A 72,089-nucleotide genomic window follows, 5' to 3' on the forward strand; every position below is an offset into this window, starting at 1 on the left:
TACCATAACAACACACAAAAATCTCAATGCAGGTCAATCTAAGCTTTACTGCACGATAGAGCGAATGACCACCAGCTACCACAGTTCGCCGCATTTTTGTGGCCTTTTAAGGTGGATCGTAGAAAAATTAGGTATACATAAGGTCACATTATTTCTATCAGGCCTTCCTGTATCAGTTCCGCAGAATCTATATCGCTCTTGTACGATCACTACAAGTGAGATACAGTCGGTCACAACAAAACAAGAACATGCGTACTTCCATTCTTTAAAAATGTACCTTCTAATAAGTTCTAAAAAGTCTTCTTCTCCATCGTTTCAACGTTGAGATATGCACATCAACATAATTAGGCACCTAATTTTGACAGGTTTTCAAATAACATTATTATTTTTATTATATTGTCATAAAAGAGTCAACAAAGCTACTTCTACGACTGTTTTAAATAAAATAATACAGTTATTTTGTCTGGTTTAATAGTTTCAACAGGTAATTATTATTGTTATTTTCCAAAATGTAAAGCGGCCCTTTAGCTTCTTACTTAGGTACATACCTGATTTTGTGAAAATAAACTAGTAAGTAGAGTATATGAAGCGCACGGACCGACGTAGGTACTTCCTCACGAACTCTGGTATTTGTGATGCGGTCGTACCAGTGTCCCGACGCCTAAGATTTGGTGAAAACTAATTATTCTCAAAACTGCATTAGATTACATGCGGCGTCTAATAGCCATAAAAATATTGATCACCCTATACATACACATTTTAATTATTTTACCTGTAAACCTGTGGAATGATATAACTTTATTTAAAATACACAAACTTGTAGGTACCTAAAATTCCACGTGCACATAACAATATTGCTTTCAATAAAATTCAACCAATTAAAAACATGCAATCAAATAAACGAAACACGAAACTTTAATAAGTAAATGCTGTTAACTATTATGTACGATAAATTCTGTAACAATACGAATTAATACATAACTGACCGCTTATCAATCAACCGAAATTTTTTGTATTTCATTTAACAATGAAAAGGTTAATTAATTAAAAAAATGATTCAAGTTAGGTAAAAAATATTTAACGCCAATTTTTTTTATTATTTTTAAACACGAAAGTTTAAAAAAATGAAAAATATACAAACGAAATATCATGAAAAATAAACAATGACAATTTGTATACGATATTAATTGAGTTTCATAATTTTTGTTTGAAATACTTGAAACTTCAAGTAAATAAATATTTATAAAAAAGAATTAACAAACAAAATCTAAGAAGTTTTACCATTATCAAGCCGACGCATAGTAGGACCGGCAACATTGTCGAAATGCCGTTAAAAAATATATATGAATGGCAATACCGCATTTTGTGCTCACTGAGAGCTAACAATTTTCCCGGGCAGGAGACGTTCTTAGACATCGAAATTGTAAACACGTGCATTTCAACCTCCGCAAAAATTATAACAAATTATATAAAAATGTAGCACCAAATACAATTCTCTAAATAAAAATCACCGTTTTCGACAATTCCGGTGTTATTTTGTTCATTTCCAAGTCCCAAATGACAGACAATGTCAAACACCAGCATACTGAGTGAGAAGAGGAAGCATCTTCTCGCTCTTGGCTTGACGGGAGATGGCTGTACACAAATAATGGAGTGTCGCAAGAACACACCTTTTAGAAATACAATATTTTTGAAAAATATTTGTACTGAACGTTCTTCATCCATCGGAATGCCTTGATTAAAAATCATAAAGAACAGTCGCCAATCCTAATGGTATCATGAGGTAACGATTTGAACAGTTTTTTGAAAATTTTGTATAGGTTCTACGGTTTCCTTGGTAAGTAAATCACATTTGCCGGAATCCAAGGGAAATATTATATATTTTAAACGTCATGTTTCCGAAGAATTGTTAAGAATTCCGTATTATGTATATTATGCAATGAATACTTTTTATTTTTTTAATTGATTACATTTTTACTCAGCTGTGTTTGTGGAAATTGTGTATTTCTACTATTCTATATCGCCATTTTCTACATTTTGTTTAATCACTATTTTCGTTGGAGTTTCCGACTTCAAGTAGTGTATTAATATGCCTTCTTGTAACGTCCCGCGGTGGTACTTTGGGTAGCCGTCATTATTTACTGTATTGTCTTTTATTTATGGTAATATTAATTTTAATATCCGGCTCGGAAAAGCTCGATGTTTTTGATGATCTTGACAATTAATTTTAGATGTAATATTTTCAATAACTAAATCAAAATATGAGCGTATAAAAAAATTCTCTATTGGAAAATTATAGATTTTTGTGTATTTTCTTTGATCTATTTTGGAAAACGGTCCTAGGATAATACAATTATTCTCCTCCCCGACCAAAAACCTTCCGTATAACAGTAAAAACTCTAATAAAATGTAGACAAAATAAAATAATGATTTAAAAAATAATGAATATTTAAAAAAAATCACGGATACAAATATAAATTATACTAATATCACTTATATGCGAGTGGGGAAGAGGGAAAAAGATAACAGCTAATAAAAAATTGAAATCTTTAACATTAAAAAATAGTGTAGTTACTTGGTTTATTATTATTATTTAAAATTATAATCCAAAACTACAAAAACGTGTACCTACTTACCAGAATTTCATTAACTTCTTATGCAAAGCTTTACATTTAATTTATTTATCAACTCTTTTTTGTTATGTTATATTAACTACCAATAGTTTAAAATTGGCATTTATTTACAAGAAAGGTTAATTAAGGTTTTTTTAGGGAGTAATTATCCTTTCGCCCTGGAAAACGTCTGCACTTTTTTATCAAGATTCTAGTATTGTATCAATAGATCCAGCACCTTAAATATTAAATCTATTAAGTGATAAATGAAAAACGATTGTTCCCAAACTTCTAGAGAACGTATTATTTGATCCATTTTAGAGCATCGTGTTTTTTAAAGTTGATAAGTAAGTACCCAACAATTAAACAATTTACCTATGTGTATCTTACACGATTCGTTTTCAAGTCTAAACTCACATCGTAAGCTTTCGTGCGCTAAGTAATGACATTACCTGGATAAAAGGTGTTCATGCACTCGGAGGAAAATGCACTTACTAGGGCTTGTAGTTACTAACCAGAGATAGGCTGCGATACAAAACCACTACTAGGCAGGCAAAGGAAAACATGCAATGTAATTCTGCTTTCTTGGATATACGGTGGGTACTTAATACGTTGTTAAATCAGCAGCAATTTAATTTTATGTTCACTTTACTTTAACTGTATATTTATACTATTATTGTGGTGTATTTTAATTAATTAGTCTTATATTTTTGAAGAGCTGTGAAAAATATGGAATACAATATGACTTAGGGACAAAAATCCCACAAATTTTATTTTCTGATATTTGAATTGACATTTTTCAATTCTATACAAGTGCTTTTTATATACTAAACTATCGATGTAGGTACATGTAATTTTTGAGATTAATTACTAATACTAATCCTTTCTGGTGTATTCAAAATCAGGTAAAAAAATAGTTACCATAGTTTTAATTTAAATCAGAGTAATGATAATACTAACATGGTAGCTATTGTTAGGAGTAATCCAAATGTTAGATAAAAAAGTGATGTTATATATTATTATTATTATAACAGTTATAAATAAAATGTTGTATTTACTATTGGATTAAAATAGTAAATTTACTTTACTTATGAAGTCTTGGATATAAAATATTATTGATTTTAATTTTGCCTAGGTATTAATAAAAAATACCAACGTTGCACTCACGTAGGCTTAGCACTTAAGGTGACCGTCTTTTTATAAATACACAACCGAGAAACGCGGATTCGAATCCGCGGCGGGTTAAAAATAAATAATATGTTCTTTTTTCAATGTACGTTTGATCCACTGCAATGACCCAATGGATTGGGCAAATGGCTACAACTATTCCAAATTCCTCGCAAAAAAGTTATGTTACTACAACTTTCACTATGTTGTGAATTCCATTTAGGATTGAACATAGTAATTTACCTAATTATAACATATTCATGTTGACCATAACTCGGAAAGATCACAAAAATTATAAATACAATAACATAATAGTACGCGAACAGATAGATGTTACGAAACTGATTAAATAGTAAAGTGATGATCTCTGAAGTGAATCTCCTTCACACAGGTAGGTTATCGAACTGTTTCTTCGTCCACGTTTATACAGTTTTCCCCTATGGTATTTACCCAGCCAGGTTCTTTAGTAACAAAATCCACCAATGGTATTTTTCAACTTATTTATCCAGCTCATGGTTTATAAGACCCATTTTTCTAATGTGGTTTCTATCAATTTATATTATATAAAAATCCTTCCTCGATTCTTTTATAATCTAGAACTTAATATTATACAAAAACCAAGAATAAAACGTACTTTCAAAGAATGCATATGATATTATATAGCTAGAGTGTTGTTTTATGATCACCTCATCATTGTAATGTTATAAATATTATAAAGCCTCCATCTGAAGAGCAAGAGGTTTTATTTCCAATAAAAATCAGTTTCCATAAAGCATTTTTATCGTGAAAGCCTTTTTGTATTTTCCCCATTTCTATTTCGTACGGTGAATGACTTAATAAAAATAATAAGGCATCAAAAGATGAAATAAAATATTAATACAAATCCAAAGCGAAGGATTTCTCCTCCAAGCCTCGTGGCTTTTCAATAAACGGAATCACCAGATGTCTGGTCGGCTGGCAAACAGCAATTCACATGAACAAAGATATTGCCTGCAGACCCTAGCCCCCAGATCTAGGGCTGCCCCAAATGTATATTTCTAATGAAACTTATACCAAATATGGAAAACAGATTGCCACTAAGTTTTTTCTTAAAAAATATGATTCTTAGCCCCTGGAACTGGGGTTACCATAAAAATATATTTCTATGAAAAGTATAGTTTATACTATGTTAAATTAATAGTGTTGAAAAATAATAATTAAATGAATAAACAAAAACTATACTACTGGTATACGCAAGAAGCAAAGCAGATATCACCAACGTATTCTCTCCGTCATTACCTTCGGGTAGTGGGGTGATTTTTGAAGATTAATTATATTCTGATAATGAATTTGTAGCCCAAGACAACTGTGAACGAAGATAACTGGAGTATAATTGTATTAATAAAAAATGTTTCCAAACCATTAAAATGGAGGTTAACACATAAATACCAGATAGTTAATATCAAAAAATACTAATACAGTCTAAAACGTAAAATGTTCAACCAATGTTTGCTACGACTGCTCACGTATGAATTGGGAATATGGAACCATAATGGAAGCGAAATTTAAAAACTATGAGTAGCACGACGTGGTATGGAAAGGTGCATGTTAGACATAACGCAGAGAGACTATGAAAGAAACCAATGGATAAGGAGGCAGACAAGTACGTAATGTGATAGAGGTCACCAAGCTAATGCCAAAAAATCAGACATGTTGTTCGACCAGTGTACAATCGCTGAATATATGCAGTCATACATTGGTGCGTAAATGACCATCCAAAAAACCCGCTGGGTCGATGAACATATGCAATTTGGTAAATGTACGTGTCAATTTCCATGAATCGAGAAGAGTGGAAGAAGCTAAAGTAAACTTTAATCCAGTAGTAAGTCAATGCTGGCTATGGTGATATAAATTTGGTCGAATATAGGTACAATTTTATTTTGGTTTATTTCATTTTATAAATATAGGTAATGATTTTCTACCACGGACAGCTAACGACTGTAAAGTGAATAAAAATATTTATAAATTGAGAAATCCTGGTATTGTTAAGTCATCGACAACCTTGTCTGACTCCGCCTCACTCATTTTGACCGCACTTTTAATAAAACGATCATATTTATTTTTTTGCCCCTTCTATTTCACTTCTGTGTGTATTTTGTGTGCAAAGTGTGCAAATGTAGGTATTTTTATTTCATACGAAAAGTGAGCGCCTACCAAAACTAATTATATTAAAATAATGAATCCAATAAACTATTATACCATAATTTATATAAATCTTTTTATTTCTAACAATACCTATAGCTATACCTAATAACACCTATAGAGGTAAAAAAGTAACAAAATTAAATGGGAGTCAATTAGAAAATTTTATATAATATTTATAAAATTCAATTTCACTTTATTATTTGTTATACAAATACAACAATAATATTATAAATGACGACTTCATGCGGATTTATAGACGTATCTTTGCTTCTCCGGTAAATCTTTTTTTTTAATATTTAACTAAATAATATTTAGGTCAAACATTATATAAGTTCAGAAGTTTAATCCGATCAACTTATTCAAAAATTCTAAAAAATATTTATGAATTACCACAATACCGATTACACGAAAGTGTCTAAAGTTGACAATATCTTTAAAACCAAAACACTTTTTAACTTGCCTATTAAATTCAAACGAATCCACTGAAATCTAATTATATGCTGTACAGATAGTGTTAGTAATGTAAATATCAACACAGCTAAACAATAAATTTAAATAAGTTACCCTATATTAGATATTTTGACAATATTTTATTGGTTTGAGAACATTTTCTCTTTGTATACAAGCCTTAGCGGTAACAGAAAATAAATCCAATCAACTTGACAGTATTTTCTTGCTCACTTGTCAAAAATTATGGATTTGATAACCCACTACATCGAATTATCAAGGTGGATTAGTCCGCACTATACGAATAATAGGCAGTAATTTAATTTACAGAAGTCTCGTCCCGAAATTATTTTGCAGGATGATTTCTCTTGAGGCGGGAATTTTGGTAAGAAAGAGTAGCTAGCTACCCTTAGAAAAGAGGCCCTCGTGTATTCCGCAAAGGGTGTGTTGGCTGTGCGCGCGTGAGGGTGTGTTATGTGCTGGCAGGGTGTGCGTGTGTCATAAGGTGGCAATTGGCGTCAGGGGCCCACAAAACTCGATGGCTTGGGGCCATCATGGGCCAGTCAGGCTACGTGGCGCACTTGCTGTCGAACATTGCCATAACTCATAATAATATAAATCTTTTTTTCGAAAAACCTCATAAAAATACGGGAATATTTAAAATAAATAATGTGTATTTCTCATGTCTAAAGAAAATATATATTTTCAGAAATATGTAAGTATCTAACATTTTTAAAATGTATATGTATGAATAACAAAAACTATATTAATTGTAGTAAGTATACATATATTTTAATAGGAATATAAATCATATCGTATTTATTATTGTGGCTACTATCAGCACTCGGCGTCGTCCATTCCATTTTTTAATGCACAACACAACAGTGAATTTTTCAAATATTTGAATTAGACTAAATATATTTTGAATTTAAACAATGGTGAAATAACTAAGTACACCCTAATAATATAATAAAACATATAATTTATCTAAAACCCCAACAAAAAAATTAAAATGATAAGTTTTGGAGCAAATACATTTTAAAGAGGTAAGACAACAAAACAGTCTTGTATCAAACTTCAACGTAGGTATGTACATAATATGAGACGCCGAAAAGTGAGGGAAAATCATATCATTGATAAAGAAGAATACGAATCAATATTGAGGATAGTAAATATTCATCTAACATACGAAAATTTTCATTAAAAACATTATTATACAACATTCGTAATTTTTTGCTCGTGAACCAATAATGGACATTGTACAAAAAACATTTTCACAACAATTTTTTTAATGTTTTCCTACAAATGTCAATATTTTTATGTACAGTGTAAATAAATGCACAGGCAAACAATCAAGTCTGGCCATGAATAACGAATGTCGAAAAACTTTTAGTGTTGGAAGAAGTGGCAACGTGCTGTCTTGTAAAATGTTTTTTTTTATTAAAGCGCATAAATTGACACGACTGTCTGACGTGCCAAGTAGTATTTCATGGCGAAAAAAAAGTTTTTTTTTTAAGTGTTCTAGGAAAATAATTTTTAAGAATTCTATTAAAATAGCTTAGAAATTACAATTTAGTTCTTGATATTCTATCTTTAATCATATTTCTAGCCGAAGGCATATTCTTTAATCCTTGAATATTTTGTTCCTTGTTTTCAAAATTCTCATAGAGATCATGGAATCATTTAAACCACTCATCTTTCAAATTATATTCTCCATCACTGAATGGTTTTCCATTTTTAGAGATTATGTTTCAGGCAAAATAACTGCTGATAATTAATTGCATATGGTTTGTTGATTGAATACTTTTATTTTTAATTGCCCGATCCTAAACACCGACTATGCAATTGTCTATTTACATAAAGAATAATGATTATCCTTAAAAAGGACTTGTCTGCATTTTTTATACAATGCGATTTGACATTTATGGATGAATTTTGACGTTACCGTTTGCGTATCGATTTGTAATCATAATATGAAAAACTGAATGAAATACGCATGGCAATGTCGTCATTATTTTTTAATATTATATTGAATAAGACAAGAATGTACCCATATATTTATTTGTAAAACTTTTTTTCTTCAAAATAAAACATTCGCGTGCCATTTAAAATCATCCCGCTATAGGTTCGCCATCCCTGATGTCAAAACTGTCAAAAATACAATTTTTGAATGACGTGTAAATGTGCATTAGTTGTAAATAAACGATTATCTATGGACATTTTGTATGCTTTATTGATAAACATAATATTTTGTACCTAACAGTAGCGTGAGGTCCGTATATTATGCTGTGGAAGGGCATCATTCCTAGAAATATTCAATAAATTACTATGTAATAATATTTTATATTTCTTCCGTAATTGTGTGGTAAACTCATATTACTGCTTAATTTGTAAACCAGCTAACTGTATTTTTGACTAAAAATGAGATTTTGATAGCATTTTTTTTATAAAGCATGTTTTGTATACCCACACAAAATTTTTAACTCCCAAACCTATAAATAAATGCGTTATCGTCTTTTACACAAAACAACCAACTGCAGGTGCCAAAATGTCCAATGTTGTAAATGGAACAACTCCACTCTGTATACAATTTATTTTTATTTATGTAAAAGGAAATCTAAAACATTGTATTGATTCATAGTGTAGCATTTATGTGTACAAAAATATAATTAAAAATGTATTTTCTACTTCCTAATAATTTTCCCAAATGGAGTCAGCCGGTTTTCAGATTAAACAGTCGCTGCACTAATAATAGTTGTATAATCTATTATTGCTCGAGACTTTAACGGTGGGTTGTCATTGTTCACTTATATATTATTACCAGAATATATATTTAGATTCGGCAGAGTAGCTACCGCTAACACACTCCACAGGTACTACACTACTTTAATATTCAATTAGTTAGGAATTTTAAATAGATAACATTATTTAGCAAATAGTGTGTATGTATATAATATCTGTATTACCTGCATCCTTATAAGCAAAAGTCGATGCACACCCTTGGTACCTACTTATATTGGGCTGGACTAGGTGTAGGTATATTACTATTCCAATATGAGCAGATAATTAATTGATATATTGTATTAAGTGAACCCTGAAAATTTAATAATGGTAGACTTAATAAATGGGGACAATCAGAGGTGTGTCAGTATTGAAGTGAGGGTGCGATGAGTAATAGGGTGCCAGAGGGTGTTGACCGCTGGGATTTCGCTAACTGATATCGCTGGATTACTGTTGTTTCTACTTGTCTAACCACATTCGGCGGTACGGCTTTACTTAAATATAATATATGGTACTATGGCTTAGAAATATGATTATTCCAGCCAACGAAAATTTTGGCTATACCGACTAAGCAACACATAGAAAAAAGGGTGTCACTTGATCGCACTCTTGTTTGGCAAAAATTCACTTGAAAATAAATTGTTTGCACTTGAAAAGGGCAAAATTTCACTGAAGAAATTTAGTTTACCAAGTTAAAATAAATTGACGAGGACACTGGTTATTGTGAGATTAGAAATGTATATTTGACACATTATTATCTCCAAGTTTACGATAATTCTATGCAGTGGCGATTTTAGGTACTTGAATGCTCTGATAAGATTAGAGCCGTCCGCCCTTACAAAAATAAACCGAAATTAAATGTGATTATAAAGAAGTAGTTACGTTGCCTAAATCTCTTTACATTTTGTTTTTTTGTGATGATATTAACTTTTCAACACTCAATTTATGAAAAATATATATTGAACTTTTTTATAATATGCTTTGGTATATCTATCAGCGTGAATACCCGTTATTGCAAAATTAAATTGAACACATCGAGAATTGTTTATCATGGTGCTGTAGTTTAGTAAAGCCATTAATTTCAATGTCTGTTATTGATCTTAAAATAAAAATCGTTCTTCCCAATAGTGTAGGTATTTAGAATATTTAGAACAGTCCCTTCTTTGGCCTAATGACGAATGCACTCTGATGACTAGGGCACCGTTTGAAGCCTTATCAATACAAATCAAATACATATTAGTATTAATCGATTATAATTTTAGTTACCTAATATAATACAAAGAAATTATTGTTATGAGAGAAATCATAAAAGTACTTATTAAAAGTATAACAATATTATACTTAAACATTTTCTCTAAAAAACTTTTATAATAATGAATTAACTTCTAATAATTTGATAAACATATAATCTTCTTGGAGTTATTGTTTGGTTAAACATTTATGGTAATGACAGATAAATTTATAAACGAGAATTTTAGAATTTATTTTATTTCAAATGTTTAATACAAAAGAATTTATTCAAAAAAATACGAATTGACAATGTTATTTAAAGAGAACTTAGTTATTTTTTATTTAAATAATCTTTCCCGAAAGTACGTGATCACATACAAAATTAAAAGTATTTATTTATTATGTAAGTATGAAAAATCAAATAACTACAATATAATCAATTCGAGTTGAGGGTTATATTGCTTTGTAAATAAAATGATTATATCACTGAACTTTGTTATCGGTACAGTAAAGCATTGAACTACCTTTTCACAAACCTGGTTTCTGATACTTTTTTTCGTGACATAAATAACACTACCTACATAATAATAGTTTAAATGCATGTATTTTCTGTATAAAATGGTATAGGTACATAATCAATCAAATATTAAAAGATATCTTCATTTTAAATTTAATGAATAAGAAATAAGGGTTGGCCAAAAACGATGTTATACGGTTTTAGTATTGTTGACACCCTCACGCCACCCATAATTATACTTCGATACAAATCAATAACCCCCGTGTAAATTACGTCACGTATTTTAAAATTAAGTCTAATATTCGATAGAAAATAAATTAGTTAAAATACACGCGAACATTGTTTCTATTTGCTACCCTTACATCTTTCATCACAAATCTTCAGTTAATTTCACGACATCTCCTCATCTAAGGGCGTGATGTCATATGAATGACCAATAATTAGTAGCCCATTTAGTGACAAAGAGGCCTAATGCACTGAATGATCTAGAGCCCCACTGCGATAAAAAATTACAATCCATTTTTAATTTTCCAAATAATATATATATATAATTAGAATATAATTTAATAACTTTGTTATTGTTTTTAACAATTTGGAGGCCCTCATTTAAATATTCTGATGAACCAGTTGCGTCATTTGCACCTGAAAAATACGCCACTGCCCACAATACTCATATATTTCATTTCATTATTTTGTAAATTGTTATCATAGTACGGTTTACCATTTTGCAATGTTCTTTATTTTGTTAAATTTTATAATAAAGTTATTAAAAAAAAAATGTTGGCTTACATTTACCATATTGACATTTTATGCATGTATACCCTGAGCATGCATGTTTATAATGTTATCTATTTCTCTCCGTTTACAGCAATACCTAATTAAAAATATATTACCGAATGCGGATGTTCATGTATAATGAATGAGTGGTCTATGTTTACATAAATCAGTTATTATTTTACATGTTTATCCGTTGTGATATTGGATACCTCCCAAAGAAGATATATTAACAGGCTTTAAAATTGAGGAATTGTTTTTAACAACTTTCTAAATCTATCCGATTATTTATACTCTTGACGCAAGCACACATTGAGAATTATCATACTTCTTATGAATTTTCCAACTGCGTCGATTTTAGAAGCGGGAATATATTCTTTATAATATCATATTTTTTACAAATGTCATTGATACTGACGCGTAACACTGATGTTTTAAATTTTCAATCATTTGAATAAAACTATAGTAAGTATTAAATATTTAATTGTCACAATCGGGGAATTCTTCTGAGTAATTAGTTTACTTTGTTCGAAAATCCTTATGGGCCTACAAATTTACGACAATGATGATTTCGTATCATTCCGAGTAATTTCGTCTTGATAGAAGGATCACTATCAAAACAATCATTTTATACACCAAAACAGGATGGTCATGAATGATCTTAATATAATGAAACAATATTTTTTATTAATAAAAAATATTATATTATTTAGATACGATTTGGAATGACATCAAAAACGTCAATATTTTACAGAAGAGATGTGAAATTAATATGGAGATGTAACCAAACCTTACATCGATTTATAATAATTAATAAACTTATTTTTATTGAATGACTGGATGAAAAAGTTAGTAATTAATGTAATAATTGATAACCTATTGTACAAAAATGAACGTAATTTGTTGAGCACTTTAAGATATAAAAAGGACTAGTTAATTTGGTCATAATTAGATAGCACCCACATGGATCAATTGGCAACTCCCGCTAGGAGAGAAATTATTATTATATTTAATAAAAATTCCGTTCCTTTCATTTATTTTACCGATGTTCTGGCTTTATATACACCATCAAAACTTGAAACCTAGATCTTTAATCAGAATTCATTTAAGGCTACTTATAATAATTATGTAAGAGACAGTGTTTTGGAAAAATACTTTTAACATAGTATAACCTGTATTAATTATCAGTGTGAATTTACATTTGGTGAGTGTGTATAGTACCTGAAAATGTCAAAAGGCAAAACCCAGATCACAAAAAAGTCAAATGAAATAGTTCAAAATTCAAATCATTTTGAAATGATATTATATTATACTCTTTCTTTTGTAAATCTCGATTTGTCGTACCATATAAAAATATAATATCATGTATATTATTGCATTAAATAAAATCAATAACTATTTATCTTTTGTATCATTATTATAATAATATATAACGCCTGCATATTGTACTATATAATAATTAACGATTGATAATATTAATAACATTTGGATGTAGAGATTTTTTTGTAAATTTTTAGTCAGTCTGTACTTTTGTTTGAGGCAATGGGCAGATTCGCCAATTTGAGGGTTTATTGTTTCTGGGTTAAATAATTAAACAGGCCTATTTATGCAAAGGAGATGATATCATATTAAATTCGCAACCAATTTTATCTGTTTAAGGTTACTAAATCAAATGTGTACAATTAAATAATACTTATATAAATATATATAAATACACTCAATTATATCATGATCTAGTTACCCTTAATCTGTGTAATACCTACCATTTTTTACAGGTATTTATTTAATTATATTATTATGAACTGGCATAATTTAGGAACCAATATTTGGTTTTTAATAATGTTTATATATCGGTTACGAAGGGTGGAGGTAGGCTGTTAAGATCAGCCAAAAAAATACACATTAAACTTTGTTAATCATACGTGTTTGTTTTTACTGAACTAAGACTACAATTTACAGATAGTATTGGTAAGTTTTTATCAACAATTAAACCCTGCCTAAACTAAACCTTACAAGTTTTGGTTTATATTGGACGATACGACAAAATTGTGCAAACTTTTTTATTCATACCTATTTGTTTCCATTGGATTAAGATTACATATACACATGTTCTTGGTTCATTTTTTCGAATTCATTAAACCCTGCCTAAACCAAACTACGTATAATAGATAGAAAATATTATTATATTTTTATGTATGATTTAATTGCATAATTTTAGATATTTTATAGATGTTGGATTATTTTTTTTTACTATTACCTATCTATTATGGTTCAATTGAATTTCAGAAACTAACCATCGCCATCTGGAAATAGTTGTGCCTACTCTTATTTCAATGAAAATAAACACGTATGACTGGCAAAGTTTAATGTGCACCCATTATTTATGATGGATCTTAACAGCCTACATTTAACCTTCGCCACCGGTGGGTATGTATCTATATCAGAAGTATAAATATTTTACACACGTTAAAGGTGGCCATATAGAAATAATAGAATATTGTTTTAATTAAACATAAAAAATAGGACTAAAGATATAGGGCGGCACTTTGATAATAGATGTATTTTTTATCTACTTACTATCACCTCCGGAATGATGGAGAAAGGGTGTTTCGCACCTTTTCCCATTTGGTGTGGTGGCATGATGTACGAATGGTCTTCTGGAGTATTTGGTCTTCGGCTGATAAGTAAAAACATCGGAATATGATGATAATAACACGACATATTTATTGCAGATTATTGATTACTTTGTTTTACGTTTTTAATACAAATATCGACAGCCGCACCGTAACCGTGCAGCCGTGAAAAGGACTTGTTCGGAATTCTGTCGAATTCCAGACAAGCGTTGGTGATGCGTTTTTTGTGAGTCAAATGCACAAATTTAAAAATAAATACAGAGCGCCTCGATGCAGCGTGGTAAAAAAAATAGCCGTTTGAATTGAATGTGGCGCGAATAAAATTTTAATATTAATATAATTATAAAACCATGGATATAATATACATTTACAGATCGAAATATTACTATACATAGCAATCAACGTTGTTCATTTATAACTATAAGTAGACCTAATAATGGTCATGGCTCTTTAGGGCTGATGGGGAAATAAATACTTAGGGGATGACACCCTTTGTAGGATGTTATTACGTAGGTACCTTAAAATGTCACCTATAGAGATTTTTTTAAAATCTTACATAATATTTCATGGGCTTGGCTGAATAAAACTAAAAATAGTTATTCTATTACTAAAAGATATACTTAATACAAAACTATTTTTGTTTGATTGTAGTCAAAGTATGAAAAATCATAAAAATCGTAAAAATTAAAAAAAAAATACTTAAAATATTATTCCACATAAGTACTCGTTTAATAATGTTAAATTATTTTGTTAAGAGGTGAAAACGCATTTTAAATCATTTTTGTGTAAGTATGTTTTTTTTAATAAATACTAAAAGTTGTAATATTTATCATGCCAATAGTCCTGTGTCTAAATCGTCTTTTCTTCAAAATGCATCAGAATAAGCTGATTAATCCTGGAGTGGTAAATGATACAAACATCTATTTAATATAATTTAATACAGTATAACCTCGTTTTTACGTGCCCGGTATTCACGTTTTCTCGGCAATTGCGTGTAATTTTTTCGGTCCCGATGTATTTCAGTACATTTAATACCCGCATTTACGTCTTTCTTTCCCGCGATTTACGTCGGAAATATTCAACATATGCAAGTTACGAGCACTTCTGAAGAACTGTCTAATGAAGACGAGGTTGATATTCCAACAAAAGAAGATGCAATGAGGTTCACCGAGGGTTTAAAAACCTACTTTACAAACTTTGCTGATATCCAAGATGACACTTTTAAATGTTTATATAGTCTTGAAAGAGAATTACACAACAAAAAAACAAAACTGCAACAAACTAATATACATATGTACATGATTTTTTCAATAAAAATTTAAATTGAATGTTGTTTTTTAATAAAACGTTATTTTTTTAGAAACATAAAATTTTAATGTTCTTTTTTTCAATACCCCCCTTTTACATTTTCCCTCCAATTAGGTTTTTTTTCCAGTCCCTTAAAAAACGTAAAATAGGGGTTATACTGTAATTATATAGTAAAAAAAGTAACTAGATAAACGTTTTTTTATTATTGTTATTTAGGTAGGAATAGCACACATGGAATATAGTTAGTTGATACCTTCATTCAAAACGCAAGTCGGATTTTTTAGTCTGCAATAATAATATTAGTGTATGATAATAATTCATTAATATAAAAAACATGACAATATAAATAAAAAAACACACAATATTTTTCTGCAAATAAATTAACATCCGACATAATGTTTCTAGAATACGGACATAAGGGATAAATTATTACTGGACAAATGTAAAATCCTTATTTAACGAGAAAACGCTCTTTTTCGGCGAAAAGCGAGATTAAACAATATTATTTAATTTAAGGTAACTTGCGTGTATGAACACCGAGACTAAAATAAATTATGCAGGTCCTTTAAAAGCAAACCAGCGAGGGAAAAAACACCTAATATCATGGATCTTGCCTGTGTATTTTTAATTTATTTTGTGCATATTTAGGAGAACAGATTAAAAACGGCTTGTGCCTTATTTCTAGTTTTTTTTTCGTAAGAATAACTTAATGTACAGTTTTTTTAGGAAGCAAAGCGCCTAAGTGAAGAAATTTACACAAATGCATTAATTACAGAACGCAAATTGTATAAATCTGCACCGGAGAAGTAAATTGGGTTATTTGAAAACCGCAACTTTTGCAGACGAGACCAAACACGTAATTATCTCGTTTAACCCTCACCTTACTGTACCAATAAATTCCGTTACATTCAGTATCGTACATAAAATTAGCGTGGTACTTGTAAAATGACATAACAAAATTATTGAAAAACAGAAACGCTTCTTTTGACAAAAAGAAAAATAATTATTTATATTTACTACTTGTTTAATCAATGATATTTATAAGAATATTAACTGAAATTCAAAATTATTAAAAATATTTATGACTAATTCCAACACAGAACGCGGAAGGTTAAAACATATTTTAATTTTTATATTGTAACATACAAATTCAGTAATATTACCAAATGACAAAAATTGTGAACAAACTTTAAAAGTAACCTCTCGATTCTAAATAAATTCATAAATTCATGTGTAATACCCGTCAACATATTTATCCATAATCTTATCTGTATTACTTGTACTCTTTTTATAGGGCATATTGCGTAACAAACAACGATATAAGGTTTCAATTATTTATTGCAGGGAAGGTCTCAGAAAAAATATTGTAGACTTTAGTATGCTGTTTAATAAAGAAACACGACTAAAATTTACCCAATATAACGCCCACCTTCATAATGCCCTAAGTTAAGCAAGTGTTGACGCCCTTTAATACGTGTTGAATACTGACACTATGTCGGTAGACGGCAAACATTTGCTGGCCAACTCGAATGCCGCCCTCTTTCTAATGGTAAGCAACGCATGACTACAAGCTTTCCGACTTGGGCGATTGTGTAAATGCTGCATAAAGGTTTACAATAAGTTGAGATCTATGCCCTGCCTTCTCTTCATAATATGACATAGCAAACGTTTCGCTCTCCCAAAAGCGCTCTCCAAATTGAGAATTATGTATGTTCAATAATTAGAATGGCACATTCTTAAAAGCATGCGAATTATTCGTTGAATAAAAGTAATAATTAATTAAAATTATTAGCAAGGTCAATTAAGTTACAGCAGAAAATATTGGAGTGATCCGTGACGTCGGTTAGTAATTAAAGTAATAAATACTTTAATTTCGAATACAAAAACCGATTGCCTACATTAACTATAGTATAGTATAGTGGTAATATACAAGGCGCGATACCCAAGAGACGCAGGTTCGATTTCTGCTCGGTGTCCTACTTTTTTCAAAAAAATTTCTATTGGCTATATTTTCTCATGCGTGTTTTCATAATTATGTATGCTCAATAATTAGAATGCTACATTCTTAAAATAAATAGTTAATTAATAATATTATTATTGTACCTCTATGGTGCATCAAAAGCTCAAATCTAGCATCCAAAAATTGTTATTTTTTCTCGATATGAATAAATTGTTGGAAGCGATTCGTAATAGTAAGGATTCTGTAATGGCAAAGAGTTCAAATATCCCAGTTCCCATAGAAACAAACGTGAAAGATAGGTAAGTAAAAATAATTGAGAAAGTGACAACAATAATCTATCATAATTGGAAGCGTCAAGGGTCGACGCTTAAGAAAAAGGTCACCTAGTCGATGCCCCTTCCAAGTGATGGACGCTGCATGCTTGTCAATACCTTTAACTACGCGAAAAATGTAATTTCATGATGCTGGGCACTGGAGAGAGATAACCAAGATATTAAAAAGAGCTCACGATCCTTATCAGTGAGAAACACGATAATGAGTTTTAGTTTCAAGGGTATAGGGAACATTGGATTGATCAAACAGCCAACAGCTAGTGTGTAAAATGTCGAATAAGGTAAATTCTACTTTAAGTATAAGTTTCATGTGCTCCGTGTTGAAGAGAAAATTGTGAATATGATTTATTTATGGTTAAGACTTAACAATATAAAATGGTAAAACTCAACTCGTGATCTATTATTAATTAAATTTAATATTATTAGAACACTATGATTTTAAATATTTAATTAAAATGAAGTTCAGGTTCACAATTCTCTTCAATTGTATTAGGTAGGTACTGCATAGTATGTTACAATGTAATATTTCAAGTATTATAGATACATGAGGAAATAATTATTTCCGCATCAAAGTTTACACCATTATAAATACATGGAAATGGATTTAACGTATCAATAACCATCGCGGTAGATCTTCCCTTTATAAGGTTGCATTTCTAAAATGTAATCCATATTTTGCAGGCCACGGTTGAGAGCAAGTGGTTGAAAACATATGGCACTCGTACTTGATATATAGTATAAGCCAAAGGCTTAATGTTACCTTCGAATGAACGACAGAAGATCTATAAAGAGATTTTTTTTTTAAATATAACATGCACAGATTTTACATAAGACATCAATAATTAATATGCTATTTGGCACAGTTAACATATAATATGTTGACGGCGTTGAGCGGCTAACGCTTCGACTTATAATGTCATGGGTTCCATGTTCGAATCTTGGCTCTGGAAAATACGCATATTGTTTTTCAATTTATGTTTGGAGTCAAACCATGGATGTAATAGGTTGAGCAAGTGGATAATATCCACTTCTCGTAACTACACATATGATTTTCTTAGGATTGAACATGGTCAAAATAAAAAAAAGAGAGACCGTCGATTGATATAATATAAAATCGCTATAAAATTAGAATAAAGAAATCTTTCAAGAAAAAATGAGTTAGTTTTATTATTGAAATTAATATTCGTATATCAACCATTAGCTGCAGCTATTTTTGACGGATGGCGACCGACCACCTTTGATGGCTTGGTATCTAGATAGGTATCTCAATACCGGTATTTCAAAACCGATATTCCAGTATTTATTAATACAGAAATACCGGTTTTAAAAATCCAAAATACCGGAATTTTCAAAATTAGGAAAGCACACTCGTTTACATTTTTGAAAATGAATTATAAATTATGTGCTGCTAAAATGCAAATATATTGAGTGAATCCAACAAAGGTGAAAAGTTAATAAAACAAATTTCATCAAATATATTTATATAAGTAAGTGTCGTGATGAATTATCATAATATTATTTCGAAATAGAAAACATCCGTGACAAAAATGTTTAATTATTCTATAATAATTATTGATGACTGCTGATGATTAATTTTCCTGCAGGCGGGTTATTTGCACTTGATGAACATTTGAGGGCTTTAGTTAAAATTATTATATTCAAATTATTTGTAAAAAATCACTAGTTCTACAATTATGATCAATACATATTTTTAAATGTCAACATAATAAATCAAGGTATGTAGGTTTTTGCTATAAAATAATATTTTAAAAAGATTTTAATAGCTATATTTATTGATAAGCACCTACTTCTGTTTTTTTTAATGCTTTTTGGTATTGATACCGATATTCAATAATAAATACCGAAAAACCGGTATTGACATTTTTCATTCGGTATTGCAATCTCTATAATATCTAGATATCCCACCGTGGCCACAGTACATTTTGGCACTAGCGTACCGAATCTCGCGTCTCTATTCTCAATATTGTGCACGATGTGCAAATGGCGGCATATTTGAATTCTATGTAAATAAACTTGGCCAGTTTAGGTGAAACAATAATTCCGATAACATTCATCATATTATGAATCTCACCAAAGCATATTGTTACTGTAACCACAACAACACATATGCGTATGATAGTATCTATAAATTCACTCAATATCGTTATACCTACACGTCAATTAAATAATGACAACTGAATTTTCTTATAGTGTTTTGGAAGTCACTATTAGTACCGCGCAATTACGATTTAATAAAGACACATTGATATAAACAATATAAAATTGTACTATGTATTCTTGTTATAAAGTTGTATGAGCCGCTTATTTAAAATACAGATAAATCGATCAAATATAGTTGAATCGAAATTATAAAGTTCAACCTTAAGCCAAGTTGTACTAATATAATTTCTTAATAACCTAATATACTTCCTATTTATAAAAAAAAATATTTTACTCCAATCATAAAAAAATAACAACCGAGATCGGTATTTAGTTTTACGAGTATCTTTATAACGCGATTAGGTCCCCACCCGATAAGTTTGATTGTTAGTAATACAGTACTCTCTCAGTAATTCGCCACCCCAAAAACCAGACAAGTGTCAAATTAGTGAAAACGGCCCATTATAGTGCATACATACAAAATATGGTAAAAATTAAAATAGGTATATCGTAAAAATAGGTTTTTTGAGAAATTTGTACTAGAAAATTACTGTTTTATTTATGAAATTAAAGTATTTACTAAATTATACATATTTATAAACTAAGTTTATTAACTAAATATAGTAAATCACTTGACACAATCAGTTGTTCAGTGCGATAGTGCGACGTTTTACGAAGGAGAATTTTCCAAAATCAAACCCGTCTCATCTTCGTTGTGTACTTGTACGCGGCGGACTACTGAATTTGACAATCACATACCGGCGAATTATAGAGCTTGGTTTTGTGCTTTCAACTAGTAAAAATATCGGCTGATTGTAGTAGTTGTCGGATAATCGAGCAGTGGATTACTGAAAGTGTACTGTATTGCATACGTTTTTATTTATTATATTATAGCCTATAGCCCCTTCAACTATTTATTATATTTTCGTTTTACAACAAAACATTTATCATCAAACATAGAAATAAAAAACGGATGAAATATTGAGTAATAATCATTTTCTTATGTTTTGCTAATTTTTTCGATAATATTCCGCTCGATTTTCATTTAAATAAACAAAAACCGCGATGACCGATGAAAGGGAGAAAAGGTTTTTGTCATCTGGCATAGGATATTTCGCCGGCTCAATTTAAGCTTTTGACATAATTTAAACTTCCCCATGCCATCAGATTAAGCCTATTATTTAAGCCAGTATAATAGAGGTTGGCCATATTCGGATACTGGTTATTTATATTATTTGAGAGGGAAGCTTTTTGCGGTAATTGATAATGGACTCAGAAAGCTTTATAAGCGAGCGCGCGTCGCTTGGGGGAATTTTTAAGCAAAGTGAAAACATGTAGGTATGCTTTATGATAGGGTTAAATTATTATTTATTACACAATGCCTCATTACATAACGCACTTAAAACATACCGGACATATTTATTAGTACTTTATCCTCATTGTTCAAAATAAAGTTAAACTTTATATATGCTAATTTTATGTAGAGTAAAAGTATCAACACTCAGGCTAACTAGTGAATAATAAATGTAATGGGTGTATAGTGAATATTTGTTTACTTACTTCACCCTATCATGCTCCCGTGTTATGATAGAGCAAGCACAAGGTCGCGCCACTTTCCTTGGTCCACTACCACTTTACCAATCGCTTTTCTTGCCATGTGAGACCAGTATCGAGTAGATATCTTTTGTAGCACGGCTGCCGAGTGAAGGAAGGTCGGCCACGACTACGGAACCCTTGATGTTGCGCCACAAGGGTACCACGGTCTGTCACACTCCATCTTTTTTGTAACGCGGTTGTACTAATATATCTCTAAAGCTGGGTACTCATTAGCAAGCCGTAACTGTGACCGTTGCAGATACAGTAACTAGTATGTACGTCAAATAATTAGTTCTCAAGCTTAAAACATAATTATTTCGCATCTAGAATTGGTTACAGTATCAGGAACGATCACAGTTATGACTCGCTAATGAGTATCGATTGTCAAAGCTCAAAAGTCGATACCTTTGAAGCTTAGTAAGATGCCATCTCTCATAGCTATACAGAAGCACATGTAGCGTGCTGGCGTTGAACAAACGTCATTTGGTCCGCACAGAATACATCATAGACCTAAATGCGACTCCAACTTGACTGAATGCCGGCCCCGCCAAACCCATGCAGATTTCAAGTTTACTAGAAAGACTGCCATCGTCCACAACTATATCACTTACGTATTTGAACCTGGCCACCAGCTCAACGGCCAGGCTGGAAACCTGTTGGCGACATTGCATGCAGCACCTAACACATGGATTTGGTCTGTGCCGCATTTAGATGAAGACCGACATGGTTCGAGTTTAATAAATTTTAATATAATATAATATACCTATACGTAAAATAAAAATAGAGTAGATATTACGTACTATTTGTCCACTACCACAAAAAACGTGGCACATAACTAAATATATGGATACTACTCATTGCTACTTAACATAATAACATATCTTTTAATGTGATATTCGTGAATCTTTATATTATTGTAAAATGTAAATAACCATTAATTTCGCCCCCAAGTACCTACTCGTAACCTACATATGGCTTCATAGCCAGCTGCTCTACGGAATCTGCTACTGGGTATGGGTGTGAGTATAACGGATATATTTAGCAGTATAATGACATAATAATATATAACATTGTAATACTTTTTTATTAATCGTCTGTTATTGACGGAAATGTTATTACTCATTGAATTGATCATTTTTTATGTGCCCAATATGTGTCTTTTTATTATACATACTATTTTATGTTTTAATGTGTAACTAAGAATTGAATGTACATAAATAATTCGGAAATACATAGAAAACATACATAAATAGAATAAGCCTTTAAAAACTATTGGCACCCGGTGTGACTTGAACCCGCATCCATCAAATTCCAGATGATCGACCATGGCTCCCACATCCTAAAACGGGCCCCCCGGCCAGGATCTTTGGCGTTTAATATTTAATGGCATGTGTGACGCACAATAGAAGCGTTTTCAAAATTGTGTAAGAGGTAAAAGTAAGTGCCTTCAGTTTATTTTTGGGGATTTTTGCAGTTTTAATACATCTACTTGAATTATGTAGTTGTCAAGTAACAACACAAAACAATCAAAATGCATCTAACGACCTCATTTTTTAAATGTAAAATTCTCTTTCGTGAACTAGCGCCGCGGGCGACTTTTTTTACCTACTATTAAACAAATTTGTGATTTGTGTTTATCTTAATATCTAACTGACCCGCCACGCCACGCCCCTAGGCTAGAGCCTTGTCAGCCCCCCGCTTGTGAGGGCCATGTGATCGACTATACCAATTTAGCTACCTGCATAATACCTAATCGCGACAACGTTACAAATAAGTATACACTTTTGCAGTTAATCAAATTCCATTAATATCTGCCGCCATTTTTTGTAATTTTGAGCTTATGGTAACAGGCATCATGACCATGTCTCCATTTTTTTAATTTTAATGTAGGTGCATACTTTCACCTGGAAATAATTGTAATTAAACTATTTTTATTAGTCAATGAATTATATTACAAGATTCAAGAATGTAACTTTTTTTTGTACCTTGTCCAATTCTAAGAATGTCATATGGGTCTCCTCCTCTCTACAATGTGACGGTTGTATTAACAAATTATTATTTTTTACGAGACATGGATGTCAACCTACCACGTCTATACTCTGGGTCCAAACACACATTGCTAAATGACGGGTATCATAAGGCGGCATGCTGCTAGCGTCTTATAATATAATAAACAATTATATTTACATTGAAATGGATATTAACGTAATAAAAATAAAATAAATAATTATCTATATGACAACAAATGGGTGAATTAAGTATCTACTATCTAATGTCGAGGGCCCCAGGTTCGAGTCATGGGTCTAGCAAATACACATATTGGTTTTCAAATTATGTTTGGAGTCAGACTATGGGCGCTTAACATCAGCAGAGTCATTCCAATGTAACGTTTAAGAAGCGGGCATTCGATATAATTAGCATGCTATTTAAATGTGGTAATTAAAAAGTAATTATCTAGTCAGCAGTCGATATGTTAAGCACTGCGATGCATGGTCGCAGCACAGGACCGTGCGGCTCCGTCTCGGGATGGATTGAGCACTTAAAATCACTTCTTTCAGACACGTTTCTAACGTCACGGAAGGCGACCGTGCATATCCACGGTCGTACATACATGAAGGGTGGTGGTGGGAACCTAGGTAGGACATAATAGGTTGAGCAAGTGGCTAACATCGATGTCTCGTAAAAAAGCAAAAATCTGTTAATACAGACCTCCACTCTGTAGAGACCTATTTATGATCTTCTCAGGAACGGACATGGTCAAAACAAGATACAATATAAAATGTATAACATATGATTTTGTGAGATACTGTATTCGAACACGTACTTATAGTTTTTAAAACGTCAAAACTACCACTATTCCATAATTGAGTATTATTATTATTACCATTAAAATATAAACAATAATATAGATATTAATTTGTAAAAAAAAGTGTTGTCAACTGTTTAATTTTATAATTTTATAATTTATTTTTGTTGCTTATAGCATTCCAAATATAGAAATCTAAAATTATGTGCACTTAAACATTTTTTAAGCCCACATAGATCGTATTTCAGGTTAATTTGGTCTTCCTTTGCTTTAATTTGTAGGTATTTAGAGGTGTTTCTTTCCACTTTCATTACCTACCTATTTTAATTTCTGAAATAACTTTTATTTTGTTTTGTATTAACACCGTGTGACATATTATGAGTATAAACACTGAAATTTTTATCACATAATACTCTATTATATATCTACCAAAAGTAACGGTATTGAGTATCAATGTATCGGTTAAAAAATACCGATACTTTTTTGACGTCCCTAGTCATGGCATGATGCTACACCCTATCATTTGGCATATCATTCAGTATTTTTATTCTATGATAAATTTAGTTCTAAATTTGAATATCGGATGACTTATTTTAGAATATTATTATTGTTATCTACAATATTATGTATGTAAGTAAATAGTAAGTCATCGGTATCTTTTGTGTCTCAATTTTGTAGGAAATTTCCGGACCAATGTATCACAATACGTGGTAGAAACCAAAGTACTTGTGTAAGAATTAATTATAATTAATATTGATAAACGTTTATCATTCAGGATGCAGGACCTACATTAAAGGTGAGTTAGAATAATACTGTCAACAGTTTGCGAACTCAAGTCTCGGCATGTACCACCCATACTCAGTACGTGTGGCCCAATAAACTTGTCCGAAGCTCGAACGCATGCGATGAGAGCATCGCTGCGACTCGCTAGTTGGTACCGTTGGTAGACTTTCAAAACTATTGAAATTAACGGCCCTCATGCGCCACGTAGGTCAAAATGGAGATTTTTTTGGTATTTTCAGAGCATAAGGCTGAACATTCCTTAAACGTTGTAGATAATTTGTTTATATAATTTTGAAGCCTTATTATCCTTTATATTTATTTTAAACATTTGATGACTGCATAAAGTATTTTTATTACATAAAATAGTATTCTTTTAAACATCTCGCTCTCCCTTTCTCCCCAGTTGTAAAGTTGGTATAGTGAAGAACAAAAATGGTGACATGTTCGTTTTATAGTAATAATATGGAGTTAGTTTTAGTTCCAGTTGAGTATGAGACTTATATCGAGTTAACGTTAGTCTCAAGTCCCGGAATAGGTACTAGTGCTCGAGTTCTGATAAGTATTTCCGCCTTTATTTGGTTTCATCACGTCGAGTTTCTCGATTTTTTAGTGTTATAATTGGAACTTATAAACTGAATTAAAATTTTATGCGTGATTGTGTAAATCGATAATAATTATATAAACAATTTGTATAAAAATGGCTTCTAAAAAGTCAAGTAGGTATGCCAAACGCTCTATAATATAATATTCTAAATATTAGTAAGTATTTTGGAAAAAGTTTCGTTACTAAGTATTTTTAGTCATAAAAATCGACCAGTTTTCCCACCTCTAACCTGCATCTTACAGAAGGTCACCAACCTTTTTATGTTTATGTGCCAAAATTTAAAAAAAAACTGTCATATCGCGTGCTGTGCCAAAGGATTTTTTTTTAAGTTAGGAGCAGCATTTAAAACTTTTGAATCAATTCATGAGGTTTTTTACGTCTGCCTGCACAAATATTTTCTAACCAAGAAATTACAGTCGAATCGAGCGCTTTTTATTTCTTCGGGTCTATTTTTTTAACAAAATTTTGTCCAAAATCCCAATTGTCGTGAGTTTCTTTTTTTATCACTTCTCGCGGAATCTTCAAATTTAAGATTTTCCGATTTCAATAAGTCGATGCGTATTTTAGGTCTACTATATTATATTTTGCATTTTTCTGGCTTTATCTGTAACTTTTAAAGCCATCTTCATTTTCTAGATTTAACACCATTAGCCACATGCAAGTCTAATAATAATCAAGATATTTATTCAAACGTGTTATATCTGAAAAACATAAAGTTTCTAATATTTGGTGTCATTAAATTGTATATGAACAGGTATAGGTATTATTCTTCCAATATTTTATTATTCTTGCCAAGGCATAGCATTCAACGTTACGGACCATAATTGTATCTAAGACGTTCAAAAGATAATTATCAAGCTGCATAATAATTAATAATTCAGTTCAACATGTGCGCTGAAACTTGTCTTCATTCAGAATAATTTAACATAAGCAAAGGGCAGAACATTTAGACAGTTTTAGATTCCTGGGGATCACATCACGATTAAGAGCACTTCACAAATAAAACTCACTATCCAACTAGGAATGTCTTTAGAAACACGAGTAATTTAATACAAAATCTCTCAACTTCATAGTTGTGCTCTTCCAGAATCAAATAAATACTGCTTGTTACATACTTACATTCTTATATTAACTAGTTATAATAACTCACAAAGACTCCGAGTCAGAAACTGCCCAGTTTTAACAATTTTTACTTGCGATGGATACTAGGTAAGACTTTACAGTAAAGGGAAATAATAAAGTGAACCTTACTTCCGCTTTCTTGTTGATAAAGATCAGCCACGTCTCATGGACACATGGAATTTCACAACCTAATCAGCTAATTTTTCATCGAAGTCAAAAGAATTAAGCGTCCTTCCAAGCTTTTGAATAGAATTCATCATCTGGCTGGAAAATTTTGTAATAAGATTATTACTGCCAGGTGGCAGGAATTCTCGCAGATATCTATTAATGTCCATATGTCTTCACCTAAGTTTTGATCTAAGAAACTAGATCGTGCATTTTTTCATCGCATCGGTATAGATTCAATGCTTTTCGAATTTTGATCTCAGCTGCATTTATTTTAATTTAATTTCATTTCATTTTACTATAAGATAGCTAACACTGTATGTGATAATTAATATATACAAAGTCAAACGTGAATTGAGGAAACTGTCAAGAAGACTGGCAATTGACATTTATTTTTGAATACACAGTGTGTATTGTATGAAACATAATGAAATAACTACACAACCTTCCCAAAATGGTAGGTGATGCAAAGTTTTCACCAGAAATCAATCAATCTAGAAGAACGAAAAACCGAATATTTCGGACCGAGGTAACCAGAACCAAAAGGCAAAAGGGCACTATACAAAAATAGAGTTTTGATAAAAACGCATTTTAAGTTTTTTTAAGTGAAATAAATTGTGTGGAGGTTATTTCTTAATATTTTGAAATGAAAATCTGAGCAAATGTGGCATATTACTCAAAGATTGAAATGTAAATTTTATTCTTCAAATCTTGTGAAAATTCTCGTCACAGGGCCATTTTTCTGTAACAAAATCTTTTTTTGTACAAAGGCATTTACACATTTTAAAATATTTACAATTAAAAGTACCCGTTTTCAATATTATTTTTGTAACCACTGCAAATAGACTGGCAAAATCGTGAACTTCTTTATTATACGTTAATTGAAGATTAGTTTACAAATACATACACAAGGGACCTTTATTTTTTTTTCGTAAATTTTGATTTCATGGATCCATTTTTCCTATAATGTGGAGAAAAAAATTACGAACAAAACTACATTCATAACTCAAAACAGTCAAAATATCACAAGTGCCCTTTTGCTTTTGGGACGACGATTTATGAGGATCCCAAAATTTGTGGTGCTGAAGAAACTGTATAACATAACGTGTCTACTTTTCACATCTATATGTTGGAAGCCAATATGCGATTATAATGGTGGTCAATGCATGAATCGGAAAAGCGTATCTGTCGGACGGAAATACTAAAAGAAAAATATTGGACAACAACGCTAGTAAGCTAAATAATTACTCGATCATTATTTTTTTTTGAATTGTTGGAAATAAAATACCAGTTTTTATTGTCCGTCGTCATATTTTAGTTTAATAGCGTTGAAGCTACAATAATTCCATCAACCGAGGTTTTAAAGTTTTCCTCGCAACATATTTCAAACCGTAATCTGAGTATGCCACTTTATTTAAATTTTAGTAAATTTTGAATTTCGCAGTAGGTATTCCCGCCGCGGCGCGCCCTGGCTCTATTTGAACGTAAAGTTTCGCAAGATGACTTAAGCCCTGCGAACTTTTGAATAAACAACGACGTCAGTGCCTCAGACAATGACGGGTCAATCAGTTTACAACAGGAGGGGTTTTTAGTAACCGTAAAATTAACTTTACTTGAAATATAGTCTGGAAAAATTCGTAGACATAATAATAATAATTGAGTCGCTTATTTCCAAAATTCACTTTGTTCATTTAGCTTTGTTTTGAGATATTTACAAAAAAACAAGTAGGTATGTAACCTTTACATAGAAAAAATAACCACTTTTTTCTTAGGCCATTGGGCGGGTGTTTTTTATATTTTACCTACAGACCTTTTCCAATCAAACACTTGAAAGTTGTGTGGAACATGATATACTTTCCCGTATTGAGCGAAAGTTTCAAAATACTCACTCAACAATGGAAAAGGTCACCAGATGGATAAGATGCATTTTGAAATCAGATGATATTTTTCAACCGTTATACTGACTGCAAAAGACTAGTTTTGGAAAGTTTAATAGACATGTGTGTGCCACTTTGAATAAGGAACAACATTGCACATTCAATTCACTTTTGGTCAAAACTGGACAAGATGATTTTTGGAAATGGGCAACTCAATTAATTATTATTTCACGTTCGTACACTTTAAGATAATTCTAGCTCTCGATAATATTTAGCTACCTATCCATAATACTATTTTTATATGCTCAATGCATTCTAATTATAAATTATTTTAGCTACGAGTACCTTTGAGAAAACTGTAAAATAGGTTCATGTTTTCAATCTTCAAGTATTTTCAGACGACTAAGAATTTTGCCTACGAAGCGGAATAAGTTACCAAGCAACACTAATTGATAACGTTACCAAATATATTCTTTTCAATGAGTTATTAATCTTTGAATATTATGAGATGTCTGCTTCCTCGTCATTAATTAGAGATATTAATATTATGAAGACGCGTTTCACATGAATGTATTGTAACTCCATAGGTTTTATCGTTACGGCCGACTCTCACCCTGCACCATTGCTTCCAGAGCGATCTATGCAATGCAGTGAGACAAATCACTAAGGCTTCGGCCACATAGGCAGGTGCTTCGCTAGTGCTGAGCTAGGTACTATGCTTGTTTACTAAAAACGCTACTACCACATTGCACGCTACGTGCAAAAGGTACAAATTCATTTGACATTTGGGAGCGTTCAAGTCATCAACGATATGTCACTCTCAAAACTAACCAAAAAGCCACTTCTCACATAGAATTTAAGTTTAAAATTTCGAAAGTCGCAAATTCGAACTTGTTGGGTGCATAATGTCAATTCATCCCAAGGGACGTTATTCATAACTTCAAAATATACGATGTTTGACGTTTGTCATGCTGATAAAACATCCGCCATCTTGCAAAATCCATAGACAATGGCAAAATCACTAGCTGACACAATAAAAATAGCCAACACGTTTGTTCGCCGGGAGACTCGCGAGGTGACTCATAATCACGTTGCGAGGCGCGAAGCGTGCAGTGTGGCCATTGCGATAGAATAGTATGCGTTCGTTCGCAAGGATATGTCACCTAGCACGTAGCCACCAAGCAAGACACCTGCTTGTGTAGCCTTAGCCTAAGTGTTGAGGGATTGCTATATTCAATTCGAAATGGTATGACATCTAGCTGTAATATACATGCTGTCCCGCTTATACATTTTTCTCGCGGTATGGTCGATATAATTATAAATTATTTTACGCAGTATCACATTTTATCCAATAGCAACATTAATTTGTCAATAGGATATAACGTTGTATAAAAATAGGTGGCATTTTAATTGTAACGTTTTACATTTTTGAGTTATGGTGAAAAAAACAAGTTATTAAACGACAGTGTCAACGATTCATTAAGGCTATACCTCAACTGAGCCATGGTCTAAAAAGTTCGTAACTACGACGCGCGGATTGTGCCAATGACGCGTGCCGAACGGAACATAATTTGTCATAAAAATTCAACATGCATCCATTTAGTGTTATGTTTATCGTAATGTTAGTAATAATAATATATTCATTGACATATTCTCTTTTTCGAGTTCAAGCATAACGTTTTTTAGTCATCTTTACACGATATAAGAATAAATTCTTAAGACGCCATCACAAAAAAATCGACGTGCTCCCACTTCGAATGCCACTCGGCGATTGGCGACGAATGCGAAATTTCGTCCCACCTATTGTTGAAAATTATTTGCCGTTTCACTTATGTATGCTCTTAAGGCTTCGTAATCGACTATTTTTGGATATTAAATATATCCAAAATACGTAAATACAATGTTACACACATAAACTATAAATATGTAAACTATTATTATTTATCTCTATACCCTTAAATACATAAGAAATGTCACACCACTGAGTAGGAAGTTGCAAGGTTTTCCTCGGGGAATGTAAAGTATTATACAAAGAAGCCGTCTCTTGAAAAAATCGGGATTCCGGGAAGGATTATATTTGGGAACTATTGGAATTTTATACGAGCTAAGAAATATACTATACCCGAGTTGTCATACTTATAATATTACTTTTAGCATATCCTGTCTTACGTGTCTTTTGGGAAAACTTTTGCAAAACTCACTTGCCCTAGTTAAAAGCATGTTATACTATATTTAGAATTTTCTCATACAAGTGAATTTAAATATAACAACTGTTGGCTTAATTATACACATTATGTATACAATACTAGACGGCCTTTATGCGTACATACATTTTAATAAAATTATTGTGATAGTGAAATTTGTCCACGGTGCCCGCGATAGATGAGTGGAACGTCTCCACTTATGTGACCATAATGTCACAGGTTCTGTCTGGTAAATTCACTTGTTATTTTTCAATTTGTATTTAGATCCAGAGTACCTACGGATCTAATTGATTCATCAAGCGGGCAACAAACATTTCTCTTCAGAAACGACTTGGTGAGACGACAAAAATTCACAATAAATTTGTAGAATACATAAAAACAAATTAAATTATATAATACAACATATTAGGTTAGGTTAGATAAAGCGTTTTTGATGTTATACTTCTTTAGGCGTGTTTGGAAAATCAGATCAGAGTGTATTTTTGGCACATATAATGTGACACATATAATTTATTTTTTCACACGAAAAAAATTGCACTCGATTGGATTCGAACCACGATTGTTCGGTTATCAGCCGAACGCACTGCCTTTACGCCACAGTATGATAATGTAATCGTGACAATTATACAGTATAATATTTTAGTTTAGAATTGTTCCGTTACCTAGGCAGCGAATTTATTATTATATGTACTAAGAATTGGTCCGTTGCCTAGGAAACGAATTTATTATTATTGGCCAAAATAAAATAAAAACAACGAGAAATAATTAAATAATTTATTTAGTGTTTATAAGTTAAAGTGTCTAGAAATAAACCAGCACCACTCCAATAAACGGCTCTCCTTAATTCAGTTTTTATTGATATGGGGCTATTAAAAAGTCAATTCTATCTTATATCATACTTTATTATTTGACAGATTTGAAACATGAAGTCTAGCGCAATGATGTGATCATAGCCGACCATAGTGACCATAGAATAAGGAGTATGGATTATTTTACGTGGTGAAAAATATTATTTCGCGTTGTGAATTGTACCTACTCCTTTTTATATGTGATTAGCTGTCAAAACTAAGCTTAATATTTTTAAGTGTGATAGGTACGTTACTTTTGTTTGGTATTACATATTTAGTTTATGTGAAAACTATTTTCTAACTGTTTGAATATTTTTGGTTGATGTGAATTTTGACTAACGCGGTGTGCGATTATTTTATTTTGTTACGCCAAAGAAGTGTAACTTCTAACGCGCGTACATAAATACACACACCGATTTTTTTTTAGGTACCAATACCATAATTGAAAATTTGTTGTAATCAACTTTTTGTGTCTCTAGCCTGGGTAGATGTTTGATTTAAACGTTTATAATTAGGATAATATTTATTAAATAAATAATATTATAACATATTTTATTTATTAGGTTTTTAAGCCTTTTTGGAAGTGTTGAATGTTATAGGATCGCATATTGTGTGAAATTACATACGTAATATAAATTATTGTATTAATTTATTATTTCATATCGATATTTATCTACCTTACCTACTTAACAATTAATACAATACTAATTATATTTTCCAATATCAAAATAACTGTAAGTATCCAGAAATATAATAATATTATGCCAAATGAAAAAAAATGCGATACCAGTAAAATTCAAACAAACCAACACCGAATGAATATCGAATATAAATTATGTAAACTCTATTCTATCCTGTAGTCAAAATTGGAAGGAACAAATATACATAATTATTATATTCTCTTATTATATAGGTTTTATTATTTGGTTTTAGTTTGATAAACATAATAAGTAAAACAAAATTGTGAAAAGGGCGAAAATTAATGTCAACTTAGAAATTTAATTATTAGACGTACATAAGTCCATAATATTATTATTAAACTGGCGCTAGGGGCCCCGTTCAGGTCCATGGCCGACTGCACAACGTTTTTCCAGGCATCTCTGTCCAGCGCTCTCTCTTCCCAGTTGACTATCCCCAGCCTTTCCGCATCCCTTTGAATGTTGTCCGCCCATCTCCGTCGAGGGCGGCCAAGAGGTCGAGTGCCAGCTGGTGTGCCTTTGTAAATCCTATAGAGAGTTCTAGATCGTTCAGATCGTACAACGTGGCCCGCCCATCTGAGCCTTCTTGACCTCAGAATATTAGTGATTCTAGGTTGGTATCGGTCGAAGAGCTCAGCGTTTGTGCGGATGCGCCACCGGTGGTTCTCATTGACGGGTCCAAGTATTCTCCGGAGGATTCTGTTTTCAAACACTTGGAGCGCCTTTTCTTGTTTTTCTGTTAAACCCCACGTTTCACATCCATTCATGACGATTGGCTTGATGACCACGTTTTGACGACAGCATTTTGGACCTGAACAGACGACTCAGCGCGAAGTACGCTGCATTTCCACTTCTCAGTCGGTCAGAGAGCTCTAGGGACATTTCATTTTTAGAGGTAATGTTGGAGCCCAAGTACTTGAAGAGAGAGGTTCTCTCGAACGAGGAGTTTCTTATTCCAATGTTTCCAGAGGGTTCAATGCCTCTTGTCATTTTCAAATACTTGGTCTTTCCCACATTTACTCGTAGGTTCAACCTTTTCGCTGTGTCCTCCAGAGGAGTGAAAATATCTCTGACTTCTTCTTCAGATTCTCCGAGCACCACCAAATCATCTGCGTAGCCCAATATTTTATGGGACCCATTCAGGGTAACTCCACCTTCTGCTTTCAGAGCTTCTCTAACGGCTTTCTCTAAAGCTAAGTTGAACAGCATTGGTGATAAGGAGTCGCCTTGTTTTAGTCCTGCTGTCACCTTAAAAGATTCTGATATACTACCTTGCATATGAATTCTACTTCTGGATCCGTCCATGCATACTTTTATTATATTTATAAGTTTTGACGGTATTTCAAATTCTTTCAATATATTCCAGAGAGCTTCTCTATCAATAGAGTCATATGCGGTTTTAAAATCTACAAAGAGACAGTGTACATCTTGGGCGTATTCCCATTTTTTTTCAAAGATTTGGCGCAGTGTAAAGATTTGATCGGTAGTACTGCGGTTTATTACCAATAAGATATAATATCACAATAATTTATCATAATCATCATAAGTTATCACTAATTCGTTGTTGAATGAAGGCCTCTCTAAGATGATTATATTTCTCTCGGTGCTATGAATTGCGCATTTGCGCTGCTATATTGCCAGCTAGCAAGATAGCCAACCATTACTAGGCGTTTCTGCTAGCAAACATATAACTGGCTAATATAAAATGCAAATAGGCAAAACATTATCTTTAATACAATAATATTTTATTAGGTATATGTATCGCCGTTGCGTTTTTAAAACTAACTAAATATGTATTTTTTAGACTATACCACTCATGGGCCCCACATCGTGAAGCGGGCCCCCAGGCTAGGACCTTAGGCCCCTCTACCTAACGCTAAGGACAAAGGCAGTGTGACCTTCTACAGTAGCGTTTTCCAAATGGTGTACGCGGAAAAATTAATGTGTATATTTATTTTTTTATTGGATACTTTAATACATCCATTTGAATTATGAAGATGTCGAGTATAACACAATTAAAAACTGTATGGTACAGTTACATGATGTTAAATAACAATATTATTGAAGGAAAATAGCACCGCAGGCGATTTTTTCAATATTTAATCAAATTTGTTGTGAATCAAAAATGTTTATCTCACTTATCTGGTCGACTCACCTCGCCGGGCCCCTCCTGAGCTCGGGTCCCCAGGCTAGAGCCCTGTCAACTCCCCCCCCCTTGTGGGGGCCATGTATCTACTTATACTAATTTGAACCTTCTTATGGTTAAATGTAATAATAAAAACTTTCTTAAAAGATAATAATAAGTATTCTGTTTTATGCAATACATGACTGTGTATTATATAAAGGCTCAGTATTTTGTGTTTCAGTATAGTTTACTTTTAACCAGAGTGTAGGTACAACTTAAAACCTACGCATAAAAAGTTTCATCGTATAAGGAAGGTGGATTCAGTTCTGTGAGTAAAGTGTAGGTACCTACCTGGGATCTTAGTCAAGTTGTTAAGTAGTGATAAATCATTAAGTTTATACCAGGACCATCATCCGTGCACGGTAGAGTGTAGCCATGTAGCGTAGGTACGGGCATTAATTTGAGAATATATCCCTAAATACTTCGGCTAGGCCAGATGGGTCTCGAACATGCTGCATCTTTCATACAAGGCTAGAGTTTCAGTTTTGGGAGTTAAATTCATAATTAGAATGATCAACAGTAGAATTTACTTAATGTGAGCTGTGGACAAACTCTAAGATAGTTGGGTAACCGAACTAAACTCACAATTAATTATTGGACAATTGTATACACTTGCGGATCAGGCTATGTTCTTTCTAAACTGAGATTGTTTTAATCTATGATTTCCTAAAGTGGTTGCTGTCGCCCCCTTCTATAATCACTAAATAAATACGGATTAGGACCTTATTGGCACCTGAGGTACTAATGGTACTAAAATCCATATTAGATATCTCGTCCTATGGACTTCCTAAAATATTTTAGAGTTTTTTTTTTTAATTATTCAGCACCCCCAAAAACATAATTTCACATCAAACTTGCATATTATATTAAAACTAGCAATATTACCCGGCGCTGCCCAGGAGTGGAATGGCTTAATATTTGAAAATAAAAATTTTATAGTGCAAAGGATTGAATTTAAAATAGTATAGAAATATAATATTAGAGATTTTTATTTTTAAAATATTATCATATAGTAAGTATATTTTTGTAGATTTATTGCATTTAAATATCTTAAAAAGTAGTACAAATTCAATTTATTATTTTAAGGCTTTTCTATAAAATACAAATACCCAATCCATCATTCCAGGGCTTTTCGACCTACAATAGTTGTGGCTTTTCCATTTGGTGGCAAAATATACAGATTTTTACTACTCCCCACTCTTGATGCCGCCACATACAATAATTGTCCATAAGTGAAGCATTTCGATCTAATGTGGCAATACTGCGTCGCCAATGCTGCGCCGGATCAGTTGGCTCCCTGCCGATTAGCGATTCTAATAACACAATTATTTGTTTTCCGATCGAGCTGAAATAAACGCCAATATTTTTTAAATGTACACATTCTAGCGACATTTTTAATAAAAAAATGGGGGATGCAGCATTAACTTCCGCGTTTCAAGGCCCTGTACGCGGCAGTTTTTTTTCCGCAAAAACCGTAATACTAAATAAAAACCGAAGGACGGTACAAACATACAAAAATCCAATAATTAATATATTCTTAAAATTATAGTACAGATAAATGGCCGCCATTGTTATGGGGGATAACATCGAAGCAACTCACCTTCTTGAATGTTGATAATGGTTATAGATACGGTGTACCTATATCAAGTTTGGTGGTCTTCTCAAAAAGTGCAGGTAGTATTTTTCTTTACTCATGCGACTATGTAGATACCTACTGCGTTTAAATACATTTCCCCAACAATATCAAATTTATAGTTAATTTTTTTTTAATATTAAGGTATCAAGGAACACAGAATTAATGGGAACTGAAATACATATCGGGTATTGAATATAACATAAACTTAAGCACGTGTCAATATTACGTCATTCTACGCTTGTCCTTCGTTCTGATAACTGCTCTCAACTTATGCATTAACGCTTATTCAATATTGGTGTATTTGAAGGTTGCAACACACACTATTGCACGTCTATAATGTGTGTTTCACTTTCGTAGGACACTCACATATTCAAAACCCTGCTTCAAAATGTAGTGTATTGGGGGTATAACCTACCTGAATAATTATATTTATTAATCTGTTCTGTAGTTTGTATCTACCTAAATATTGTATAACCTAGCGTCTTAACAAATATCGAGAAATATTTTTTCAGAAATTTCGAGAACTCGAGAAACTATGATAGTCCGCAAAAATAACAAAGGGAAATTGTAACAGTAGGTGACCACAACCTTAATTTAAAAAAATACGTCAGCTAAAAAAAGTTTGAACTGGAAAGGAAGTTCATAAATTCGTTTGAAAATAGCTAAAAGAATAAAGAATGTCTCTAATTTGATCTCAAACGGATTCGGCCTGCAGAAAATTTAACATAAAGATATTTTCTCGAGAAATCAATAAAGTTGAATTCGAAAATTCACGAATCTTGAGACACCAAAAAACTCGAGCAGTCACCAGCTATAATTGAATAGGTAGTGTTAACTAATATAACATAGCTAATTTTAATATCATTTTTTCTAAGATACTGCACCGCGAAATGTTTCTTTCGTTATTTTGGTTTAAAAACCTTGATATTATAATCCACCTACTGAGTACGAATCTAAAAAAACTTGACATTCAAAAAAATGTATTGCATTCAAAAGTGCTTAATATATTTCACAACACGAGTGTGCCAAGTTCACGTGAGGCAAAATATAAAAATCCTGCATACGTACGGTGAATAAATTTTTCAATAATATTCATATTGTGCCAGTTTGTGAAAAGAAATGGGACACTACCATGTATTATGAAATATGTATATAAAATAATATACTTATAGGTAAACAGGATAAAATGCAAATTTTGAATGATAACAGCACATGAAAGAGGCGTGCCGGCGCATTTAACACTCACACTGGCTCCAGAATAGTTATATAAGTAACTAAAACTCTTCTGGCATTTATTTTAATAACTATCTACATAATAATATAATATGAATTTATAAAACTATTATTTTCCAATTCAGTGAAGTATCTCAATATATTATGTGAGTTTTGGAAAAAAATGGCAGTTTCCATTTTTCAATAAAAATGTATTAAGTATATCTTTCTTTTCGGTATAAGTATTCTTAAATGTTGTGTGTATACTACTAATAATAACATTTTAAAATATGTATCTACATAATTATCCATTCGAAAGAAATGAGATATTCTTATTTTTCATGAATGAAACTGCCGTTTATATTTCCAGAGTCCTCATAATATTCCGTTAATTTTAAATTATTTCAAAATAACGTCTAGCACATTGTAAATACAAAATTTATCTGTTGCATCAATTAATATGTAAATAATTTAAAAAACCAAATATTTAATTAAAATGACTTTGGTGGAAGAATTAAAAAAATCGGTGTGTGTACTTATATGTACGCGCGTTAGAAGTTATACTTCGTTGACGTAACAAAACAAATAATTATTGTATTGGACCAAAACTCATCTTTGTCGTACAGCGGTTATAATCGATGCAGAAGTGCCCAATGAATTAATAAAAAAAAACAAATTTTATTGGCATGTTATTATGATTGATTATATTAATTTCGGTCTCAAGGGTATTTTATCGATATAGGTACCGTCAGTAATAATATTATGTATGCGAATAAATAATATTATTGCAGAATTTACCTACTTTGGAAGAAAAAAATCTCAAAACCTGTGTTTTGAGATTTAATGATTTAATGATTAATTCAAAAATTTAGCACACCGCTATTTCGACCATCTTTGCTTAAACAGATGACTGTATAAATGGTTTAACTGAAACGTGATATTGGCTTTTGTGAAGAAACATAATAATTATTATTGTCTAACCGCTAATAGTTTGACATGGGATATGGGACAATTATTATCCGAAACTGTAAAAATATGTATTTTTGTGTATGAAGTGTCTAAATATTGTAAATTAACAACATACCATTGTTTGAATTATTTACCAAATCAACATTCACAAAATTTATTTATTTATTGATAAGTATATAATTTTACTCATAAATAATATTTACATAAATATAGCCTCAAATCTTAAAGGGGAGACGCATGCCAGCAGAGAACCTAGCGGAAATATACGAAGCTTGCAATTTGAGATTTTTTTTTGATAATTTACAATTTCAACTGTATTATTTAATAAATATGTTTACGAAAACATTATTTTTTTTTTAAACTTAAAGATAAACCTTACAATTGTAAAAAAATGTAATAAAATGTGAATTCGTTGCAGGGTCAAATCTTATTATTGCATTATATTTTATGGTCATAATTATCATTAAAATTTAGTTTATTAAGTTTTAGATTTTATGTGGTGTAGATTTTTGACTAATTCATCGTTTTAATATTTTTTATATATATTTTAAAAAACATCGATTTTTATAAAAATATAAATGTGTATAACTTGAAATCCTTTTTATTTATATCAACTCAAGCTTCAATATTGTGACCATGCCTAAAATAAAATTTGATATAAATAAAAAGGATTTCAAGTTTACACATTTATATTTTTTTTTAAATCGATGTTTTTTAAAATATATATAAAAAATATTAAAACGATGAATTAGTCAAAAATCTACACCACATAAAATCTAAAACTTAATAAACTAAATTTTAATAATAAATATGGCCATAAAATATAATGTAATAATAAGATTTGACCCTGCAACGAATTCACATTTTATTACATTTTTTTACAATTGCCAGTTTATCTTTAAATTTAAAAAAAAATAAAAAATCTTTTTAGTGTTTTCAGATACATATTTATTAATTACTACAGTTGAAATTGTAAATTATCGAAAAAAATCTCAAATTGCAAGCTTCGTATTTTTCCGTTAGGTGCCTCTTTTCGCCTCTGATAGTATAAGCATCCCCCTTAATGAATAATCATAATAAAATCATAATAAAAGTTGCAACATTATTTGGAACACCCAAACTTCGCCGCGCAAAATAAATTATGTTGCATCGCCGGGAAAAACTTTCGTCCCACGTCCTACGCCAAATTAATGCGTTACATTTGCGCGCGTCACATGCCAAAAATACACTTTGATCTGTTTTCCTAAATGCGCCTAAAGAAGTATAACTTCAAAAGAATGTCGGTTGATGAACATTATTTATATTAACCGACTTAAAAATCAATCTTCGGTTTAATACTATTTTAATAACCAAATATACTAAATTTGATATTTAATGAATATAAATAAAATTCTTCAGAATTACGAAAATATATAAAATGGAGATAACCGACTTTGAAAGTAGTACTATCATAATATTATTATTACATCGACTTATCTGATAAGCAGTTGGATTATCGAATTGGTTAAGATTGATAAAAATACGTGACAATTAAAATCTACGAATCAGGTGGATACTGTGGAATAGTAAAAGGAAATATGGAATACAGTATTGTTTTTATTTTTTTGTGATTTTACCGAGGCTATTACTGCGACTCGTTGTCATATCGCCTCTTCTCTTCTAGAAAGGAATCCGTCGATCAGGTCCTCCCTCCTATTCTGTTAAATAACTTTACAATTTTGCCTTATTACAAAAAGTGTTGTTTTTTTATTAATATTAAATACTTTTTTTAACTGTATGGTAGTTACTATTGAATACATAAATTGACAATGACTAGCCCCAACAATGAATCTTCAACTCGTTTACCAAAAACTTGAATTAGTAAAGTTTTCTTGAACAATAGTTTTATAAATTTATTCAGCACTTTTAAATCAGACTAACACTATTGAGTGACATGTGGACCGCGTTACAAGATTTTAATTTTTTTAGCAAAAGGAGTCACGGCTCTAAAATATTAAGAACCACTGATTTAGAAATAAATGGCATCGCGTCAATCACATATTACAATATCAGATCAATGACGATAAATTTTAATCAATAATAGGTACTAGGTAGGTATACTAATTTCGTTTCGAAAAGTATGATTATGTTCTTCGTATTATCTATCTACAATCGATACAAATCGACATAAATGGCACCAAATCATCCGTATATCCCCAATCCGTATTACTACCAAATATTTTCCAGTCATTCATTCGTCCAATCATTAACCCATTATTTGCCGGTGCCCCAAAAGACTTTTCAAAAATTTATAGCACAACCTGCCGCAAAAAAGGCTGTGACGTCACGGGCTCGACTACGTGACGCGGTGATCTCCGCGCGCGTCGTGTTAAGCCTCTGCCCAAAGGTGCTGGCCGCATATTACACGGTTCGTTAATTCCGCATGAATATGTATGCAGTGGCGGGTGAGGGGTTCAGTGGTAGGGTGTAGTCATGTTTTTAATGTCTTATTTTATAACCAAAATATTTTCATTTAACCGCAACTAGTAGAAAATCATGGGATGTATTAAAAAATAAGGCGCTGAATTAAATAATATATAAAATATGTATATCGCACCCTCACTAAGGACCCTAGGACCTATCGCTAAGGTTAAAGGCAGTTTGACACACTATATTAACATTTTTCAAATTGTGTTTCAACTCATATTAAGGGCACCTATTCAGTGTATAATAAACGATTTTTTTATATTTTTAATACATCTACTTGTTAAATTTCGACACACAATATTCAAAAATGACATCGTTCAATTATATAATTTGAAATGTCATAGTCATGAAGTAGAATAACGCCGCAGGCAACTTTTTTATCTATTAAATCAAATTTGTGTTGCGTGTTTATCTTACTTATCTAATCAACCCGCCATGCGATTTTGCAGAAAGTAGCCAGCCAATAAAATCTAAAATATCTCAAAAATTGTGGTATAAAATCCATAGAAAACAATAAATAAGATTAAATTATCGCTATACCTATAGTATACATAATAACTCATCAACCTATGACTTTCCCACATTTTTAATTTCATGTGGTTGTTAAAGTGCCATTATCTCAGCTCGACACTGCTGTGGACTGGATACATTCTGCATAACTACGTTCAACTATGAAACTTAGTAAGTACTTAGCTCAGAACATGTAATTTGGAATTATGGCGGCTTATTTGCGGGGGTGCAATATGTACAAAATATATTCTTTTTTTAAACTACAACAGGCCTAGAGGCTCAATGACAGTAGTGTTGTCTAACAGTAATATATTTTAATAAAAGAAGTGAAATAATCACAAACACCCAGGCTTTGAGAAAATCACAAAAATATACTGTGTCCTCACCGGGTCGAACCCGGAGCTCCCGAATAAAAAGCCACCGTTCTACGCAGTGCATCACGAGAGCCACCTGAATTAGGCATACATATTATCAATCCTGTTGATGAATGCGTCCTCTTAATATCTTGAAATGCAAATGTTGCAGTATTACAAAAACTACCAACAATCGATACACCAGAACGCTAATATTTTAAATTTTCTATAAGCTGTTAATATTTGAACTGGCAGAGAATCTTATAAGAAAAGAATTTTGAAATATGGTGTTGGTGGTAAATACGTAGGTACCTACCCTATATTCGATGGAAATCCATGTATATTTTTACAAAAATCTTCATATTGGATGATTTTTTTCTGATTTACATGCATTAGATGCGTACATTAATTATTTTTTATTGAAAAGGTCGGAGCTACGTGGTAAGGAGATTGATCATCGAAGGAAGAAGGTTGCGAGAGACACAATAAATCATTCAAAAAATGAACAAACAGTAGCTGAAGCACAGAATCGTTCAAGATGAAAGAATATTGTAAGCAAAATCTGCAACTTTACTTCTGTGGTCGTGGTAATGACGCAAACGGTAAGAAAAAATATGTTCATTAGAATATAGCTTGTGATTTCAGTAGTCGCATCATGTTTTTAATATTTATAAGTAGGGTATTTTTATTCAATTTTATAAAGATGTTTTTTCACTGAAAATAACAATATAATGTATGTGTTTGACAGCAATACCTAAGCTAAGGGATGTAAATAGACTCACATATCAGTGGAATGGATACAAAATAAGTAGAACGATTTACATAATATTATGTATTGAATATACCTACGTACATTTTTTGTACGTTGTTTATATGCGTACGACAGATATTTGAGACCATAGAGATTTTGAGTTTACTGGATTACAAATATTACCTACATAATTTATTTTCATAAAAATATACTTCTTTCACTAATTGTGTCGCTAGATTTCAAAATCAGCCAAGTCCATAATAGATGAATATGAGAAAAACAGCTTTTTGTTTTCTCAAATACACTGTCACAAGGGTGAACGTTTATATTATTTCGAGTATAGAATATTTAAAATTAATAAATTCCACATTTTGATAATGCAGAAATGTTAGAAAGCAGTTGTTAGTTATTCAGCAGTTCACAAAAAGGTTAAAAATACCTAAAGGTGGACTTGGCTGATTTTGAAATGTAGCGACACTATTCTACAGGTTTTATAAACTTTATTATCATTAACTTAACTTAATTTGTGACATTTTACATTTTAATTTAGTCGGCACTAATGCAACGACAAAAAAGGTGTTTTCATATTAAATAATATTATGAAATATGACGATGGCGCTTTCTTATGTACATAAAAAACTCATTAAAAAACATAGATCTCTACTATTGGATACCAAAATATTTAATTTCATTCTTGTTTCAGTGTTTTGTAGTAAATAATAATCTCCAAGTTGTCAATCTAAGCTTTTTATTATTCTAGCATAAAACAAGTGTATTTTTCAATTCAATTACATATTATAATAACACCGCGAAAATATTATAAGTACCTACCTAATATTAAAAAAAAAAAAAATACGCCGGATAAAAACTTGACTCTATATCTATCGGATTCCGACCAATTTATCATACCTAGTATTATTCATTTTTTAACATGTACGCTAAGAAGATCAAATGGGCCTCCACAGCGTGGAGCTTGTATTCACAGATGTTTTAACGATAAATGGATGTTAGCCACTTGCTCAACATATTAGGTCCATATTTTGGGTCCAAACACACATTAAAAAACAACATGTGACTTTTTCTCTAGATCCGGGATTTAGAGCCGGGACCGACGACATTATAGGTCGACACGTTTTCTGCTCGGGCTTCACAGATTTCGCTATTATTGGCGACTGGTTTGTGTTTTAAATTAAGGAACCAATAATAACTTACCTTAAATACTAGTATTATATAGCTTAAATGTTGTATGTTCAATAAAGAATGTAACATTCTATAAAGATAGCTTATTATATGGAAATAGTGTGAATATCAATTTTTTCTATTGTTGTTTAATAAAATAGAATATACCGATATGATCTAGTTTCTAGACACTATTTAGCTCTTCACTCCGCCCTATCAGATGGTCGAGAAGGGTGGACTGTGGGTGTCAGATTAGGGAGAATGGGCAAAAGGGAGGTTTAATTTGACTATGGGATACAGGGGTTACAACTTTTACATTTGGCCGTAATTTTCCACGGGCCGTTAAGGGACGGAAAATTTTTAACCCGTTCTCCTCGTCGTCGGGACGAGGGTATGCGATTCCGGGAAACTTAGCGCTAATTTTCCCGGAACCAACATATTAAATTAATTTACCTCTTTTGATCTAATTTAAGAAAATTTGTACCCTACAACCGGGATTTAATTATATATTTGAATTAAGTTTATTGTTCTTCAAAATTTTACAAATTATAGGTACCTACCTACCTATAATTAAAAATGTGCTAGGTTATTGCAATTTTAAATTTAGAAAATTTTCTGAAGTAATATTGTACGCTCCCTTACTTATCCATTTATATTATATATATGCTAATAAAACCGTGTCTATGACATATTGATAATAAAATTATAACATTCTTAATAATAAAAAAAAAAATTATAATATAATAAAATAAAAAATAAGAAGAACCAAAAAAATCTATTAATTTTGTAACTCATGTAAAACACTAATCTCTATGATTATTATGAATTCTTAATTATTTTTAATGTATTGATACCGTAGGTACGAGTACCTACTAATAAATATCATGGAGTGTTTAAACCTTCGAGATATCTTCGACTACCCGTATAATTAAAAGAAACTGGACTGGTAAGATGACTAATTTTGGCACCTACATAATATTATTGCAGATGGAAAAGAAGACCATACTGAGAGAGGGAAAAACAGTACTCCGCACAGAATACGTAAGTTGCATTTCGTAGTTTAAGAATCTCAGTGATTGGCATAATTACTGCTTTACCAAACTGTTCCGGCTAACAGCAAATATAGTGAATATTTACCGGATAGTGACATATCTGCAATAAAGGCTGGTAAAAAACGAAGAATGTAAAAGTTCTAAATATCAAGACCATCTTCCACCATTTTTCTGTTAACGTTTTTTTAAGTATCAGAGGTTGGTATTTTAGTTATAACAAACTGTATTCGAATAATTATCGAGACTCACTAAGTACTCGAGTAAGTATCAATTTCCTAAGCCTGATATCGTCACTGTTCTGGCAGAAGACACTAATTCGAAAAAAATTACATATTCAGTTAGTTATACAAAAATGTTCCTTATTTCAAACTTTACCATCTGGAAACCTTCTTAATAAATAAACAGTCTTTATTTTAAAGTCATCCTTTTTACGATTACTTAATAAACTCACATGGTAGACCATTTCAAACATTTTAACAACTTTACAAAATTAATATTCTCCAGTTAGTGTGTTCTGCCAGAACAGAGGCGATATAATCACTGATTTAAACGTGTTAATTTTAAGGAAATGGAATCGATCGTAATCTTTTTAATCTCTAAGTAAATGATTATATTTTCGTACCTATATATGTTTGTTTCTATCTATAAGTTATAGTTAACAATATTTATTTTTATAGTGACTTGCAGATTAAACTTAACCATTTATGTATTTAAAAATCAATATACATAACCACTAAAATATTATAATGATAAATTAAATATAGATATTTTTTAAAATACCGGAATATAAACAGATTTTGAGAATGCAAGTTACTCAACCCTGAAAATACCGTGGTCAGAAAAATGCCATTCTTTTCGGAACCGGAACGGACGGATCGGAGATCGCTCCATTCCGTTTCGACTCACAATGTTCGAGTCCTTCCGGTTTATCATTTATTAGAGACTGTATTACCTAAGAATTCCTATCACATACGTTGCTATCTTCAACTTTTCACTTCATAGGCTTTGGCATAAAAATTTGGAATTAAATAAAATGTAAAACAAAAGGCGATTAAAAATCAGTAAATCATCGTAGTACAGTAAATTGTGTTTATGAATGTTCAATGTAGATGCGGTTCAACGGACATCCAGTGGCTAGGATGAAGTTACTTAGTTTTAATATTAAAATTTTCTGTATTGGTTTTTTTCAGCTGCAGGATTAAATTAAATATAAAATACTAAAGTTATAAAATATAAGTAATTTCATAATACAACAAATCATTACTCACAAAATAAAACACCATTTCGAAAAACTTCGGTATTATTCATATTATACATACCTAATCATGTAAAAAAAGTTGAGTTCAACTGGGATTCAAACTTACCTCATTATTCGTAGGAGGTCTCTAAGCTGACAATCTGTATATGACTCATGAAAATTATTTGCGATAACTATGCTATCTGTGGTATTTCAAATTTAGCCAAAGAAAAGAGAAATGAAGACAGAATGTGAGTTTGACTTCTAAACGGTCTAACGTTTTTCTTCTAAATTATTTTGTAATATTTGTTTTTTTTAATTACAGATCTTTTATCTTGAGATATTTGAAAGCTACATAATATTATGTTATATTTTCAATAATAAAAATACGACATTTCAAAATCGTGTCTATATATTAACCACAAACATACAGTATAAATAAGATATAATAATATAATAAGTCTATAAATATATAATAAGTCAATTGATATGATGAAAATAAAAAAAAAATTGGGTCAAATAATTTATCAATACTCTTTGATTAAACGTGTCCTTTATAAATCTGTTCGATCTCGTTTCCATTATCAACGTTTATCACGTCTTTGAAAATATTATATTGTCAGATAGCTATATCTTTTAATAGCCTATACGTTAAATTTATTTAATGTAGGTAAGTTAGGAATAATTTCTTCTATCAAAATTTGCAAAATAAAATTAATTAATAACGAATTGCTTTACGTGACAAAATTAAACACAAAATAATAATTATTATTCCTATACACGTTTGCTCCAGTTAGCGTACTTAACTCCACACTATGCAGTGACATGTAAATAATTTAGAGAAAATGAGTGGAATCACTTGGTAAAGTGTGATATATATCTAGCTACATACAATATGGTAGCAACTCGAAATCGCAATTGACATATATGACTCGAAATGTTTTACAGCTGACATTTACGAGGCTACAAGTCCTCTGGCTTTCTGTCGACATTCACCGTAGGTACATGACAAAATGTCACATTTCAAAAAGCTCAAGATTTTTCCTCTACGTTCAACGTATTTACAAATTCAATGCACACAGAACATCTCCTTGTTAAAGTAAATTCAATTTTCTATTCGGTTATTTTATGTTCATATACTTATAAAATATATTATATAATATTGAGACTTCTAGGTACATAGTGACTGAGGTCAGTAGGCTATTTATAATATAAAAGTTTTAAAAACTTTAAAAAGGAAGAGAGGATTTTTAGTTCACTGGTTGGCCACGATGACGTATAAGCCACTAAATATATATAAATTTCAGAGTAAGTGCTGAACATGTTAATATTTATTTAGTTTTTGTATTTTAAGATTTCCTTAAATAATTAGTATCCACCATTGAAATGAAGGTACCAATAATGAAAAGAAACATATTATAGGTATTTTCTGTTCTTTATTACCTAAATTTTAAAACTTACTAGAGTTATTATTTATAACGCTTATTTTTGATACATCGTTTTGCTCTGTAAATGCATTGTACACTAAAATGGTTATGGTTATAGCGTACACACTATTAATTGGTATATCACATATTTTAATCATTATTTAAAAATAAGTATTCATGAAACGGGTTTTGTAATATATTAAAACGATCCGTAAAAAAACCATTATATACCTACACCTACAATCAACATTATACACATAACAACAACAAAACATTATACACCTACAATCACGTTTGTTAAAAAAATAAGTATTTCCGACGACCAATTTTCAGACGAAGAATTCATTAGAAGACAAATAATGTGATCGCAGAATGTACTGGACACCATTAAACTCAATGATCCGATAGTGGGGCATTATTATAATATTAATATGTTAGTATTGAACTCATAATTTTCTAATATACCTATTAATTATCTATGTTCACGATTCAGTATTTTAAACTGAGATAAATGCAGCCAGTTGATGAGTGATCGGTTAGTAGAGATGTTTTAAATTATCGATACGATGATATTGATACAATAGCGATAACAAATATAACAAAACTCTTGTTTTTAATATACGTACAAAAGACATGGGTAACTGATAAATTATTTCGATCTACTTCTTCTTTTTTGATACTACATACCAGGATTGGATTTGACCTCCTTAACAATCATTGTATGCTGGCTCTTGACAACCACCAATCTTCCCCATTTTCTGTCCTATATTACCAATCCTACACCTATCTCTTTCACAGTTAGTCCCTATGTCGCTTCTTTTAGATTGCTGAATTTGTCTAATTCTTTGGTGTCATGTCGTTTGGCACTCTTTTTATAGCCCGCCCGTTGCATTCTTTATGACTTCCAGAATCTAACAATGAAATCATGTTCCATTAGTTCAGAGATGGCGAACACATGATACGCATGTAGCCAGTAATACGTGGACCATTTTTAATGAGACGTTGACAAAGTAAAAATATTGTATATAAAAGATGAGCAGAGGTAAATAATAAATATGTACCTAATAACTGTGTGGTAAACCTGATACTTGGTGAATTAAAATATGTATCTACACCTAAATTATTAAATACCTATATTATCATACTAATAGGCGGCTCTCGTAGCCCAATGTATTGGTTTCTCATGCGGGGGCTCCAGATTCAATTCCGCTGACTTCACTATACATGTATGTGATTTTCTTAAAGCCTAGGTGTCTGTGACTGTTTTACTTATATCACTACACAACTGTCTTTGAGCATCTTTGCCTGTTGTTTGCATGTAGAAACTTTCAATTTCTAATTTAATACCAAGGAACACAACTTTCTTCTGTTTAATCATTATATACAAAATATTTGACTATTTTGTGCAACCTAATTTATTACCAGTTTTTTTTTAATATAAATTTTGAAGAATGCAGAGTAATAAATAGGTAATAGTTATAGTTGTAGTAATAGTAAGGTATATTGAAAAATAAATAAATTAAACTTTTCATCAATGAAAAAATTAGCAACCGATATGGTTTTGAATATCTACTTAATTAATAACATAAGTAATTATGTTTGCTTACATTTATTTTTGTCGATGAAAATATTATTTATCTCAAATCTAAAGTAATACAAAATTACAAAAATTTATTGTGTAAAAACTATATTTTTTTTTAATCTGTTTTATTGTTTATTACTTGACTTCTTTTTAGGAAAAGAAAGTCGCCATTGAATTGAATTAAATTAACCGACTTATGCCATATTTTCTAATAAGACCTCTAACTTCAATAATTCTTCATTCTGCATCGTGCAAGGTATCACGCAAGGCCTGAACAAAAACGATGCATAAGTGCGAGTGAGAAAGTATTCGGCACCCTTATAATCTCTGCGATACGCGTTAAAGTAAGATAAAAGGTTTACAGATGTGTGGGATGATTTGCTGTGCTATCGCCGCCAAATCTTAGTTTGTTGCTTAACTAAGCGTCGATAACGTGCAAGTGCGTGTTGCTAAAATTGATATTTTTTGTGTCAAACATAAAGTCAATGGTAAATATTTTTAGTTAATTAAGTAGAAAAGATGGTTCTGTGTGTTGTATTAAAATGTGGTAGCCGTACTGATAAGCAAGAAGATGGTATTACGTTTCATAGTAAGTTGATACATTTTCGTGATAATTTATTTGTATATTATTATATATTTTAATATCAGTGACCTAGTGTTTCTTTAAAATAATTTAAATTATGGATATCTTTACATAATGGTTGCATTTTGACCGCTTAAAAATACTGTATAACGTAAAAAATAGAGCACTAGCGAAATGGTCTATGGTCTCGAACATTTGTGTACAAATGCGTTCGCTCGCTCACAAACCAACCGCACAGCACGCAACTTCATTTAGCAATGCAATGGGTGGTGTCTAGATGTATATATAGTCTAAGGTATCACGTCATTCTTTCAATGCCATTTAATAAAACACTGCAAATATTAATACTTTTTTACGATGTCATACCGATACCGAAATATCAATATTTCTGATATCGGTATGACATCGAGCTACTGGTTATAGCTCACGAGCGCTGTGATTGGTGATTACAGATTGTGATTACTGATTACTGTTCGGCAGACCGAACACATATCCTCTGATGCGTCAAATGTCCGTCGTCGATCAATGTCACCGATTTGCAGCGACGGAAATTTGTTTGACCTCATACCTAGATCAAATGCACTCTATTCTACATTATGCACTAAATATTTCAAGCAATAACCCTTTGAGAACCGACATAGAATTCACTGACATTAGAATTTATTATCAAATAGTTTGAAACATGAACATCAACTTTTATATATTTTAACATTTGATAGAAACTGTATAATATGTTAGTATATTTAAAATGATAGACGTAGAAAAAATATTATATATTGTGTAAAACTCGCACAATTGTAGAGAAACTTATAAATCCGACCATTAACCTAAGTGCTCTGAAATAAATTAATTTCCATCATTATTTACCCTTTTCATTGGTCAGCAATTCTACCATTTCTGACGTTAGACCATTTAAAACTATGGCACGCATTTCACGCTTGACACATGAAAGAGTTATTATATAACCTCGACTGGGAGGACGCACACTGTCACACACTATCCTGGTATTTTAAAGAACGCAAACGATACGTATCATCTGGCAAATATAAAAAATTCTCTTAGACTCTGCGAGCATTATCATTTCTGACGAAAATCTTACCGGAAGAAAGCTTAAAAATAGGCTCTAATACAAGCGTGTTCAACGATAGGCAGAAATTATGCTCGCAATAAAGAGACTCCCCCTCAAAAGATTTATGATAGGTAAGCTCTTTGAGATGAGTCCAAGCAGTAAATATCAAGCAGCTGGTCGACTTATAAAATCTTTCTAAACGTGTTAATAATTTTATATTTTTTATTCGCTTGACTTTAATTAATTAAGTATCCATCGCAAGAAATTCTCGGTTCGTGTGAACATGTTTAAATGTAGAGCCTAGTGTAAAGGATAAGGATATTAATACCTACGTTTAATTTATACTATTATTTATTTCAACGATGACAAATTCAGGATGTTCCACCTCATTCGATCCGTAGAAAACACTATTTTGCTACGCGCGATGCAGACGTTAGCAAAAGTAACCTCACCATAAAATTACAAGATAAAAATAACTTTTTATATGACATGTTTTTAAATTTTCTGTTGAATCATATAAACTTGACAATTCTATGTATTAATAATTTAGGAAAAATAGGGCGATTGTCAAAAAATCATTTTTTTTTTGCTATTCTGCAACAAACAAACAAATATAAAATACTGAAATGTTATTTTGATTTCCATAGTAACGCACGTATATATCAATAATTAACTATATATTAAAAAATGTCTAGGTAATCGGGAAGTTAGTTAAAAATCTATTGCAAGATTTGTACTGGATAAACAACCACCGGACAAACAAGAATACGAGCTAAGATAAACGTGGTAAAATCTGTTGCAAATTTCAACTCAGTAAAAAAAAAACAAAAACAAACAGGTGGATACCTTAAAATCCATTGGCAGGATCCATTGTTGATGATGTGAGAGTGGCCAACTTTGCGATTGACCGTCGCATTTTTTCTATTTTTGAAACCTAACCTCACATAATCGGTTGAAAAAATACTGGTTAAGATACAGTCAAAATTAACTAACAGTTTAAAATGTACTAATATACCTAATAATAATTGTTTACTATTATTACAAATAAAAATCTAAGCATTTGACACGCTCTAACCAACGTAAAGTGGAGATAGCGTCGGTTCGCTTGATTTTCTGTGTCAATTAAATATGCATGATTCTATGTAATAATTTTCGGTTTTGACCGGTGCGCTATCAAATAATTATTATGCTACGGTTGAATGTGCTCATGTGCTATCTTCAAACTGTATATTCCGTGCAGTGTCGTACGTTCAATATCTCAATACCTTAAATACAATTAATATTGATAATACTATTATAATGTACCACTATAAATAGTGAGTTTTGTCTACGCAAAATATACGTATACTGTAAAATTTCTCATGAGAGAATTTTTGGAACTATATACAGCAATGCGGCTACTAAATTTGCGATTTAAAAATAAATGACGTCAATAATAACGACAAGTATTTCTAAGATTTAGCAATCATTTTCTTCATAGCCTTACCTTATTAGTGAGGAAATTAGAGGCGTTTCCGAAAATCTCCTTCCATCAAAGCAATTTTGCGTTGATTTTTTTTACTTCAAACAAATTCTTGATGCCGTCGCTTCATCTGGAAAGAGCATGCCCCTGCAACATCCTCCTTTCGATACTACCAGAGATCATTCTCTCTTCAATTTGCATGGATTTCTTCTAACTTTATGACCGAAGAATTGCGGCACGCTTTTCTTTTGGTTAGTCGAGAAATGTTCTTTGATTATAAGCTCTTCCAGTACGGATACATCTGTTATACGCCTGGCTGTCCATGGAATGGAGGGCATCCTCGGCCTGCACCACTTTTAAACCGCGTAAATTCTCGTTTGATCAGATTCTCTGTAAGTTCAGATTTCAACACAGCTATGTAATATTGAAAATAATAGCGTTTTAACAACTCTTTTTTGTAATTTTTATCGTGCTACGACTTTTCCATATCTTGGCTAGACTTTTTTTATTGCAATTACCAAATACATAGATGGCTTTAACCGAGGTAAGGCATAGTATAATATAATATTATCATATTATGAAATCTCATTCCAAATGAGCCTATCGTGAGAACGAGCTTGTCAGTTCGATTGACAATCATAAATTTCTTCTTCAAGTGCGCAAGGAAATCACACATATTATTTTCACCAGTTTCGATTAAAGTAGATATAGAACGTTAGAGACAATTAGGTGTTATGTAGAAATAAATAAAATATCAAAAATGTGTTAATAAAATAAATTAATGTCAAAAGTTCTTAAAAATGGTGTGTATTTAATAATCACTAACTTGCATTTTTAAATCTTGTGTATAATCATTAAGGACGGCATAAATAAAATTTTTATAATTCCTGACACCAGCTATATATAATGTATTAGTAATTTTGCTTAATTAACTTTATTTAAATAACAAAGCTATAAGCCTTTTCAAATTGGATTTTTTCTAATGATTTGTTTTCTGAGATTTCAGATATTTTCAAAGTTATTTATTTTCCATACGATTAACCTATCATTCTTAATTTTTTAATAACAAAAAATATTGAACATAGTTTCTACATACTAATATTTATAGAATACTAGAGTGTTGTTAATTAGGTACGATAATAATTCAATTTCTGATTCACTCCGATATATACATTTCATTATAAGAAATTAATTATTCAAGATAGCATTGCATTCACTGATTTTAATTGGACCACCCATTCATTGAATGGTACGTCACTGTATTCATAATAGCATGAGAGATTCTGAATATTTTATATAGTAAATGTGGGAAAGGGTGTATCAAAGTGTGCATATGTACAGGAATGACTGGCGTAAAATTATTTAAAATAATCAATACACATTTATTATATTTTACGTAGGTACAACACTTACTTAAAAAGATGATAAGAGGTAGTTTATTTTTTGTAAAACTACCACCCAACCAATAAAAACCTATTATTTTTCTGTTCTAATATCATTATACGCCAGAACATATTATATACCATTAGGATTTGATGATCATCGCACGATATGTTGTCTAGTATTACGTGTGTTTTAAAGTTCTCACTTTTACATTTACATGCGAATTGTTTGTTTTAATTGGTTATGCTTTTGTCTATTAGTATTTATTTATTTATTTACCTACAAAAAAATATGGAGGATATTAAAAAAATTGAACTTAGGACGTTCACAAGGTAATATTTAAATTGAAAAAAAAACTGATTCTATTCAAACAAGTTAAATAAAAATACATACGTATCTAATATATAACCAATATTACCCTCACAAGAGAGAGAAAACAAAATTAAATAAAAACGTACACAATGTTATACTAAACTCACAATAAAATAAAATTAACGAAAATAGTTAGGTATATATCTTAAAATAAAGATATCATAGAAATTTCTTTTGGATGCGCTCTAAAACTATATACGCTTGGAAGAAACTACATAAGGACACAGATAATAAAAACATGTTCAAGAATACTAAGAACTAACGAGATCTAGAGTGTACGTATGACATTTTGATGGAACCGTGAATGGTTTAGCACAGGGAACTTAGAAATAATGGGAACTGAAATACACAACGGGTAAGGCGATAGCAGGTAACCGACTCGAGTAAGGATGAACCCGGGTTAAACTTACACACGTGTCTAGAATACGTTTAACGTCGACTACTTAAAACTACTCTCGGTTTATGCATTTACCCTCCTTTAATGTTGGTGTATTACACACACTATTGCACGTGCATAATGCGTACTTTATTTTCGTAGGACACTCATACATTCAAAAGCTTGCTTCACCATGCGGCGTATTGAATATAGCCTATTGGTATTCTATTTATTATATGTTCTGTGGTTTAGCAGGTTTAGCTTGTCGCCGGCATGATAAATCCTAGAAACTTACTTGCACGTATATAGCACTCTGCTGTAGAGGTTATATGTGAACAAAAAGATAATGAAAGGTCAAAAATTATGCCAAGATATTTCACCTCAAATTGACGCTTTAATGAGTTTTTTGACATGATATAACTATATTTAATTTGGGATCTTGACCTAGAAAAGGTAAAACAGAAAAATATGACGTCAGTATTACTTTTTTTATTGACTAACTTTCGAGTGACCAGATACTTCATTGTAATATTTGTGACAATATAACTCATTGCAAATTGACACAGATAATTTTAAATTATCTCCAAAAAGTTTAAAAAAATCGGTGTGTGTACTTAGGTATGTATGCGCGTTAAAAGTTATACTTTTTTGGCGTAACAAAACAAAAAAACTCATCTTTGCCATACAGCGGTTATAATCGATTCAGAAGTGCCCATGATGAATTAATAAATAAATAATATTATTGCAGAATGTACCTACTTTGGAAGAAAAAATATCAAAACCTGTGTTTGAAAAATTTAGCAAACCGCTATTTCGACCAACTTTGCCTGAAACAGAATGATGACTGTATGACTATTTTCGTTAACAATAATAATTTACTACAAATCAAAAGTAAAACATAACGAAACGTGATATTGGCTTTTGTGATGAAACATAATAATTATTATTGTCTTCAATTATTATAAACCGCTAATAAATAAATTGACATGGGATATGCGATAAATATTATCCTAAACTGTAAAAATATGTATTTTTGTGTATGAAATGTCTAAATATTGTAAATCTACAACATACCATTGTTTGAATTATTTACTAACTCAACATTCACAAAATTTATTTATTTTTAGATATATAATTTTACTCATAAATAATACTTACATAAATATAGCCACAAATCTTAATGAATAATCATAATAATAAATTGTGTTGCGTCGGCCCGCGCAACTTCCGTCACACGCCAAACGTGTTACATCGGCGCGCGCAACTTCGTCACACGCCAAAAATACACTTTGACCTGTTTTCCCAAACGCGTCAAAAGAAGTATAACTTCAAAAATGCAATTTCATCCATGCCGTTCATAATGTCATCAAATATGTGGAACATTATTGGCCCAAGATTCATAATAGAACCTGAAAGACTATTGTCAACTTTCATGAATAAACAATATACAAGACCATGTACTTAAATTTTCATTTACCTACTAACACGGTGAAGATTTGTTTTCTGGTAGTAATTTGGAACTTAAAAAATCCTTTGTTGAGATATAATTATTATAATTTAACTACCTAGCTTTTGAGAATTTAATGCTTAAGTATATTTTTATTAATAAAACAAAATTTCTTTATTTAAGATACTATATTAAATGAAAACGAGGCAAAAAAGAACTTGTTGGATCTCTAATTTGTATACAAATAATTATTATCATAAATTTCCTTTATTTTTCTTTCTTCCATACAAAATGAGACTCATATTCAACTGGAACTTGCTTTAGCAATCTTTGTTTTATATTATAAACTACATAATACTTAACAGTAAAATCTTTGTTTCATTATTTCGATAATTGTACATATCAACCAACACTCATATTAATTTATAAATTTTGTAATTCAGTTGTCAGTTATTTTGTTATACTAAATAGGTATTTTGGGTGTAGAGTTTCCGGATTTTCTTTTTAGACTGTGATCACACAATTTAAAAAAATATATGTACGCGCGTTAGAAGTTATACTTCTTTGGCGTAACAAAACAAAATAAGCTGTTACTTGAGTCTATTAATATTATAGTGGATTAGGTTGATGAAAACGTACGCGATTCATCTGTGTCATGATAATTGTAATTTAATTATTGTATTGGACTACAACTCGATTACTAACCTTACTATTACTAATCAATTCAGAAGTGCACATTATGATTTAATAAAAAATCAAATTTTATTATACTTTTTAAATTATTTACCAACTCAACATTCACAAAATTTATTTATTTATTGATATATAATTTTACTCATAAATAATACTTATATAAATATAGCCTCAAATCTTGATACAAAATCTGATACATATACCTATATTAATAATGACACAATATTGGTTATGTTAACAACACGTGCTGTTTACTTGGTTGTATTGAACGACTAACTAAATGACACTATGCGCATTCGCATGTACCCCTGAGACCGAAATGAATATAAGCATAATAATAAATGGTGTTACAAAGGCGCGCGCAACTTCCGTCACATGCCAAACGTGTTATATCGGCACACGCCAAAAGAAATATAACTTCAAAAAAAGCTATCTAAGAAAAATTCATATACCTGCTCACACATTATATGAAAACTCCCAAAAAAGTATGTAGAGTGAGTTTAGTAGACTTTATTAAAGTCCAGAATAGAGACCGATTGATAACGCGGAGTACTTAGTTGTTGAATGGTGCATCCGTTTCGACAAACTTTTGATAAAACTAAAATAATAGGCAGCTTAATGCATTGTTCGTGGTTGAATCCAAGAATTGATTTAAATTATTAATTTGGCAAATTGTGTAGTTTCTAGTATTTATAATATATTATTATACTTACAGTAATTAATATAAATTCTCCATCCGTTTATTGACTACTTACTTACGTGATTTTACATTTACCTAACTAATCAGTATGAAAGTAAAATGTATAAATATTTTGAATTTCCAATAGCAGGTTAGTTCTCTCACTACATTGAAAGACACAACCGAATGTCCTATCCGACCTCTGTTGCCTTAATCACTGTCAGATTATCAATCAATTTCCCACAGCAATAATTGCCGCCTTATAATATTTTTAGGCATACTTATACGGAAATATCTTAGAGAAGAAAATTCATATCTATACACCTTAAAATAAACTAGGTTCTACTTCAAAATGACTTCTACAATTTGCAGACTGAGAAAAAATAATATAATGCTGATACTTGAAATACAGGATTCAATTTGATTTAAATCGTGTCCGAAATTCTATTAAATTATAACCACCAACTCAATTAATAATTTTCAATACCATAATGTGTATTATTCAAGTATCGAAATAATAAAAAAATCTAATACTAATGACCTGTGAGTATAATAATTTTATGAACCCATAATTTGCAGCTAAAAAGGGCAGTTAGAAAGAAAAATTTGCGAGAAAGCTCCAACATGAAAAACTGACAGAGTTTATGGTAAAATTTTATATTTAAATACACCGTTCTCTTTGACTCGAAAACTTATAATGACTTATGCAAATTTGACGTTATTATATTATTATAATGTAGCGATGGAAAATCTCAGATAAAAAGTATTATGGCACAATTATTATTAGTATTATCAAAATGGGAAAACTTATAATGAGGTAACTACTGAAATCGTAATGGGAATAAAAATAATTAAAATAAGATAAAATATTACAATAGTAAATAGAATACGGTGGAAGGCTGAAAAATTCGCAGCTTTGAGAAAAATAGTATTTCAACTTTTTTATTTTTTTTCTGAAGTTGAATAATATACTTTTACCAACGCATTTATTCTATACACAAGTTGCTATCGGCGGCTTTCTAGTGTAGTTTATCATATTTATGTATTGAGGTATGTATTATAATTGTTACAATAAGTTAGCCATCTAAACTGTCAAAACTGTCTATGTCGCTCTAAAAGTTAACATAGCCAAGATAAGTGTTGTTAAAACATAGCACTTTTTTACAGTTCAGACGGTTATTAAACTTATTATAACAATTACTCACTCAATAGATAAATATGATAAACAACGCTCGATAGCCGCCGATACAGCTTTGTGTATAGAATAGATACGCAAGAATGCTTCAAAACCGATATCATAGGAATACCAACTATAACAACGGGTACTTGTTTTCTACGCTCAGAGATTTTTAGATTAGGATACACAAGGCAGTCTGATAGTACTAGGTCAAATAAATAAGACAGATAGGTGATCAATAATTTTAGTATCGAAAGGTAAAGTCTTAAAAATCAAAAAATAGGTTAAATATGCTAACATGAAACATAATACATAAATCTAATGTACACATTAATTTCTAAGAACATACTTGTAATACGTATATATATACATAAATGTTATTGTAAGTATACATTTGTAGCACATAATAATTTATTGCGAATTCTGTAAATTTTAAGTAGAGGTAAAAATAATAATATTACAATATTTTTTTATTTAACGAATAATTAACAAAATTAAATAAAATATCATTCTTTAATGAACCTACAAAATTTGAAAACACTTTGAAGAAATATATAACCAAATATAATATTACATAATAAAATAGTTTATTAAATTGTTAACAAATACTAGTACGTTATTACAAAAATTTTGAGATATCCTGTTTCGGGTAAGTAATTAAGGTAACTAAATTATTAATACTTCGGTTTAAAATACAAAAGCCGATTGCCAGTGAAAGCGCTTCAATAGAAATTGTAATAACCATTAGTTTTTCACTGTGTCGCATATAGCTTAGGCTTCGAGGTAATAAAACATGACAGCAAATTCCAAGGGGCGTGAGTTTGAATCCTGCTGGGCCTCGTAATTTTTAAAAAGATTTTTTCTAGTGGTTATATAATATTTTAAATTATGTATTATAATATTTGTTATAACCGCCAGTAAATTTAAGTCGACTGAAATATGAATTTGATTATTATATTGTAGGAAGTAAATTCTATTGTATTTTGATATCTTTGCAACTGTATACTTACTAAAGAAAAATAATTTTAAATAAAAGTAGGTATTTTATATCCTTGTGACGAAAACAACTGGATAGTAATAAAATACTCGATTTTTGACTTAATATTGAATTTCAAAGCAGTTTTTTTTAAGATTGAGCATTCAGTTTGTTAAGATTTTAAAATTATTGTGTATATTTTTACCTTTACTTTATGTAACATACTATATCCATCCTTCTATCGCTAATCGTTAAATAGGTAGTTGAAATGATTGAATCGAGACAATAATATTTTAATAAAAAAAAATGATGTACCGACATTTTGAAAAAACAGTGTCGTAAAAATTGTGTATCTATAGAATAATAAATTAGTATTAATTATCATCCAGTGGGACACGGTTCATGCATTTAGAAAGTAGTGACTATCCGAAAAAATGTAAATCGACTTACACTATTTTGGAAAAAAAATCAAAATTTATATCCATATTAATAATGTTATGCTGCATTAAGTTTGTATTTTATATGAGCCGAATTTAAAGATGATGAGTAGTTTAAAAGGTGCAACCAATGATTGTATTATGTAAATATGCATTTACCTAGCTTAGTAAATCATATCTAAATAACACAATATAATGTGGGGTTTCTGACAAAAGTTGGTAAGTCGATGATTTAGGTAACAGCGCATTATAATATGTCCGTATTATAAATATGTATGCTAGGAAAAAAAATCAAAGTCATCCAAAATAGTATAATATAACATGCACATAAAGCACAAATAAATTAACATTATACCTGATTTTATAGACCATATCAAACTTTCAAATTGCAATAATTACTCCATAACATTTTGAGATTAACCAACTTTTGGCAGTAACCTCACGATTATTAATAGCATTAAGGTCGGTGTTAGATAATAAAATATCTTTGACTAAAATACTTTTTATGGAGAAAATATTTTATAAAAGTTAATAGCATAACTAACCTTTATTTAAAACGAATTTTTCTATGGTTAAGAGCATTGGTATAAAAAATCATCAAATTGACAAAATATATAAAAATCAAGGACTCTCATGAAACACAGATTAGTGACCTCCAAAGTGTGTTATTCTTGTAAAGTCACAATAGTTTATTTAAAAAAATAAGATAATTTTTATTTTTAATCAAACTTAAATTTCACTCAAAATGGGTACACTGGATGACAATTTTGAAACTTTTGATAGCTCGTTTCAAAATAGAAGACGGCAAGAAATTGATCTACAAAATTATTGATTGTAGAACACGAAAAGTATGTAAGACACTATTTAATAATTATAATACTCACCACCCATATTTAAAAAAGATTATTATATAAACGTCTTTAATATTATAATCTTTTATAATAATATAAAAGTCTTTTCATATGTGGTGAAAATTTCTTGAATACGAAATAATCTCATTTAAAATTTCTTGAGAAATAATAATTATAATTCCATAATAAAATCTCGAGAAACGAAAATCGGGCTTCATATTATTAGATGTGAATTCTCGATCTCGAGTCTTAAAGTAGTGTATCTATAAACATGCAGTACGCATAAGAGCGGATACGGATAGATTTAAATATAACCTTTACAAATGGCTATAAATAATAAACTTTTAGCCTATAAAGCTTGAGGTCAAACAAAATCGTTAAAAAAAAACTTTGAATATCGGTGTATATGGGTGTTGAAGTCTCATTTTGAACAAAGCTGAAACTTTCAATGGGCCACAATAAAAAAAGTTTGAATCACTTCTCTTTAGCTATTGTTTGCTTTTAGACTCTTTGGTTCACTATAGTTTATTCTGACTTCAAAATAAAATTTCATGCCACTCCTTGTCGGATAATTATATATATCGGCTTGTACTGTATAACCCATTGATTTTCTATCAGTTTTTACATGGAAAATGTGATATCCATTAGTCTATTAAGAATTAATATTATTCTTGCCCTACATATCGATATTATTATATTGATAACTAAAATTATAGGTACTGAATGCGACTTGAACCTACATCCGTCGCAATCCAGGCATTAAGTATAACCGATTAAGCTACTTAGCAAAATTGTATTTCTATGCATTTGAGGTATTATTATTTATTATTTCGTAAATATTTTTGACCATATTTTGTAATATTAAATCAAAGTTGTTGACCAAAATATTTTTCTTCTAAATGCAATCAAAATATAAAAATAAAGCAAAACGACGATATAATAATATGGTCAACAATTTTTCATACAAATGTGCTGGTTGCACAAAAGATCACTGCATTTTAATGTGATCGTGATCTTCAGTCATAATAAGATAATTAAGAAAAAAGAATAGAAAAATAACACTTAAGTCAAACCGGTAAAAATTCAATGATTATTAACAAGGAAAACTACAGAAGTTTTATGTATATACAACTTCTTTGGTGTCAACATATTATATCGATTTCTAATAAGTTTTATTTTAAAAACCACAAAATGTTATGACTAGATAAATCTTAACGATGTCACCTTTAGGTGCTTCTGTGTTATATTTGAAAATAGAATAGGGACATGAGAAAAAATAAGGGTAGTGCTACACTTTTTAGTTTATCGCTTAAGCCGTCACGTAGATGGCTGGAAAAAAATGCTGCGGCGGAGCAAAATTAAAAGTGTCTTATACATTTTAACGATTTCTATCACGTTTAGCGATTTGGAAGTCAACGTTTTTGGTGAAGCTGTAACGACTTTATTATTCCCCGACTTTTCTCTCTCTGCAAAAACTAACTTTTTTGCTTTGCACGAGATGCAACTCGGGTAACAGTCAGTTATTTAACATACTGAAATACGGACTATAATATTGAACTTAAACCACTTTAAAACACAGTTTCATGAATATTGTTTGTATTACCTTTCACCATAATACAGTTCACCGTGAACTGCGATACCGTAAAGAGATGGACAAATAGCACTTACATTTTAAAAAATGACGCGCTATTTGTGGAGCATTGTAGAGAGTAATGTTTCATTTTATCAGATTCAAAAAGATTATTAATTTAATATGAATTATTTTCAAATATCCTATTGGTAAATCTTTCAGAATTATACGTAAATATATTATATGAAATGATTGTATTTCTAATTTATTTGCTATTTTCTTCTACCTTTCCTTTGTAGTCTAGTAGTTCTTATTACGTATTTTTAAGTATTTTATTTTTACATGAATGAGATCTCAAAACTTTTCGGCTATCTATTTCCGATATAACAGCTCACGATGAAATGTGATACGACCAAACGCATAAATTTGCATTTTCTAACACGGTAAAACACTGTATTATGAAGATTATATTTCTAAAAACAAACTTCTAAGCCCTCATATCGGAAAAATTTTACAAAAAAAAATGTAAGTATACAATAATATATAATTTTGTAATATACGATATCGCAAAATTACTATTCTCAGCCAAGAAAAAATTCAGCTGCAAAGTAAATTATTTTACTCTGGAGTTTAGGTACCTACAGTTTTATTGAACCCACCAGTCGAAAACAATACGTCTCCGGATTGCTGATTTTATTTCTGGGAAAATATTTGGTCTTTAAATATAAATAAACACATACAAATAATTGTGAAGCTCAAAATTGTACAACCTAGTACTAATTCACAGGTAACTAAGCTGAGTAAATCGTCTTCAATATTAAATATGCGATTGTAAATTTTACATAAATGAGGCGTATATTTTCAAAAACCGATTAAGTCCACGTATTAGTCCAATAACTGTTGGTCATTTTCTCAACTCACTGTGTTCTTTCAATGGATCAGATACACATTTAAAAAACGACATTCGATTTTTTCCGGCCACGGAAACGAATCCACGATCCATGACTCTGTATTTATATCAAGACGGCTGCTTCACCACTAAGGCCAAAGCAGGTGCAAATTATGAGAATGTAACAAAAAATAAGAATATATTTATAATAAACTCAATACTTCAAAGTCAACAGATTTCGATAAATTACGATGTGAGACATTAGTAGAAAAAAGCGACGAGAAGAAACAAAATGCACATTCGGTATACAAGATGATAATTGATATAATTTTCTTGGTCTTTGTTTATATTTAAATAAATTACCATAATATTATGTTCTAAATAATTACATGATAAAAAGAACTTTTTATATACCTACAACGTTTTTAAATTTTCTGTTGAATTATTATGCTGAATATGCTCTGTACTTGATATGAAGTAAATAAAAAACAAACAAATATAGAAAACGGAAATGTCATTTTGACATTTCATTTTGATTTCCATAGTAACGCATCTATATTATATTAATAACTTAGTAGCTAGGACCACCCCTTAGCAACCAATAATAGTCTTTTACTTTTTACGGATTTTTCTGAAATAACTTTCCATACAAAACAGAATTAACTGAACATGAATTCAATTCTGCTCAAAGATGACTAAAAGTATTAAAAGAATACATTGGCATCGTGTTCTGATATATTCTAAAAGTTTCAAATGTCTAAGTAGTCAAGAAGTTAGTTAAAAATCGATTGCAAAATTTGTACTGGACAAACAACCACCGGACAAACAAGAATACAAGCCAAAAAAAAACCTTGTAAAAATACAACAACCTGTCTTATACATCAACTTATTTAGGCAAAAAGAAATAACGCGCGTTTTTTTCAAAATGTGCGTTTAATAATAATCACAATGTATACCAACTAAATACATTATTCATGTTTTGTGAAAAAACGTAGGCTGCAAATGTTAAATTAATACCTAACCATAACTTTTTGTTTTAGAAAATTAGATATCTGTCAAATTATTTGTATCCAGAAAAAGGAGTCAACGCTCATCCATAGCATTATTATCGATTTGTTTTTATGTCACTTTAGCTACTTGTTAATAAAAATAATCAATCAATATAATCAACGACTGTGTATACAGGATATAGACTTATTTCATAGTCATATTAACAGAATAATTTAATCTGAAAAAAATAGTTAAAACTGAGTTATACCCTGTCTGTGAGGATGATATCCAGCGACAATAATCAACAGTATCTGTTCAACCAGTCGTAATCATAATATTTAGATCATAAAATAATAGAGCGTCTCACGTTTAGTGTATCTACCAAAAGTGAAAAAATGCAGAAACTGTGATTTCGGTAACATACAGAAAACCTTGCGAATGCTGACAGTAATCTATTACAGAATTGTCCAATTACTGAATTTGTCCCTTTACTTACTTACAATAATAATTAATAAATAGTTATGCCATAATGTTTTTGATACATTGTAACGAATTGATTAACAAAATTCAATTTTTAGATTTGAACTATGTTAATTACCAAGAATATTATCATATTATTTCAACCTAAAAAAAATCGTAAATAAACGTGATGACTTGATACAATAAATACTAATACATATTCTTTTGGTTTGTATTGATATTTTGGTTTAAAAGTTTCATGCATTAATTATTACATATTACATAAAATTATATACTTATAGAATAATGTTCATATTTTTAATGGATTTGACCATATATTAATTAACTTATCGGTTGTTGAAAATAGATGCCTCAAATATTTTATTTAGTTTTAATTTATTTGGAATATCTGGTTACTGTACCTACCTAAATAATTTTGATTAAATCTCGTTTGCGAGGATTAATTTCTCGAACCCTTTTTTTCTAACTCTGATTTTAGGGACTTCTTTTTCTGTTTAACCTACTTAAAAGCAAAATTATCTGAAGCCCTCAAGTAAGTCAATAAATGAATAAATATTTCGAGCACGTAGATACAACTCAGCGAGTGAAATGTTTAATTCATGTCATTTAAGGAGTAAAAAGTTGCCGATGGAATATTTTCGCGATTTCGAAATAGATTTCTATGAAATTACTTTTACATTGTGAAAATATAAAATGTCAAAAAAGCTTTATTTTGTACATTCTCAGAACGTTCCATCATCAGCCGTTCATACTTCACTAATCAATAAATTTATTAACTTCTTTTATAGCAGGCTTTCTAAAAGATTGGATACACACAAGTTGACAACATCATAAAAATGAAAAAAATTAAAACTCACTCACTCAAAAAATAATACATTCAAATAAAAATTAATTATTGTTTTCAAATTAAATTTAATTAGTTTTGAATACTGTTTTATGGTGGTGTCAACGTTTTTTCTATGTGGCTTAATAGTTATAAATATAACCAAATAGATTGGACTGTACCTAGAGGGTCGATGGCTGGATGGACTAAGTCTCCTCTTTCAGTAGGTACTAAATCAAGATATTTTCAGAGATGTTGTGATTAGAAACCTGTAATTTGTCTTATAAGCATTTATGAGATTCTATTAGTCAAGCTATTTGAAGGTTAAAAAATGACCAGACGTCTCCAATGATCTTGAATCAGTCATCAACTAATGTTAAAAGAAATCAGTCCATCACTCTTGTTAGGTCTGTAAAGCCACTAATAATGAACGTAAACTACTACGAAATAAGGGTGTAAGATTTCACAGTCATGATGGAAATAAAAATAATGAACCCTATTCATAATGACGATTCTGACTTACGTACGTTATAATTTATTAGACTTAAATCGATATCGTAAAAGTCAATCCAAATTTATATGCGGACATATTATTATTTTTCCATTTACAGCAATATAGAATTCAGGGAATACCAATGATTTAAGCGGATGGATCAAAATATAGCAAACCCTATTAAGCTAAACAATTTAAACACGGACCTGCGTAGAAGCACACTTACTTTCGTGCGCATATATTTGGTATGTAAACGCTGTGTCTGTGAGTGTAAACGCTGCGTCTGTGCTTGAAAATTCTGTTTTCCACGATACAATAGTATATTTACAGTTTACAATGAATACCTTTCTTGATCGGGCAATTACAAAATACCTTTACAAAGACAAGCACGAGAAATTATTGTTTTTAATGTGATCGAATATTTAAAAGTGATAAAAAACAGTGCAATTTGAAATATAATATTGTCAAATCGGCAAACGACCCAACTGGCGTTGGGCAGTTGAGTGATTTTTAATTACATGATTTTTTATTCATTGAATGATAATATATCATAATGAATAACACATCATTTTATTCGTTATTGCACATAAGTATTTATGGTGACTTATTTAACTTATTTATGTGAATAACAATTAATGTCGATTGACTGTGGTATGTATGTCAAGATTGCTCGCAGAACCAAACTGGCATGGAATGTATTTGTAGTATATAATATTTTACGACCTACCATTGTGTCTTAAGCGTGAAGTGCTCAACTAATGTGTACTACCAACGCCCACGTATACATGTGAAACTTGAACTCTTAATGTAAGAGAAATTCAAAAATATACGAGTGACATAGAAAGGTGCATATTGGGCATAACGCATAAAGATCATAAAAGAAACCAATGGATAAGGAATCAGAAAAGAGTATGCGATGTGATAGAGGTCGCTAAGCAGATGAAATGCCAATGTGTCAGGCATGTCACTCCGCGAGTAGACAACCGCTGGACAAATTCCGTCATACAGTGGCAACTCAAGGGACACAAAACGCCCTCAGGAATGCCCTAAACCCCCGCAAGATAGACGAGCTCATAAAGTTCGTGGATGTACTCGGCTGCAAAAAACTAGGTACTGAGAAGAGTATGAGAGAGATAGGGGAGGCCTTCATCCAGCAGTGGACCAACGTCGGCTGACGATGTTAATTAAAAAAGCTCATTCTTCTATTATAGCAACATAGAAACGCAGCTACAATTCGTTAGGTATCACTATTCGACTTGGTAAAATAATGATTTTTTTTAAATAAATTTAAAAAAGACATATAATAGAGTTCATTGGCTTACTTATAAATAATTAAACATTATTCAGAATAATATAAACGTACATTTATTATATGCTACGGTAGATAATGTACCTATTGTTTTTACCAGTGTTGTAGTAACAAAAGGATGTACATTATCCTCATTCAAACGCAGACAATATAAACCGCAGAGGTCGTGTACCTTTTAATCTAAAAATTAACAATACCTACTTGTACTTTGTTCCAGCGGAAAATTTTGTAATTAAGTTACTTGTACTATTGGCGATACTAACGACCCCGTAAACCCGCAGTTCAGAAACCAACAAACCTTGCACAACAAAAAGGAAACATTACCAAACCACAGCGATAATAAAATGAAATTGTTACACGAATAGAATCAGTTACACTTATATAACATAAAAAGAAATCAAATAATCAGTAAAACAGAATGAATATTATTCTGAGCATACATACTTTGAAACACTGTACGATATACGCGATTAGAAAAAATATTTATACCAATCGGGACTTAAAGGTGAGGGGGTTAGTTGCAATTCAATACATTTTACTTATAGGTTTCATTTTAGATAATCAATATTTTACTCTATAAGATTGTTATTTTAATAGAAGTTATACTCATTTATATTTTCTAAAAAATCGATACTATTTGAATTAACAAACTAAATCCACTAATCACTCAATAATTTTATAAAGTAAGAATACGATTTTTTTTTGTGAGACGTGAGATTGATTTCAACATTATAGGTTTCATTTTAGATAATCAATATTTTACTCTATAAGATTGTTATTTTAATAGAAGTTATACTCATTTATATTTTCTAAAAAATCGATACTATTTGAATTAACAAACTAAATCCACTAATCACTCAATAATTTTATAAAGTAAGAATACGATTTTTTTTTGTGAGACGTGAGATTGATTTCAACAGTGTGTAAACACCTCAAAACGGTGCATTTTTGCGGATGTATGGAGTTTTTATCGTCTTTTCTAGATTGGTCTCACTCCATAGTGGCAATTTCGTTTATTAGCAAACCCGTTAAGCTAAAAATGAGCCTCATCACCGAACACAATTTTGAGATAAAACAATGTCTATAACTTGCGCAAATCAACGACTGATTTTTAAAGTAAAATTTGATATTTTGATAACGTTGTTCAAGCGTGACTTTATCTATAATGTTTTTCCACCTCACGGTGATCCCCAAAGCCGGCAGTCGCCCTCCTTGTGACCCGAAAGCGTATAGACCGATTACGCTCCTTCCCGTCTTCAGGAAGATATTGGAAAGATTGATAAACAGCAGGATTGAGTCCCACCTGTCGGAAAACTGTCCAATCTCGCAAAGACAATTTGGGTTTAGACCCGGAAAGTCCACCGAGGATGCGATTCGCTTTGTGATCGATTCTGTGGAGAGCTCTGGCAAGGACCTCGTTGCCGGGATTTTTCTCGACATAGCGGGCGCGTTTGATACTGCGTGGTGGCCCTTGGTTCTGGCAAAGCTTAGGCTGAAACAGATCCCCGGGGACCTCTTTGCCTTAGTTCAAAGCTACTTCAGCAATAGGGAGATAACCTACGACTCCGGCCCCAGCCTGATTCACAGGAGGACCACCATGGGGTGTCCTCAGGGCTCCGTCCTGGGACCCCTTCTGTGGAACATTCTGTTTGACGACGTTCTGTCCCTGCCACTGCCTCCGGGCTGCACGCTCGTTGCGTACGCCGACGACTTGCTCCTGCTTGTTGGGGCGACCAGCCGACCGGCACTTGAGCGTGCAGCCACGGACGCCTTGGGCAGAATCCTTAATTGGGGGTTGCTGAACAAGCTGACCTTTGCCCCGAGCAAAACGGAAGCTGTCCTCCTCAGGGGTAGTTCTCGGGTCAACATAACTCGACGGCCGCCCACGGTTCGTTTTGGCCAGACCTCAGTGCGTTTCTCCGAAAGGGTTACGTATCTGGGAGTAATTCTTGATGACAAGCTGTCTTTCGTTCACCACGCCAAGACGGCCGTCTCTAAGGCCAATTCGGCCTATCAGAGAATGGCCCGAATGGCGGGCAGCAATTGGGGACTTAAGCCTAGAGCCCTTAAGGTTGCATACGGCGCAATTTTCATGGGAATTGCCGGTTACGCCTCCAGCATTTGGCATTCTCGAGTAAACTCCTTAACTCTCGTGAGACGCGCACTATTAAGCGGGCAGCGACTTGCGCTGATCTCGCTTACCAAAGCCTACCGCACAACTTCTACTGACGCGCTTGCCGTACTCGCGGGGGTGCTACCCCTCGATCTGCACGTCCAAGTCAGAGGATCGATCACCCTCCTCTTGAGGGGGATCAGCACAATACTCGCCGGTGTCCATCTGACACCACCGCAGAGATCCGAGGACGTTCCTTACAGGAAGACTGTAAGTGACATTGTGTACAAGACCGCATTTGCGGCATGGCAGGCGAGGTGGACCGCCTCCCCCAAGGGGCGGCACACTTACCGTTTTTTTCCAGACGTATTCTGCAGGCACCAAACTAGAAGACTCCAACCTTCGCACTGGATTAGCCAGTTCCTCACCGGCCATGGCAACTTCGCCGCCAGACTCCACGAGTTTGGCTTGATAGTAGATGGGCCGGGTTGTACCTGCGGGCATGACCACCAAGATGTTGAACACATCCTCTGGGATTGCCCGCTTATGGAATTCAAACGAGCGGAGCTGTTTGCCAGGGTCCGTCCTCACACGGGCCCAATTGGTCATGGAGATCTGGTAGCAACCGAGGCCAACTTTGCGGCATTTGAGAAATTTGCAGCGTCGTATGGGAAGCGGGATAGTCCCGACTCTTCTGTAGACTCATCCATTTCAATTCGTGACACTCAGTATGCGGGTACACAAAGCGCTTAACGTCAGCGGACAGCAGAGCCAGTCCAAAAACAAACATTTTCTTTCTTAACTTTCTTCTTTCAGCACTACGGTGCATGGTTGCAGCATCAGTCCCGTGCGGCTCCGTCTCGGGACGGAATGAGCACTTAAAATCACTTCTTTCAGACACGTTTAAAGCGTCATAGAAAGCGGCCGTGCATATCCACGGTTGTGCATATATGACGGGTGGTGGTGGGCACTTTAACGTAGTTTTTCAACAGATTCATCACTTTTAAATCTTGACTCTTCTGTTTCGGCAGAGTTTCAATATATGGGTACAGATGACATTATACATCACATTAAAGATAAATGATGGCAGAGCATTTCAATATTCTTTTATATTTTCTAAACTCTTAAATGAAGCACCAAGGTGCATGGTTGCTACATCAGTCCCATGCAGCTTTGTTTTGAGACAAGAAGTTTGGCACTAAAATATTTTCATTCTCACACATTTATATCGTCATAGAAGGCGGTTGTGCATAAATCGCGGATGCATATGCTCTATTTGATAGTTAACACTTTTGTAAGTTCTACCTAAGCAAAAAAACACCCGTTAGAATAATATGTGCACTTAACAAGAGCCAAATTAGTTAGTTGCGTTATCTATTTCCTGTTCTTCTTTTCGTTAAAAATATTATCTTAGTTACGCAGCCGAGTATGAGGAATATTTTGCGGTAAACAGTATCTTTTCTTAAATCTGAACCGGAGAGGTAAACTGAATTAATTGAATGTGGTCATCTTTTAGGTTGAGTTAAAATAATGAATTTATGTTATTTATAGTGGGTATCATGTTTCTATTATTTAAATTATAATCTATTGCTAAATAAATGAAATCTGGGCGAAAACAATAAGAAAGTTTATTTTTTTACCTTGTTTTAAAAATGTCGTTTTTATTATAACCCACTTTATCTGTCGGGTCCAGATAAATATTTAACAAGATAGACTGAGATAATTAATACCGTATTACCACTTAAAATCTAATACAAAGTTTCTTTATTATGTTGAAACAGCGTTCAACCAGCTTTTAACGAATATTCATTACAAAGGAACGCAAAATAATGAAGCGCAATTATTATAACTAGCAGAATCGCCAGCCGCATGACTGTTTTTTTGCTACAATATTTATAGTCATAGAAAAGTTAAGATGTTTACAGTAATAGTAGACTCAATAAGGTATCGTGTATCACTGAAACTGGTGATAATTTAAAAGTATTTCATGTTTAATGCGACAGGTAATAATGAAGTCAATACATAAATAATTCACTAGGCGAATATGGATATCAAACGTTATCAGATGCGTCTAGACCACGCACACTTTGGAAGAGAACAGGCATATTACGATTCCAAATACGATGGCCGATCAGCTAACGCGTCGGCTTATAATTTCTTGGGTCCTAGGTTAATAATAATAACGAATTCTGGGTCTTACCAATAAATATTATATTAATTAACTATTTTTTTTTATTCAAATAAATAATTTACAAGATTTAATAATGTAACTTAATTTGAAATTACTTCTGAGAAATATACAACCAATAGAAAAAATCTATTTTGAAAAAAAAAACGTTACTCAGCAGGATTAGAATCTGGGTCTCTCGAGATACAGAAGCCGATTGCCAATAGTAACGCAATTTAGAAAGCGCTTTAGAAAGTAATGTAAGAACCATTAGTTAAAATCTATCGGAATTAGATAGTATTACTATTTTTTTTTAAACCATGTCTGATCCTAATAGGATCATAACATGGGCCTCCACAGAGTAGAGGTTTGTATAACAGATT

This window comes from Rhyacophila brunnea, unplaced genomic scaffold, assembly GCF_057557595.1.
Source record: "Rhyacophila brunnea isolate RB1 unplaced genomic scaffold, BYU_Rbru_1.0 scaffold_1, whole genome shotgun sequence".
Taxonomy (NCBI): Eukaryota; Metazoa; Arthropoda; class Insecta; order Trichoptera; family Rhyacophilidae; genus Rhyacophila; species Rhyacophila brunnea.